General features: G+C 47.0%; 1 protein-coding gene and 1 long non-coding RNA gene across 2 annotated transcripts; one reads left to right on the top strand and one right to left on the bottom strand.

Annotated features, from left to right (window-relative positions):
• Nucleotides 1–25,424: 25,424 nt before the first annotated feature.
• On the bottom strand, nucleotides 25,425–30,945 carry LOC119181120 (uncharacterized). Its single transcript, XR_005111155.2, has 3 exons — nucleotides 30,782–30,945; nucleotides 27,922–28,046; nucleotides 25,425–25,627 (listed from the first exon to the last, which is right to left on the bottom strand). It is a non-coding gene; the product is annotated as an uncharacterized LOC119181120 (long non-coding RNA).
• Nucleotides 30,946–36,156: 5,211 nt separating this feature from the next.
• Nucleotides 36,157–45,961, top strand: LOC142774471 (uncharacterized). Its single transcript, XM_075874810.1, has 4 exons — nucleotides 36,157–36,283; nucleotides 42,381–42,687; nucleotides 43,312–43,891; nucleotides 45,630–45,961. The coding sequence occupies exons 1-4, from the start codon at nucleotides 36,191–36,193 to the stop codon at nucleotides 45,811–45,813; spliced, it is 1,164 nt and encodes a 387-aa protein (XP_075730925.1). The 5' UTR covers nucleotides 36,157–36,190; the 3' UTR covers nucleotides 45,814–45,961.
• Nucleotides 45,962–72,089: the final 26,128 nt, after the last annotated feature.

The raw sequence follows: 72,089 nt of genomic DNA, 5'->3' as shown, positions 1-72,089 counted from the left end.
GCGAGTAGATGGGGTGGGCGATTGGCCCCGCCTAGGTTACGGCCAGGAGTCCTTGAATCCTGGCGGCTTCCTCGGCCAGATGGACGGCCCACATTTGGTCTTCGAGGACGGAACTGAGCATTGCGGCTTCCCAGCGCGCGCGAAGGCTGTCAGCGGAGGCCGCATACTTGTTATGAGTACTAATCCCTCTACATTCCCATAACATATGCTCCAGAGTGGCTCTGGAGTCGCAACGCTTGCACCTGTCCGTTTTGTATATATCAGGATATATAATGTGCGATAGTGCAGGATTCGGATATGTCCTAGTTTGTAACTGCCGCCATTCGACAGACTGTCTTTTTGTTAATTTTGGGTGAGGTGGCGGGAATATGCCCCTCTGTAATCTATAATGCTTTGTAATTTCATTGTATCTGGTCATTCTGTCTTCCCATTCCCACTCGTCTGCCACGCCGTAATCACCGGAGGAGGTTGGGGCGGCACTTGAGAGGGCAGCTCGGTCGGTGAGCCCTCGAGCTGCGTCATGTACAGCCCCGTTGTTGCTGTCCCCCGCGATGGCATGAGCAGGTGTCCATATAATATATGTATTTCTGGGGCTTGTTCGACACCCTCCTTTGATAATACGTAGTGCCTCCGGGGAGATGCGGCCGTTGGCAAAGTTTCTCACTGCCGTCTGAGAGTCACTGACTATCACGGTTGCGTTTGTCTGAGCTACAGCGAGCGCTATGGCTACCTCTTCCACTGTCTCGGTACTTGTGGTGCGTATCGTCGCGCATGTCATACAGCGTTTGTTGCTATCGATTACGGCTGCGGTAAACCCCCGTTTGCGCTTGTATCGAGCAGCGTCTACGAAAACTGCGTCCTTGTCATTACCGAACTTTTTTGTATTTGTTTTGCTCTTGTCTCTCGTCTAGCTTTATTGTGTTCGGGGTGCATGTTTTTTGGCAAGGGTGGTATCATCATTGTTTCCCTGGTCTCTTTTGGAATGTCCACCTTAACGCCGTGTTGCGTGTGATACGTTATACCTAGTCGCTCTAGAATATGTCTTCCTGCTCGTGTCTTAGAGAGACGTTCATATTGCGCCGTACGCTGCGCCTCAATAAGCTCATCTATTGTATTGTGCAGGCCTAGCTGTAACAGTTCGTCGGTGCTTGTGCTAATCGGTAGCCCTATAGCTAGTTTGAATATTTTTCGAATGAGGCAGTCTAGCTTGATCTTTTCCGCGACTTGTCATTTTAAGTATGGCGCTACGTATACTATTCTGCTAATCGCGAATGCCTGTATCAACCTTATTGTGTTTTCCTCCCGCATGCCACTGTGCTTAGTTGCTATCCTTTTTATGAGTCTCATTATTTGGGCTACAGTTGCATCCAATCGCCTGAGGATTTCTCCATTGTTGCCCTTGGCTTCGATGAGCAGACCCAGTACTCTGATCCTGTCGACTATGGGTATGGTTTTTCCATCGGCTGTTCTTAACTGTATTTCTTCTCTATGAGCAAGACCTTGCAGGCAGTTGCCTGGTTTGCGACCTCTACGAGTAGGTCTGTACAGCAACAGCTCTGATTTTTCCGCAGAGCAGGCTAGCCCAGTACCTTCCAGATACCGCTCGACCGTTTCGACTGCTGTTTGAAGCGTTTCCTCTATTTTGCCATCACTACCACTTCTCACCCATAGGGTGATGTCATCTGCATATATAGTATGATTCAGTCCTTTGATTGCTTGGAGTTTGGTTGGCAGTCCAATTAGAGCCAGATTGAATAACATAGGTGATAATACCGAGCCTTGCGGCGTACATGCACTGCCCATCTCAATTTCCTCTGAAACTAGGTCCCCTATCATGATCTTAGCCTTCCTTCCCGTCAGGAAATTACGCACGTAATTGTACGTCCGTTGTCCCAGATCTAGATCGTTTACCCTTTTTAGCACCGTTGCATGGGTTACATTATCAAAGGCCTTCTTGAGGTCTAACCCTAGAATGGCCTTTGTCGCTGTTCCCGGATTATCTATAATCTGATGTTTTAACTGTAGCATTGCGTCTTGCGTTGAGAGGTTCCTCCTGAACCCTATCATTGTGGGTGGAAGCGCATCCCGGTCCTCTAGATAGGTAGTTATCCTCTCCAGAATCACGTGCTCCACGAGTTTCCCCACGCAAGATGTGAGAGATATGGGTCTCAAGTCCGCAATCTGCACTCGCTTGCCTGGCTTGGGTATTAACACGATTTTTGCCGTCTTCCATTGTTGCGGAATCTGTCCTGCCTTCCATGATTTGTTAATGAATTCAGTTAACTTAGTTATGGACTCGTCATCCAAATTGCGTAGCGTTTTGTTAGTTATGCCATCTGGTCCAGGTGCTGATCTAGTATTGAGTTTTTGCAAGACGGCCCTCACTTCTGCCTCCCCGATCTCGTTGTCTAAATCATCATTTGCTAGCCCTGTGTAATCAGGGTGTGTAACGGGAAGCGCTTGAGAGATGTATGTTTTCTTGATTTCATTCAGGAAATCCTGCTCTGTACCTTGATATCTTTGTATTAACCGATTAATATTGTGCCTTTCTGCCAACTTGTTTCCGTCCGGGTTTAACAAATGTCTAAGGATGGTCCACGTTTTCGCCATTCCTATTTGGTTGTCCATGTCATTGCACTTTTCCTCCCACTGTTGTCTGCACAGCTGCTGGGCGTATTGCTCTATATCTCTGTTCAATTTAGCTATCTTTCTACGAAGTGTCCGGTTGTGCCTTTGGTTTTTCCACCTCCGTTGTAAACCTTCCTTAGCTTCCCACATGTGGAGAAGCTTATTGTCTACATACTCTAGCTGCGCCTCCGGTGGCACCGTTTGCGTAGCGGCCTCCACGTCTCGTTTTAACTTTTCGGTCCATTCCTCAATACTCCGTATCATTTCGTCGGGCTCCTCTCTGATGTTTCGGAACTTGTCCCAATTGACAAGTTTAAGTTGTCTGCCTTTTGCCTTCCGCGGCCCTGCCCTCACCGTTATTTCAAGTATAAAATGATCGCGGGGATGCATTCAAATTCATTCAGGCAATGTATGTAAGCTTACTACCCAATCTTATGTCTTGTATATTAGGCCGCATTGAGGTGGTATTATGTGAAATAGACATAACTAATTGTTTTTCCTAATATGCTTGTATAAAAGCCCTACACTACTTTACTTCACTCATCTGTAAAAACTGTACGTTTTACAAATAAAGGCGCCTAACTTAAATTATACAACATACAGCCTAGCCGCCCACCGGCACCAACTGCATTACCAGAAGCTACGGCTATAAATACTTCTGCAACCGCTTAGCAGGCGTACTTCTCGCGTGGACCAATGTATGAGTGGTGTTCGCCTTTGTGAATAATGTGCGTAATTACTCAGTGATATATGAAAATGTTTTTACTTACTAACCAGTTAGTAGCATATGTGACAAGTATAGTTCGTAAACCGAACTTTGTAAGTACTACAACCTTTTTTTTAAGTGTGTAGTGGGTACCCTGCAAGTATGCTTGCAGCAGCTACCAAAACAGTGTTAAAAAAGCTCTTAAGAACCAATCTTACAGCTTTCGGTCTGACAGTGCAGCGCGTTCAGCGCAGGTCTGGCGGCTTTTTAGGGGCGAAGCTCCTTATAGCGGCACCCGTTCGTCCCTCGTAGTCGTAGTCATAGTCGCAGTGTGTAACCAGTCTTACATTTTGACCTCCAAGGTGATGCCGGTGAGAGATTTCTTCCGTGCGTCGTTGAACAATAAAAAATTCGCAGCGTGCGCGTTAACCAAAAGCCGAATTCCGAATTATCCTGTCTCTCAATCCCCGTTAGCAGTCGTTGGCATGTACATTGAGCACTATCCGAAAAGAAAGGGTTGCTACGTTATAATCACTGGGCATAACCTCCTTGGTTTTAGAAAGGTTTAGCGAGCGTTGGGCCGCAGTGCCATTAATACAGTGAACTAGTATATACCATTAACTCGAGGTGGTTAAAGGTGGGAAGTAGACACGAGCGCAAGCCGTAAGAAAGTGTGCATGTGCCACCTCTCGTTTAGTCCTTGGAATGTCCGCTAGATGGTGGTGCATATGCGGAATATATGATGAAAATATGCGAGATGGTGGTACTTGGAGTGTTGAATAGGTGGATGAACGCACACACAGACAGATGCATGGACGGACGTGCGGATGGCTGCATGAACGGATAGACGGACGCAGGAGCGGATGCAGGGACGGACGCACAGATGGACGTGCGGACGCACGAACAGACGCACGCATGGACGGACGTATGGATGCACGGACGGTCACACAGACGCACGCATGGATGGACGGAAGCAAGAACGAGTGGATGGACGGATGCTTCGCTCCACTCTCCATCATGCACTCCGTGGATATGCTACCAATTTCCTTTATTGGTGATCCTTGAAAGTCCGGCGCAAACTGACCGTAGGCAGGCTTGATGGCGGGAAAGGAACCACGTTAGTTTGTGTCATAAAGTGTTTTGGAACACCCAAAGAACAACAAGGCGTCAAACAATGTGAATTACGTAACGAGTTGTCGTCAAGTTCGCCAACTCATTACTAAATCTTCAGACATAATTCTGCATTGTCATCTGCCACAGCATAAAAATACACAAAATTTCTCTCAGGTAGGTAGCGGGTACCCCGTTTCTACAAAGATTGACGAAGGATGGCACAATGAATGCCTCTAGACTACACAAAAGTTATGAGATGACTCATGGTAGTGTGGGTACCCAGCAAGTGCGCTTGTAGCAGTTACCAAAAGAGTGTTAAGAAAAGGCTGTTAAAGACCGCTTTTCAAGCTTGAGCTGTGTCTGCGCTGCGCGTTGCGTGCAGGGCCGCAGGCCTGCCATCTTTTTTTCTTTAAATCGTATTCTAAATTTAGAATATTTGGATAGCCTCAAATATTTCTCTTGTGTGATGAGAACTTCATGATTTTTTACGCGCCCGTGTCCCCTGCACTGGCAATAAGTTTTGCTGAAAGAATTAATAAGTAACAAGTAAGTACGTTGATGATTTCTTAATAATTGATTTTAAATGCAAGGGCATAATAACGCATTTATGGCTAAAACGAAACTTTGTTTTCTTTCAGAGGAAGGAGAAGTGTGCTTTTCTTTCGCGCAGTACGGCGTTCGAAAGTGGGGCGAATGCAAAGAAGGCCTTCGCTGCAACGAAGCTGCGTGCAGATGCGAAAAGAAGCCCCACATTCCGACGATGCTTTACCACGACTAGAGGTGTTCGGGCCGAGCCGGTGTCATGGTCATCAGTGGAATGTTTCCAACCGACAACAGCCTCTCTTTCCCAGGTCTTAAAAAAACAAGAAACTAAGAAAAATTACGCCATATCCCACTAAAGGGAATCATGTGGGTATGCGAAGCAGCGCTGGTGTTCACTTGTGTTTCCATTTGTATGTTTCTGTGGATGTTTCATTTGTGTGTGGAGTTGTGTATATTTTTTGTACCGCTTATGTTAACCCCCCTTCAATTTGTGCGTATTACCTGGTGCCTGCCGGAATGTGAAGACCCAGTGCTTCTAGGATAGTGTAACGCAGCGAGCGAGTGCAGCAACATTTGTGAGCGCACAGCTGTGGTGGAAAGATAAACGAGAGCATCAAGAGTGCTCACGCCCCACACAACCGGATTGGACTCTGCCATAACATATAAACAAACAAGTGGCACAGCACTGTCGAATTTAAGATTGCTCAGTTATATAAGTGCCATTTGCGAGCCCGCGTGATTTTCCGCGTACGGCGTTGTGAAATTCGTGCACTAAAGAAGCACTGAAGAATGCTATATGCAAGTAAAGCAATGTGAGTTTGAACTCGAAAGGTCCACGTCAACAATTAACTAACTTACGTGGCTACAGAAAAATGCGTACTCTGTGGGCAATCATCGAAAGCACGAGTTGTCGCTCATTTTCATGACAACTTCACGTCTCGCAAAAACAAATCGTGATTTTCGTGCCATGGAGGGTCCGGTTTGTTATACGATGCAGGAAACATGCAGAGTGGAGTGTTCGTTTCTTGCTAACGCGTTGACGCCGAGACTGAGACAGCCCCACCACGGTGGTCTAGTGGCGAACGTACTCAGCTGCTGACCCACAGGTCGCGGGATCAAATCTCGGCTGCGGCGGCTGCATTTTCGACGGAGGCGAAAATGCTGTAGGCCCGTGTGCTCAGATTTGGGTGCACGTTAAGGAAGCCCAGGTGGTTGAAATTTCCAGAGTCCTCTACTAAGGCATCTCTCATACTCATACGGTGGGTTTGCGACGCCAAACCCCACATATCAATCAATAAGACTAGCAGAGCGGTACGAAACAGCGTATGCCTACTGACCATTATCATGCTCCTGAATTCAACTTGGCAGTTTGCAAACAAGAATTAGTTTGCAAAAAAATATTTATGAGACATGCATTTATTTTATTGCGTGAAAGGGTCAAAGGGTGTGCACACGAACTACTGGTGCGCTGGAGTAGACACCTGCGTAAGTAGGCCGCATCATATTGCCAGCAGAGGGCTTTTTCGTGCGTGGCGTCACGTTTTTAGTGCAGCCTAAGAAACAGTAGGTGTGATGAGTGAGAAGAAGATGAGTGAGAAGAAGATGAGTGCGAGGGGTTCTTGTGATGAGTGAAGAAAACGACAACGATGGAAGTGCGGGGCAAGGCGCGTGTAATGTGCGCGTGCGTGTCAGCGAATCAGCTGATGACCTGTGGTGGCCCATAGAGGTGGCGTGCCACGATTGGGCCACGTGCGACCATTACGTGGCAGTAGGCTTTGTGGCTGGGGACGAGCCGGAGCAGCGGCAGACGGGAGACAGCGGGCTGAAGCGTCGGACGCAGGCTATCCAGGTTCCGGCCAGGGAACGCGGCCGTCCACGCTGCTGCCGTCCAACCACCAGCTGGGGCGGCATTGCCGGCACGAGTACTGCATCTCGGGGCGCGGCCTGGACTGCTGTTTTCTTCCTTGCCGAGGGCATTGCGGATCTCGGCGAGGCGTCTCCGTGGTCAGCCGTTCAACACAGCGATGAACGTGGCCTGGCTAATGGTCACGGTTGCGTCGAGCATCGCGTCTCGGCGCACGCTCTTCGCTGGACGGGCTGGCCATTCCCCGCATGGAGCATTGCGTCTCCGATGCGGGTTGACTGCTCAGTAGTCGCAACCATGCCATCAAGCGCCGGTGTCACCAGAGCGTCGCACTTCGGCAAGGGACGAGCGAGATGTTCTGCCGGGTGAGACGCGGGCGTGTGCACGGAGGACCACGGAGCCGGGCGAGGTCCAGGGTGGCCGAGGATCGAGGGGCCAGGGGAGTTGCTGGCTGAATCGAGGATCGCCAGCGGTGCCGAGCCGTACCGAGAAACGCGCGAAAAAGAGCACGAGGGTTGAGGCCACGAAGGCAGAGGAAGCGGTGCGCCGCTCGAGAGGACGAGTTCCTGGCAGTGTACATGAGCCGGACGTGAGACCCGTACGTGCCGGCCAGGTCGAGCTCCGGTGTGCCTGTTCAAGGTCCAAGGCCGAGACCTGCCGAACGGCTCCTGCCAGGGTGCAGTGGCCGGGAGCAGGTTCGTGGGCGAGGCCTACCGGGTGTGGTCCTCGTGAGCCGTGGCCTGATCCTGGACCTCCGGAGTTGCGACCCTGACTGCTGGGTTGCCCGCAACGTCCGACTCAACGGCGCTGCACACGGTAGCGTATCCGTGCGCCGTCAGCCGTTCCACCCATGCCATGAAATAAAAACGTTCATGTTAATCCTTTCTCGTCCGCTATTAACAAACATAGTGACGAACGTCCTTTAACCACCTTAGTAAGTTTTTCAATTACGAGTCTATGAATTTTGTAGTGAAGTTTTCAACGGAACCACGGAGGAAAGAATCAGTGAATGAGTGATTGTTGAGGGAGGAAAAAGGCACCTAATCTTCTGTCTGCCTCTTGGGTGACATGTCGCAGCGCCTTATAGAGGAAAGGGGAAAGGAGAAGACGGGTAAAAATAATAGCTGAAAGATAAAGAAATAGGACAGGCAAGCAGCCGAAAAAGGGGGAGATAAAAAATTTACCCAGTATTTAGACGATCTTGCTTGCATGTGGAGAGAGTGAACAAAACGTTTACTTTATGTGCTGCGCGAAAATATGGGTGAATTGTATTTTGGAGGCATTGCGTTAGAGTGCCTCGAGCAAGCTGCGAAGGTGAACGAGTGCATCGAGGCACGTTAGACACGAGCGCTATCTGGCAGTTATCTTCAAAAACGAAGGATGGCATGCACGCCTATCTTGGAGGTGATAAGGTGTAGAATGAAAAGCGTTTGACAGGTGCCACCACCGTGCCGTTTTAGCAAAGTATTAGAAACACTTGTCTTTTTGAGCATCGTGTTGCATCGTCAGTGCAGTGTGATAAACGCTATGGTCCTTAAAATTACTTAAGTATGCTTTCTCTAGTATAAAGATTTTCATACGAAATATTGACGTGTTGTTATGGTGCCTCAGACATATGCAACAATTGCTTTTTATTTGACAATCACACAAGTATTAATGCTGAAACTTGAGCAATATTGGTGGGCGCTGCAGATAAGGTTGGCCATTTGGGGTATTGTTAGGTGGACAGACCAATTTTTTTGCGTAGAAGTACTCTAAGAAATTGCATCGTATTGTCTTTAAAGGGCCAGTCAACAGGCTCCGAAACGCGCAGGAAAAGCTCGCGCATCTTTCAAATGCCTGATCAACTTCTTTCACACGCAGTGACGTCAACTCGGCGATAGGTGACGTTGACTCAATTACTCTTTATTGATACCTGTTTTAGACCAATCGACGAGCTGCATGCTACGTCACGTCACCGATTGCCGAGTTGACGTCACTGCGCGTTGAAGGAGGTTGGTCACGCGCAGGAAAAAAATGCGCGAGCTTATCCTGCGCGTTTCGGAGCCTGTTGACTGAACCTTTGAAAAGTGGAGTCAGTTGAAGAAGTCCGAGGAAGGGGCACACATGGCGGGAGTTGTATGGCGTCAGGAGGTCGCGTAGGGCAAACCAGTTGTAGAGAGCTACGCTGGCGTCGGAGATCATGGGCGGCACAACCGTTCTGCTCTAAATCCTCCGAGCAACAGAATGAGAGGAGAGGGTGCATGTCCGGCAGGCTTGCTACGGGGAACGTGTAGAGTGAATGACGTCATGGCACCCATATCTACTGGGCACAACTGCGGCGTTGCCATATGGTTACGTGTTGTGCCATGGCCACTGGATGAAAAAGCTTGCGCTTCTTCATCCAGAAGCCATGGTTGTGCAGGGCAGCTGGTCTAGCAATGAGTGGTGGCGGCATCAGGGTGGAATGGATGCAGCATGTGTGCCTCCGTATAGTGGCGCTGCCACCGTTTGTAATGCTTCCTCCGCCATTGTGGGGCCTGCAGCGTCTTTGACAAGCTGTAGAGCTTACGTGCCGGTTTTCTTCAGCATGTTTTACCCAAAGTTTGAGTTATTCAGGGCTACAACCACTCGTGTTTAGCGAGTGGGTCACTATTCGCCAGAACACAACCTGTATGCAATGAGAGTGAGAATGGAAGCCGCCGCAGATATCTTCACGCTCAGCGGAAGAGCGGGCATCGAGGCACCATAGTCCGTAGGTCTCGTACTGACCCATAGCAGAGAATATCCATGCTTTGTACCACGCTGCTAGCTACGCAGTGTTGTTCTGTGGTTGTTGTTCTCCTAGCAATGTTTACAAAGCCACGGAGCCTTAGCAGTGCGTAGACTCGTGTGCCGTGCTGCGGAGTAAGTATTTCAAGTGCTCAGCAAAACTGCGTTCGGGCAGCAAGAGAGAACCACGAGAACGCCTTGCAGGTCAGTGAAAGTTGTGCGACAACCCTGATTGTGACAACGAAGGAGACGTTTGTGCTGAGGACTTCATGTCCATATACGTAGTTTCATCTTCAATATATGTACTCTAACAACTTGCATGGGCGTATTAAAAACTACTATTTACTGCTTCGCTTGCAATGCTCGCCCCTAAGCAGTGTAGTCTCGCGCGCAGCGTTAGAGTAACCGCATTGGCACTTGCTAAGTGCGCAATGTCACTGCGGTTGTACAATGCTCACGCCGGTGACATTTTACGCGGAACACGGGCACGGTGATCGGGCGCCACATCGACCGCGTAAGCGACAGAATGCAAACGAACCATTTAACACTCGGACGAAATGATTTCGCCAGTGGTATCGCGTCGTCCCAGAGCGTTGAGCAATGTTTCGTTGGTTTTGAATCGACACGACACGCGCGCCGTGCAGCCACATGCTTTCGAGCCAGAGAAAGAGTCGCGTCTTTTGCTTCACATTCAAATGTAAGCAAGAGAGGAGAACTAAAACGAATCAGCGGAACGTGCTAGCGCGAACCGTTTAAAAAGCCAAGCAGTTTTCTTAAGAAGAGGAGGTTTTCAAGCAGCTGGTGCAAAAATACCTCACTGTCTACTCGAGCCCCGCAACAACGTACCCTGAGTACTCGGGACCGGCCAATTGACACTGAAGTGTACACCGAGATCTTATACGATGAGGTTCAGCGGGCGCTCCACGGTCTCAATAGAAGGTCTGCCGCGGGCCACGATGGAATAACTAAAAAGACTCAGCGCAACCCGGACAACCCATCAATCGACTACATCCCCGAAGTCATCAACAAGGCATGGAGGGTGGCAAGGTCCCCGACCTGTGGAAGGTCGCACCCGCCGTTCTCACTCCCAATCCAGGGAGGCCACCCAACTTGAACAACATGCGCCGCCTTTCGCTCACGTCCTGCGTGGGCGAGGTAGCCGAGCATGTAGTACTCAATAGGTTGACTCGGAACTTGGAAGACAATGGGCTCTACTCGCACATCAAGATTGGTTTTCGGCCAAGCTATCGATGCAAGATGCCATCAAGATGCCATGAAGATGCAAGATGCCATGAAGTCATCGAGTCTAACACTCGAGACATGCGGACGATTCTTAGCCTCGGCTTAGAGAAAGCCTCCGACAACATTTCTCACTCTTTCGTGTTGCGTTCGATTGCCGAGCTTGGCCTCGGAGCCGAATTGTATAAATATGTCAAATCGTTCCTGACCCGCAGGAGAGCCACCCTCAGAGCGGGAGACCTCGTCTCCGAGGAGATCGAGCTGGACTCTCACGGCATGCCGCAGGGGTCAGTGATATTGCCCACCTTGTTCAAACTTGTCATGGTCGGGTTGTCCAAGATGCTCTCTTGTATTGAGGGCATTAACCACACAGTTTACGCGGACCATATCACCATTTGGTGCTTAGCTGGCAGCGACGGGCAAGTAGGGTGCTCGCTGCAGGAGGTTATGGAGGCGGAAATGTTGTAGGCCCGTGTGCTCAGATTTGGGTTCACGTTAAAGAACCCCAGGTGGTCGAAATTTCCGGAACCCTTCACTACGGCGTCTGTCATAATCGTATAATGGTTTTCAATTCAGTTTATTCCGACATCACAGGAGACATTACAAAAGTCACAACAGTGATGCTGTGGGGCGAAAGCAAAAAGCCATTAAGGCTTGACGAAGGCTTTCGCACCATTTGACAACATAGCAACAGCAACAGCAGCATGGAACGTTAAACCCCACATATAAATCAATCAATCCCTGCAGGAGGTCATAAACACCACAAAAAATTACTTCCATTCCACAGGCCTGAGGTGTTCCCAAAACAAATCTGAGTTCCTTCTCTACCAACCCACCAGGTGAGGAACAAAGCCTAAAAACCGGCAGCCGATCTCGGAGAGTGATATCAAGCTCTACACCGGATACGGTGGCACGATACCCGGAATCGACTCCATTCGGGTCCTTGGCATGGCCATCGAGTTCAATGGTTCAAACAGCAAGACCATACCCAAGCTTTTCGCCAAGACAGATAACATGGTTCGGCTGGTTCGGTGGATGGCCAACCACCAACCAGGCCTCAAGTAAGACAACCTAATCCACCTGGTCAATGCCTTTGTGCTCTGCCACTTTTCATATGTCACGGCCATGCACAATTGGCAGCGTGCCGAGCGCGACGAGATCAACGTCCTGCTCAGAAAGATTACCAAGCGTGCCCTCTGTATCCCGATCAGGACGCACACCAAGCGCCTGCTCTAGCTCGGAGTACACAATACGCTAGAGGAGATTGCCGATGCGCAAGAGCGGGTTCAGTTTGCGTGACTTTCGACCTCCCAGACCAGCAGACATATACTGCGAGAGCTCGGCCACTCTCCAGCTGGAGTGGACGAAAAGATGACACAGGTGCCCCGTGATATTCATGACCTCCTTACCGTGAAATCAATAGTGAGGAACTCCATCCCAACTACAATTGTGGCAGGCGACGGGCTAGAGCTGCCACTTTTCTCAAGCAGACCCGCACTGAGGAGCGCGACGGAGGCTTTGTCGACGCGGCAGCGTACCACGTGAGCCGCGCCTTCTCTGCAATCCCCGTCGACTCCAAGCAGCAAATCACCAACTGCACATCGGTTCACACGGACGATCAGATGATTGCCGAGCAAGTGCCCATCACCCTGGCCATCCTGGACAGTGAAAGGGAGGTCATCTATAGTGACTCTAGGTCAGCTATCTGCGCTTTCGAGTGCGTTGTTGTCTCCAAGAAAGCTCTGCCCGTGCTTCAGAGTGGCGGCTGCGACACTATGAAGCATCACGTATTTCTCTGGTTTCCAGCACATGTTGGACAAGTTCAAAGCGCTCCCAACAACCTCACTGAGTCTGCTTACGAGACCACGCATGCGCTAACCGACCGCACCGGTTCCGGGCAACGATTCAGGCTAACCGGTTTTCGAAAAACAGAGACGCACCAGCCACATGCAACGAAAAACCAAAACTTTTTGACCTCGCGGGAAGAATATATCCACTCCCTCATCCAAAACCTAATAAGCCACAGTCCTTACGCTCAGACTACTGCAGACATGTGCGTACTACCCTAACCTGCAATCCATTCACGCTATTTATCCCGACGTGTTCCCCCATGATGCTTGCCCTGCACGTGGGGATGTATCCACGCTGGCGCACATGCTCTGGGAGTCCAAGGTAATGTACACCAAACCCGACACTACCTCGGCCAGGTAGGAGGCGGCTTTAAACAGATCCCTTCTGGTCGACCAACTTTAAGCCGCCCAGCAGGCTCGCGGAGCGGCCGAAAGGCTTGGAATAATGGTCACGACGTGGGAGTCGGCCACTCTGCGCTAACGCGTGCCTTGCAGGACCACAATAAAGTTTCGCAACCAACCAACCAAGGAGCATTCGCCCAGTCAAGATGGCTGACTTCCGGGTTCACCACGGCTTCACTACGAGTGACGTCAGGGCCTCTATTTAGTTGTTTCCTTCCTCTATGACCAGAATGATTTCATTGTAGTTACAAGGCACACAAAGGTCACTCCGCTCGTTGCAGAGTTCCCGTAGCACGCTTTTCAAACACACATCGAATAACATTAGTTGGTTCGCGTCTATCCGGTGTACACATTCGCGTATTCATTTCATGCGTCCTTTGTGTTTGACCACCGCGTTGAGCTTGGAGCGTTTCTAGTTCGCGCTCGTCGTGTGGGTTCTTTTCCTGCGTTCTTTCTCGAGCTGCGCGCTGCACATTTCGATATGGTTGCTGTTCTTCGTTTGACACTCCAACCCGTTGCTACGCATTCATTGCTTCGCCCTTGCGGCGAAACTGTGATTTCTTGCATTCGAGAAATCAATTTATTTCGAAGATGTTATGACTGATTGGTTATCAAGAAAATGGCATTATTTGGACATAAAACTATATCATGAAATTTTCAATACTATGGGTTGCGTTGGGTAGGTTTGTAACTACACTAGTAATATTCTTTGCGGAATGCCGCATATTTCAAACACTTTAGTGTTCCGGCGTGTGTGGGCACATTTTAGTGTGCGCATGCGTGTCAGTGAGCGGGTGTGTTGAACGAAAGTGGTATACGACAGGGAACTTTCTCTAAGATTCATCATCCACTCTTCGTTACTAAACATTCGCATTTATTTAGCCACCCGGCCTGAAACCCTCGTCCACGTAAAAATGGTATTCTATGTTCAAGAATCGTTGCAACGTCCTTTCATAGCACTCCCAAACGAGTCTTATCGGCATTCAAACGACTCGGAAAAGTCGGTGATTTCAGATTGCATGGAAGCGACCTCTTTCTTCAAGAAGTGCGTGTTATCTCTATCAGTGCAGTAGTGAAACACAAGAAGTAGGCGATAAAAGATTTGGCTCAGCGATGTGCGCCACTGTCCAAAATAGATGTCTTTCTTGTGCCAGTGTGCTGTCCTTAAAGCGCGTACAGTCGAGCGGATAGCCCGTAGGGGGTGCCTGATGTAAAGATTGCGCGGAGCGGTTTGACCGGTGCCACTTTGGTCACTGCACAACGAATTACGGACGGTGTTGTTCTGTCCAACGAACCAGTTCGAATCAAGCAGGGCAGTCCATAAGCTGTCTGCTAGTACGAAACCCAGCACCGCCATCGGAAGCACGGTCATCGTATGGCGCAGTGGTATGACACTGTACTCTACTAGTGGTGGGACCACAAAACACCCGGACTGTACACCATATTCCGGGCGCAAGTACTTCACAAGCTTCTGTGGAATTCCAGAGGGTGCCTTGTAGCTCCAAAAATCCAGTTGATGCTCTCGTACCTTTAGGGTATTACTAAAAAAATTGCCGTCAAGTTTTGGTATTAGTGTATCCAGTGGGTAAAGGTGGTTTGGAAGAACCAGTTGAATTCTCTTTAAAAGGTGAATGGCCGAAACGGGAAACCTCATCGGAAACGCTTCCCCTATTTCAGTGCCGATTGCGTCCACCAAGGTGTCGAAAACACGCATAACAACACCATTGTGTTCGGTTTGAAGGTCGATTGACATGATATTGTTGAGGATCCAAAGTGGATACAACTCATACGAAGATGACGCACAGAATTCATATCGATCACTCGCTCCTAATTTTTCTTCCTGATTGTGTAGACAGAGTTCAAATGCTGCGTGGACGACTACCAATGCTGTTGCCACCGGTTTCATGCTACGGCTTGTCAGAAGATTGAAACGATGCTTGAGAACGTCTACAGGACTCAAAATCACTCGGCCCACTTCAGTGTGTGTGAATTCTTCGACGATATCCTTCCACAGCCTTGATGATACTCCCTTTACAATGCTACCCAAAATGGTGTCGTTCGCTTCAATGAGCCCATCGTAAGTGGCGACGCTGCAGAATTGCGCCGCGAACTCCACGATCTCTTTGAAGGTGATGTTTACATTTATTGCTGATGACAGTTCCGTGAGACCCGCAGCGTATATTTTCTCAAAGTCTGTATTGTCAAAATTATCGGCACAGATGTAGTATTCATCAGAGAGAATGAAGAGGTATTGTGGCCCGTCTGCGCTCATTGAGTTAAACATTTCTTCAGAATCGATTACATAATTTACGAGGGCGGGTCGTCTTCCCTGAAAACTCAGGTAAACTAGGGGATCCATGTGAATTCCGTATACGAGGTTGAGCTTCATAATTAAAACGAGCATTCGAAGTGATGTAGAGTCTAATGATGACACGTACAGCATTTGCAGCAGAGCTCTGACGGCGTTCCTTACAGCGTCTATGGGACTCCCCTGACTGAAAATGCAACTTCTATAGTACGCAAACAGAGCTCGTCCAGCTTCGTTATTGGACATGCCTTGCAAGACTAGGTGAGGTGACTGTGTGGTATTGAAGAAACCTTTTTCTTTGTGTACGGCGATGTAATTGTAGCAGACATACCGATAAAAGTCCTTGCAGGGATCGAGCGTGCTGTTGCCCGTTAGCCAGAGCATTTGGAGCATCACGTCCATGCTTCTAATGTAGGATTCAGTTACAGAGTCTTTGGGTAGCTTGTCTGTTGACGTTTTGAAGAACTGGAGGAAGATTGCGGCGCCAGTGACAGCAGCTGCGATGACGGGGCATATGAAAAGGGTTGGAGGGCAGCCGGACGATGCGTCGCGCAAAACGAGATGCCTGGCCACAGATGAACGGTCTTCCATTGTACTCTGCCTGAAGTCGACGGAACGTCGAGAGTCTTCACGATGGTTTGATGCAGATGACCGCTCGCTGTTGCTCTTAGACGTCGCCATTGATGTGGCCAAAACAAAAGAAAACTGAGACGTCTTTGGCCCTATTATTAGTCGAACATCGTCTTCTTTTTCTTCTTCTTCTCAATTCAGGGCTTGCAACGCTGTTATACCGGCGGACTGTTCTGGAGGCCAATCACATTGCGAAAGGACAAGAACAAGAAAATTTGCGATCAGAATTACAAATACACAAAAGTTGTCTGTATTGAAATGTTCTGAGCGTAAAAACTATGATTCGAGTGAAAAACTCCTCGTTGTCTTCTCTGCGGCAATACAGATTGTTTGAAGAAGGAAATTCAGATGGCCGTGCATAGAACAGAAGAATTTGACGCGACAAGAGGGTGGTACGTGTAGGAGTGACAATGTTATGCTGATTGCAAAAAGTTTAGAACGACTTCAATCGAAAGCTGAATTTCAGAACTTTATGCCATGTACTCACCATTAATATACCTTGCTTAGTTTAACCACAATGAATGCCTTTGTCTAGAAAAACAAAGCAATTTTTCAGGGGGAAGCTCCTAAAGGTGTGGGTCTATCTATGCTATATATATATATATATGTGTGTGTGTGTGTTTGTGTGTGTGTGTGTGTGTGTATGTGTGTGTGTGAGTGTGTGTGTGTGTGTACGTGACCACCTGCCTACAGTTCAACCTTTGTCAACATCCCACTGCTTCGTCCTTGCAAAGATTCCACTACGCCCCATATAAACAATCCACCACTTCACCGACCATAAAGAAAATACTGTTGAGAAGTATTCAGTATGAAATGCAACATGGTCATGTACTTCTATTTAGGTGCGCATTAAAGAACCATAGATTGCCCCTTTGTGCGCATTTCTTGTTTGTACGTGACTGCACATTGTTCCACCATTGCAAACTGCCCCCTACTTCGTCCTTGCAAACATTTCACTACAACCCATCATCGTTCCACCACTTCGCCGACCACAAAGCCGTTATAATGAAGGAGGAACGGAAGTGACGTATAGCTACCACTTACGAATAATAAACTTTCTTGTATTAAGATATACAGTGTTTCTTATTTCTTTGATGATGCAGTGGGTGATATTCGTGGATGTTTCATGGTTTAGCGATGAAACCCTCCAGCGTTTCGCCCCAATCATCATCATTCCCTTCATGGAGGTGGAATAAACATTATTACAAAAAATGGCAGCTATCCACGGAGTGAATGATGGAGAGTGGGGCGAGGCATTCGTCCGTCCATGCGTCCGTCTGTGTGACCGTCCATGCGTCTGTTCGTGCGCCCGTCCCTGCGTTCGTTCATGCATCCGCCCCTGCGTCCGTTCATGCGTCCATCCATGCATCTGTCTGTGTGTCCGTTCGTCCATCTATTCAACAAAGTCCCACCATCTCGCATCTTTTTATCATATATTCCCCATATAGAAGCACCGCCATTCAGTGGACATTTCAAGGACTAAAGGAGAGGTGGCACACGCACACTTTCTTACGGCTTGCGCTTCGGGCGTACTTCCCACCTTCAACCACCTTGAGTTCATGGTATATACTAGTTCACTGTATTCATGGCACTGCGGCCCAATGCTCGCTAAACCTTTGTAAAGCCAAGGAGGTTACGTCCAGCGAGTATAACGTAGCAACCTTTTCCTGTCAGATAGTGCTCAATGTACATGCCAGTGGCTGCTAATGTGAAATGAGAGACAGGAGGATTCAGCTTTTATTTCTTACGGCTTGCGCTTCGTATCTGCTTCCCCCCTTTAACCACCTCGAATTCATTCATGGTATATACTAGTTCATTGTATTCATGGCCCTGCGGCTCAACGCTCGCTAAACCTTTCTGAAACTAAGTAGGTTACACCCAGCGAGTATAATGTAGCAACCCTTTCTTGTCCGATAGTGTTCAATGTACATACCAATGGCTGCTAATGGGGATCGCAGCGTGCGCGTTGACTAAAAGCCAAATGCTCCTGTCTCTCATTCCCCATTAGCAGCCATTGGCATGTACATTGAGCACTATTTTTTATTGTTAAACAACGCACCGAAGAAATCTCTCACCGGCACCACCTTGGAGGTCAAATGTTATACCTATTTCGGGTATGTGCCATTGGTGGTTACGTACTACGAGGGATGCACAAGCCACGCCATAAGGAGCTTCGCCCCTAAAACCACCAGGTCTAGGAAGCCGGGTTTAGGCCTCTCATGAGGGGACGTCAAGGGCTTGCCTCGACCCATGCTTGGTCGTAAAGCGGGGCTCCACAAGGTCTCTTCGTGGACATGCTGCGATTTTTCCGGCGTTTCCACACACTCCCATTGCTTGATGTTTAACTGCTCTGGCAACAAAATTGAAGTTCACTGCAACATATTCTCTGCAGTCTACTTGTTTGCTTAGGTTTTCTAGAAGTGCTATATGATCTGAGTTTTGAGAGATTTACCGTCTACGCTTGATTATCCAGGGAAAACTTGCAAACTTGCAAATTGCAAACGCGCTTCTTCGCACCGCGACTGCTGGGGGCTCTCGTTATTTGCATCAATGCTAGAGGGCTTGATGCGTGCGCCCTCGCGTGAAGTGCGGCCATTCTTTGAAAGGGTCGCCACGGCCGGGCTAGACTGCACCTGCGCGTTTCCTTCTTACGGCCTTCGCCACGGGTGTAGTACATGCCTCTCGCCACTCCATTGAGGGGGGCGCTGCAACCTTGCCGTCTTCCATCGCTCCGTACCGCGCGTGGACACATGAGTTCGGGCGCGCTTCTCCACTCACCACGCGTGTTAAAACAAGTTGCCTAATCATTGAAGACGCACAAATGGTTTATGGCATTGCTCATACCTGATGATACTGGGCTTCAACCTATACACCTCTGAAGAGTGCACTTTGCTGACAGTGCCACAAGCCCCGCAGTGCACTCATGATCACAGCCTTTGTGACAGAAAGTGGCACGCCACACAACCCTTTCAAAATTGTCTGGGTACGCTGAATGCTTTTAAAGACGATAGTTTTTCTTGCGGACCATCGACGCAAAAATATTTGGTCTGTCTGCATGGCTGTCTGTCTGTTTGTACATTTGTCTGTTTGCCCACCGTTACCGAGAATCGGGTGCTCTAAAGAGCACCAGCCGATACCCCGAACGGCCGACCCCATCCGCAGCGCCCACCAATGTTGCTCAAGAATCAGCGTTCATACGTGTGCGATTGTCAATTAAAAAGCAGTTATTGCGGATATCTGAGGCGTCATAACAACACTTATATATTCTGCATATTCGTCTTTTACTAGAAAACGCGTACATTAGTACTTCTAAGGATCGTAGCGCTTATCACGCTCCGCTAACCATGCGACGCTTGCACGGAAAGGCGAGTGTTTCTAATACTTTGCAAAGAAGACACAATGGTGGCCCCTACCCGTCGCCTTGCGTTCTACACCTTATCACTTCTGAGACGGGCGTGGACACCCGTATCAGGGCCACGCGCTTTGTTTTTAAAAAAGAAAAACTGCCAGATGGCGCTCATGTCTCACGTGTGGCGTGACTTGATGCGCTCGTTCACCTCCACTGCACGCTCGAGGCACTCTAACGCAGCGCCTCCGGTATACCATTCACCGATTTTCTTGCGCAGAACATCAAATAAATGTTTTGTTCACTCTCTCCACACGCAAGATTATCGTCTTTCGACGACGTTTGAAGATTACATGCAGATACGGGGCCAATTTTTTTCCGTCCCATTCTATTTTTGCAACATAAACACGGCCTTTTTCTCTCCTTTCCATGCATCTGCTGTGATTTTCCTAACGCAGGCGTGGTGCTTGCTTTCGCGATAATATTGGGACGCATTTTTTTCTTCTTTCAGCAATCGCTGCACGTTCTCGCATTTGAATGATAATGCGACACTTGGGAGCGCAATCGGCCTATCATAGTCTGGTATCGACCCACCCGATGAGCGTTCCCGTTTATTGTTTGCGTGCAAACACTTGCTGCTTCTTGTTCAGTGAAAGCGTCTTGTGAAGTTGAAACATCCAGATTTGTTTCGTTGGTCTCCGCTTTTCGCTTTCTTGATGTTTGACGTAGGGGCCAAACTCGTGAAGTAGGATCGTTGTGAGGCTTTCGTGCACTTGAAATCGTGTACGAAAGATAGTTCTCCAAAAGAGTAGGCGGGCGCGCAGTCAGGAATAAGTTTTCTGATGTGGAACGCCGGCACATAGTCTTCTTCGTGCAAGTGTCTGCGGCATACGACTGTCGATGGAGACTTGTCGTTGATAATGAGGTTGTCTCTCGCAATATTCTTTTGTCACTTGACGCACAGCTCAGTATTGTTTGGGAATTAGTGAGAAAGAACACCGAGTATTTTCCCCGAACTGGACTACCAATACGGAACCACAATGATCGAGTGGCCATGACGGAACACAGCAATACACCTTCGCGGACCTATTATATATCCATGTGCGTAATGCGTGAACTGAAAGTTGTGCGACTGCTTACTCGACTCAAAAAAAAAAAAATACTGAACACTGACAAAGCACCGAATGAAATGCAACCGTGGTGTGTAAATACTGGAATAGAGCAAGTCCCACTAGAGATAAAAGGCAATTCAAAACAACCTGCTTGTAGCAATAAGCCACAACAAAATTTATACAGATTTCTCAGAAAAACAACTGCTTACTTGCCGAAAAGTTGTAATGTTCTCCATTTCTATTTCTAAACATCTTGTTCTAGGAAGTAGCAAGATAGCGCAGGACTCATTTGCACTACAGTTTTAGTTTTGGGGCAAGCGGCTTTCGAGCGTAAGCAGCTGCGTACTTCGTTTGCATTCTTCACGGACGTGGCTTGCCGCACAAAGGAATGAAAGAGGGCTTGGGGTCTCCGGAATCAATATTTTCTGGTGGTGTTAACATCTTGAGAATGCATACTACCACTCTCTGTGCGTGCCGTGCGAAGACGTTATTCAGCAGCAAGAGCCCTCTCTTTTTTTTTTTACTTTCTTTCTCCTTATACGCAGTTTTTTAGCAATTAGATATACAACACACGTACGTGTTTAAAAGAGTTTTCAGGCTGCAGACAGCAGCTATTAGCCATGAAATAACTCTAAATGCGTGCGGAAAAAAATAGGCAATAGAAAATAGGCTAGAAAAGGGAAGGCGTGCTCGTTATTCTGTGAGCGACCTCTCTCAATTGTGACGTTGTTGTCCGACGAGACCAAGGGCCAAAGCTGTTTAGTGCTCTCTGATTGTAGAACAAGCGCGGCATTGTTCTCTGTGATCGTTGCCAGTGCTTTATGCCTTCTGAATTATGCCTCTCAATCGTCGATTCTTCCGCATCTTCACTGAGTTTCAGATTGTATTATCGACGAGCCCATACATACCTACATTAAGCGGCAAGCCATCTGGTATATTAGTTTTCTTTTAGTAAACGATCCCACCTCAGTCCTCAATTTATTTATTATCCACCCTCCCCCTGTTCGTCGAGAACCCTTATTCCACGGTTTCACATAGACAATCCCCCTTGTGCCGTGTGCGGGGCACAGAAGATGCAAGGTCAGGGTCGCTGCGCCCCTACCACCGACGGGTTGCGAAACATATTCAGAAACTCTCGCGACGGGTGAGAACATAGAAGGCCTTGAGGAAAGTAGCACGCAGGTGCAGTCTAGCCCTGCCATGGGGTCGCCCGCTTCGCGGCGCGCATCCGCCATGTTTCGGCCCACGCAGCGCCTCGTTTAAACGTGCGAGCGGCACCTGCCGCCTTGTCGCCCATCTGATTCATGACGAGTCCAGCGAGATGACTGCATGCTGCGCCCCACAGGGAACGAACCAATTCGGGAATGGATGAAAGGTGATTTCTTCCCCAAGCGATCCTAAAACAAGACTTTTACTGACAGTGAAAATAAAGAGTGACAAGTGGCAGCCGACGAATGCCCCTTGTGTATACAGCGTGAGTATCGCAAATTCGTTGCTGTTTCCTATGCCGATCGTTTGTTACGTCGTTACTTTGGGGACGGCTTTTACAGGAGCGTGTATAATACAAGTCACAAAATCACAGATTAGACTATTACACGTTACGTGCATGGCTTCGACTTCTTGTTGGAGCGTGCAACATTGCTTCTTAAAACGATCCAACGTTGATTGATCGCGTTTGAACCGTTCTCGCAAATTTGGTGTTGTTTTCAGGGTGTGCTTGAAAATCATACTTTCACTGTCTCGGGCATCTCCTTTCACTTTCTCGTTCTTTTTTATGCATGAAGGTGTGATTATGAATATGGTCGCGTCTACTGCAACTATTCAATCCGAGTTGTGTTTTCTTGGGGAACTACAGGAAATAGGTTTTTTTTGTTATTGGAGGAAATATTTTCCCAGAATTACCTGCCTCAACGAACGCTTTCGTGTGTACTGTACACGGTCATTAATACCAGCGCAAAATTAGCTGCTCTATAAAGTGTTTGCATATCCACGATGTGAGTGCTGCTGATGACGAGGTCTTTAGGTCCATGATATTGCAACGAAGAGGCACTAGCGCACCGGTCGCGGAAGAAGAATAGTGGAGTGGCGCTTGGACTGTGTAATTGGGTGAATCGGACTATACCTGTCTCAGAAGTACGCTGCTCTTTCTTAACGCCATTTCACCTCATCTGTAAATAAACACAATCACTCGTAACAGTTTGGTGGAAGGTGCCGGGTACATCTATCTGGACGACCCAGCTCTACTGATTTTGCGACGCAGTAGATGCTTGGCAGGCTTGCCACCGCAGCTACCAGACATGGAGGACGTAGGAGCAGGCCATTACAACCTCGCCGCTGATGAGCAACATGCTCACCCGCCAGGACAAGCTGGCTGCGGCACACCGGAACGTCGACCAACGACCTTTTCGGGACAGCCGGATGACGATGTTGAGCATTGGCTCGAGCACTACCGAAGACTGAGTCGCAGCAACCGCTGGAGCACTGCTAAGCAGCTCGAGAATGTGGTGTTTTTCTCGTCGGCACCATGTCTCTTTGGTTCGAAAACCACGAGAGTGCATTGACCACATGGGAAATTTTTGTGGACGGGCTGACGAGGTGTTTTGGTGACTCGACTGCTAAGGCCAAGCTGGCGGAGCAAACGCTTTCACGCAGAGCTCAGTTACCTGGTGAAACATGCACCACCTACGTCGAGGTCGCCTTGAAGCTTTGTGGAATCGAGAGTGTGACCATGTCTGACGAAGATAAGGTAGGTCATCTGCTCAAGTGAACCACGGCAGACGTGTACAACTTTCTTATCACTAAGCAAAACCTACACACACCTTCCGACCTAAGGAAAGACTGCGTAGCGCTTGAAGCGCTAAAGAGAAGGAGTATCCTACCGAAATTTTGACGTCTTGACAATGTGCCCACGATTGAAAGTGTCAACCTTCTATCACAGGACGTCACCTCGTCAATTATAAGGCGAGTGGTCAAAGAAGAACTTGCTCAACATCAAGCTGTGGACACCACCGGCATCTGCCATCAGTGTGCATTCGACCAAAGGCCCCGTGAACCACCGGTACCTCGGATGCGTCAGAGCTACTTTGAGCCTCGCCCGAATTACACCGATCGGTTCGAACGAAGGTGTGAACGGCCACTCAAAAACCAGGAACGCAGGCAAGCTGCATCACGGCGATTTACTAATCAGCTGCCATCGCCAGGCTTTTATGAACCAACGAGGTCTACTTCGCCGGGGACGACTCGGTGCGACACGCATACTTGCTACAACTGTGGGCTACCTGGACACTTCGCTAGGTACTGCTACCGTCGCCAGCAGCGAGCTCCACTATTCAACGTGTACACGCTCTATGTACCTGCTGGCGAGTCTCGACCATTTCAGGGCTTTTTTCAACGGCAACACGCAGCACGTGCTGACTCGCCTTGCTCCGACTGCAGCGTTACCTCACCACCCGCACGGCAACATCGATTCCCGTCCCCGCGTCGCCGCTCGAGGACGCTACCACCACTGGGAAACTAACTGGTGTGACCGATGGGGGCGAGGCCACAAAATCATCTTCCGCAGGACCCCCTTGTATTGTAATGATTGAGCACAAAGTGAGTGTTTATGTAGACAATGCGAGTACTGTTGCATTAGTTGATACCGGTGATGCCGTTTACATAAGGAGCATGTCTTTTGAAAATCGCCTTGGGACGAAAGTAATGTTTGCTTCGAATCGGAGTGTTACTTCCGCGGCGTATGGAGAGAAATGTTGAGCGTGGTTGGTGTTTGTTCTGTTTTACTTTCTGTAGGAAATCAAACGTTTAGAGCTTAACTAACGGTGCTTGCACGTGCGACCCACGACGTCATTCTAGGCATAGATTTTTTGCACGAATGTGGTGCCCCTCTGTATTGTGGTAGTGGTGGGATTTTTTCTTTCGTACCGTGTTGCCCTCTCCATTGACGGATGATACCGTTGATGACAGCATGGACGTGTTTTTCGTGTCTCAGGACGTTTGGTTGGCCCTGCATACCGCAATGTTTGTGCGCGTAAGCTCTTCACGTTCCTGTGCGGGTTCTTACTACGGTTTAGCCGAGGCGAACTTCAGTAACGCACTTAAGAAAAACGTTGTTGTGCCTCGTTGCCTCGTGCTCACCGTCGATGGTTGTGCCGATTTGTAGACTGTGAACGTTTCCGCGCAGCCCATATTTCTGCCTGCAGGACTTAAATTGGCAAGCTTTCAAAAACAAAGTACTCTTACCATACAAGCACTTGTCTCCACTTTGCACAAAGCGGAGGAACGAGCGCATCGAGGCACTCTGGCATAGGCCATAGGCATGCACACCGAGACACCCTAGCATAAGCGAGTGCACCAATGGGACAGAGATGGCAGCAGATGATGTCCAACACAGATGGTGTAGAACTGCTATGGCCCAGAAAAATATCCGGGAAACTAAATTTTGTCAAAAATGGCGGACCTAAATCACATTATTCGGCATTGACTACCGATGTCTGACAGGGCCAAAAAATTTACTATAGCAGACAGTGGGAGAGCATGCTATACGCAGCAGGGCCCCATGGCACCAACTCACAGCCATGCAACACTGAAAGAAAAAAAAAGTATGTGTAACTCCTTCCGGGTAGTCTGATTTGCAACGTCACGTTAACTTTCTTTTCGATCAGAAGGCTCTCAGAATGACCTCCAAAGAGAGTTGACGTGCCTATCAAAGAGAGCCGTACCTGTGAAGAGCCAGAATACCATGAAAAAGAGTGAAATCACTTTTTTTAATGACGAGGTCGAAGTTTACGTTCAAGTGTCATGGCTCCTGGTCACCATTTAGGCAAGGTCCCCACACCCCGGGAAACTGCCGAATACAAATTTAAGAGTTCTTTCTTTCTCTCTCTCCGAGGAAAACGCTAGAAACGATTGAAAAAAAGTAAAATACTTTGGTAGTTGTGGGGCATTTCTGAAAATGAGCATTTATTAACTCAACCTGCGAGAAGTGGTCCTTATGTTACGGCCATCGAGGTGATTGGCGATGTACCACAGCGCTGGGATGCACACGCTCGCACGAGGATCGCAGATGAGACCCCTCGTGCACTGAGACGCCGAGGGCACACCGAGAAGGGGCGAATACGTGCATGGTTCTCCGAACCCTGAAGTGAAAAGCAAGCAGCGATTTCAATAACACAATAAACGTTTTCGTAAAAGATAGCTTTCGAAAATTTCTTTCTCTCAATAACGAACAGTAAATTTCATTTTTAAACGAATAACGCACTAAGTATCACCTCTAATGATGATGAATATGGTTGAATGGTGAATGTCAGCAATAAACATTACACCTTCTTATTATAGAGATCTCGATTATCCATGAGACCAAGCTTCAGAGAGCTGAGAAGGAGGTGACAGAACATTCACTGGGTGTAAGAAGCGACTTCAAGCGTTTTTATCCGATATCACCCATTCCCGTGTTACTTGCGGTGCGAAAGTTTGAATAATTTCCTACTAGGTCTACAAAAGTATCCGAGAAATACTTTGCCTTTATCACGCCATAGGAGCGACGTAATTTGAAAGAATGTATACTATTTTGTATTGAGAGTGGACCATAAGAGGCGACCTGAATTATTTATGCATATATTTACTTATTTACTTACACTGTTTCGAGACAATAGGAGGATAGAGATTTAACTTAACACAACAATATACGTAAATCCAAATCATTTGAGATTCACACTTTGAAAACAAAATGAGCAAGGAAGAAAAATATAACGTACGGCCTCTCATGTATAAGAAAGTACTACTGGGACGATCCTCTCGTTCTTGACATGGCAGCAAAAGCTTGTGCTGTGGCTTACTTGACGAAAGCAAGTAATTTTGTTTCATCAACAGGCCGCTATATTTCTCGTTCAATAACTTGTCATTGTTCTGATATTTTTTATTGTACATCAAATCTTCAATGTGCTCCGCCTGCTGTAACATGAACTAGGCCTTGTGTAAGAAATGACAATTTTTTATCCTTTCTGCTTCAGCTTTTGCAAAATCAAGCACCTAAATTACCATTACCAGTACAATAAAAACACAACTATTACAGTAGGACAAAAACACAAGCCAGAAAAAAAAACGTATAAAAACAAACGATTGTCATAATCAGTTGCTGGTCTGAAAAAAATAGTTGTCGTGCAAACGATATTTCTTCTCCAGATTAAAAATGAAGGTTCATGTTTCCACGGAAGGTGAATTAATACACGTTTCTTTTTTAGCGCAATGATGCTTTTTTATAACAGATAAACTGTTTAGGCCGCTGCACCATGCAACTCGTGCGCAGAAACTCGGGTGGGTATGTGGCATAAAGAATAGGGCAAGTCTAACTAAAGTGCACAGCAGGTGCCAGAGAAAGAGAATGCATTGGGAGAGGGGAGAGGAAGAGAGTGGCGGATAATGTAGTTGGTCCCTGAGATGGGAGAGAGTGAACCTCGTACAACGAGTGCTGAAGCAAAGAGCCGGGATGAAGAAAGGAAGTTAAACGAATGATCTGCTTGGTGAAGTGAAAAGGGGGAAGAAAAGAGCAACAGGAGTGGCGAGAAGTAGATAGCTGGAAACGAAATAGATGAAACGAAATAAAACTTCTTCTAGAAGCGGGATTTGGGTGGCACTTCAAATCGTTCAGTCCGTATAACCACCCGGTCATCAATGCATAGCAGGCGAACAAGCATTGATGGGAACCACGTGATTACATTGGTAAGGACGAGAGAACGGGACAACGAAATACAGAGAAAAGGACAGCAAGAATGAGAGACAAAAAAGAGAGTAAGTCACAGAAACAGAGAAAGGATATAGTGCAGTGATATCAAGTATAGTACACCAAAGAGTTGGGAAAGGGAAGTGATGTTTAAGAGGAGAAGAGAGGGCAGTGCATAGCATAGCCTTTTACACTTTAGCTTAGCAAGGGGGTTTCGTAGAGAGGATGAGGATGAGTTGAGGTAGCAGGGCAAGGCCACCAGTTTCGGTGTTTCAACAGGCCACCAGTGCGCAGCAGTGAAATTTTTTTTTTGTTAGGCGTGACATCACTTATCTTTCGTTAACACCACATTGTTATGTGTAGAGCTTACCGAAGACATTTATCGATCACCCTTATAGTGTCACTCTCTAATTGGCTATATATTATTTTTAAATAGAACGGAGTTCTAGCTGCAAGTTAAATATAGAACGCAGATATTGCCTCATGGCAGCTTGTGTATTAACACGACTTGTTGCAGAAACTTTATTATCAGTGCACACCATTAGCTTTTAACGAAGCATTCTGAAAATTACAAAATTTAGGCCTCCCAATTTGGCGTTTATAGATTTAAAAGAGAAGTGACATTTCCCCTTTCCCTGTGAATGCCCCCCTAGCATAATCCTCTCTTTCCTATAGTGTCCTCTGATCCTGCCAGAAAAAAAAAATGTTCACCTGACTTTGCAACACCCGCAGAAACTCTTTTGAGTGCTCAGCCGTCCATGACAGGTCTTCACAAGCGGCCGCGGGCACTTGGTGCTTTCGCAGACGTGTGGTGGACACACAATGGCCACAGCCGCCTGCGCGAGCAAAAGCATCACCCACATCATTACCGTCATGGCAGCAATCCCGAAGAATGTCTGCACATTTGAGAGACATCGATCGTACAAGCAGTCGTGCAACGAAACAAGTTTAGCATCCACATTCGCGCATAGATGAAAAAAAGTTAGAGAACCTTAAAGCTTAACGCGATAGCGCTGTCCTGTTCCCAGTGCGTACTTCAAACACTTAGTGCATGAAACATTTCTGAACTTGCTATGCGCCCACTAAGCGGCCTTAAAAGAATAGGCGCATTAGCGTGTGTGCCTTTTGTAGTGGGTGACCGGCTTTAAGCCACGAAGTCATTGTTATAATCACATGTTCGGACACCCACTGGTCAATGGGCGCTTGTAACACGCATTATTGCTGCAATACTCCTGGTTGTATTGTGAAAAACGTATACAGGACGCATATGGTATCGAAGCATGAAAGTTACATTCAATGCATTTTTAAGCAGAGGAAGTTAGTTTCACCAAGTTCCCAAGCAGTCTCGCGGACATGTGGTAGAATATCTGCTTGCCACGCCAACGACCCAGGTTCTATTCCAACTCGGACCCAATGAACCCGCGTGCGATTCCAACTGTGGCCCAGGATTTTATTGCATTTATATTATTTGCATCGTTTTCAATTTTCTGGTCACACATAAAAGGATGATTTTTCGCTCACAACCAACGCCGCCGCCGTCGGAATATCTGCGAAACGAGCTGTTTAACGCTGTCGCGTTAAATGTGATCTCATAGCACGTCTTCTGGAACTCGTTGTGAAGGTGAGTGCCTCAAACTGCCGAAGAGCAGGAATGTGGCGAGAACTGAGCAAACAAACAAACAAACAAACAAACAAAAAATTACCCGCACGCGCACTGGCTGTCAAGTAGATTCATTGGTCACAAAACAGATAAGCGTGAATATATGAGATAACCCAAATGTTAAACATTGCGCATTACATGACGGTTTTAGTCTCAGTTTCCACCTGCAGCAAATAAACTTTTCAGCCATTCAAATCATTAAAATTTTTGGTCATGATTACTGTACATTACAGTTTAAACGTGTAAGTATTGTCCCCTAAACTTCATTTTTTGTCTATTCATGTTCTGGCAAACGTGGCATCAGAAATATGGTCACAGATATTTACATATATTTACCTGACGCAATGTCAGGTAAATTTAGGTATTTGGGCTACCTCAATTATATATACGTATGTTTCTTTTTTCTTTTTCGGACGAAAAACCCAATTGGTTACCATCGCTCGGGTTCTACATTTATTTGCTTCCCCAGTTCATCCTCGCTTGTATTTTTTCGACTTCACTTTCTCTTCGCCCATCTTCACCACAAGCTAAAACAAACCCACCCGCATTGCTGATCTCATTAAGTCTTCTAGAGTTAATAGAGGGCAGAGAAAGACATTTAAGCCAGAAACCCACAACAGTTGTGTGCACCAGAAGGACGCACGAAGGTCTGCAGTGTTGGCCCGTGTTTGTTTTCCTAGTTCTGTCCTACCTCTTTAACGCTGAGGGTATATACAGGGTGTCTCAATTTGTATGCAGCATGATTAAAGAAAAGAAGGGTTGTAATTACGCGAAGCAAACATAGCGCATATTTTTCATTAGATTGGAGTAGCCACAATTTTTCTTGAATGAGGCTTAGTTAATAAGTCATAATTATATTTTTTATTCGTTCACCACTCACCAGGCCATAAAAATGAAAAATGTCAAAAGGGCATATGTCAACATCATCATCATCATCATTCTCGCTACGCTAACCTCACGGAGAAAAAATCTCCCATGTGTCGCTAGTCAACTCGGTCCTGTGCTCGCTGCTGCCACTTTCTACCGCAAACTTTCTAATCTGATCTGCCACCTAAGTTTCTGTCTCAGCTTCACCTCCTTGCCTTCTCTTGGAATGCAGCCTAAGACGCTTAATGACCAGCGGTTATCTTTCCTTCGCGCCACGTACCCTTCCCATTACCATTTCTTTTTCTTGATTTCGGCTGTGATGTCCCTCACAACCGTTTGTTCCCTTATACACTCTGCTCTCTTCTTGTCCCTTAGGGTTACACCTATCGTTTTCCTTTCCGCTGCGCGCTGCATCATGCTCAACTAATGTTGAGGCCACTTTGTTATCCTTCAGGTTTATGCTCCATAGGTAGCAGTTGTTATATGCCTTGATCTTGAGGGTAAGTAATTCTGTTCAGATTGCATCTAAGTGTGCTGTTTTTTACAACAAATTGTGTACTTATTTTTTGCGTATTCACGCCGAATGTAGACATGCAAATGAAGCAACAAAGGGCTCCTCACAAGTGCCTGCTTTCGGTATCCTGTTCTCGTGGGAAGTACTGAATCATTTTTGAAATGCATGTAGAGTCCACGCCAATCACACCAATCGAAAACCTGCATGTTCATGATCTCGTATATTAATCGACGGATTGAATATGTTTGGCGGCCTAGGTGTCCTTTCTTGATAATTTGCAAGACAGGGCTGCTCTCCCTTTCCTTGAGTGCACAGCTACTATTGAATGGTTGCAGCTGTGTTCACTTGCGGATATGAAAATGAGAAAAAATATTAACGTGTGATTGTTCAACAGAACAGCACGAATCATGGCAGGAATGGATAAAACTGTTTTATAATTTCAGGGCTAGGGAACATTGACTGAGCGGAGCCACATCCTGACGGATTTAATTTCTAAAGCTCTATGCTGTCTGAGAAGCGCTCTGACTTACCTGTTCAAGCTGGAGTTACGCAAATCCAATACCCGCAGTACGAACAACACCATCTCGCAACAAGGACAACTTGCTTCCGACGAAAATGCAGCTGACAACGAGTTATTGCGGAGTGCACTCGGTGGTCTCCGGCGTGCGGCGTGCACTTGCGCGCACAGCTGCGGCGATGGCGCAGCTGTCGTTCTGACGGCCAGCAGCTGCGGCTATTCGAAACAAACTGTACACTGCCCCGAGATTTCTCGTGCATGAGAAGGTGAGGACGTGGTTCACTCATGATATTCTCCCGGGTGTGTCAAAAAGCGCATCCATACACCAAGCGACCTTATTCTGTTCATCACAGCACGAATTCGGGGACCATAATCTCCGCAAAAGTGTGAAAGAAGGAGTAGCAGGAATAAACGTTTATTGTGCGCAACGGTATAGCGGTGCATATTCCGCTTCTGCCCTAGGTGGAGGTCTTTTCATTCCAGGAAACTTCTGGCCCTGGCGACGACACATCGTCTATTGTACAGGTTCTTCGAGGCGAGCTTGGCCTCCCAGGTTTGGAGACAGTGTTCGTTTTTTTTTTTTTGTTTTTGACCAGCGTCACAGGTATCCGGCGAAGACGATCGTCCTGTATGTGTATTGCATGGCCACTCCAGTATCACGTGTGCCGACCTCTCAGGTACGCTGCAAATCGGACAAGGATATTCGTGTAATGTTGCGTGTGAAAAGCGAAAAATTTAGACTGAAAGCTCGAGGCATCTCATAAGACGCTGAGCAAGCGTCACGCCTATACGTCCGTTCGGTCACACGGGGCGCGGTAGGGGGAAGGCTCCGACCGCCAAGAGTTCGCTCTCTTGATGCCGTCGAGCGCGCGCTCCACCTCCACTCGCCGCTGCCGCATGGCGGCGCTGCGCGAGTAGACTATGCAAAATTTCTGGAACAGGGGAAGTATGGCAACCCTCTGTGCCACCACCATAAATGATACAGCGCGGCTAAAGCTGCGGCGGAACTGCGATGATTTTGCGCGGTGTAAGGCTTCTTTTACACACAGCGTTCGCTTCTGTTGCACGAAATGAATCATACCGTTGCTCTTTAGCTGACTAAGAAAAGAACAGTGGTGATTTCAATTGCCTACACACGCACGCAGTGTAATTGTTAAAGAAATGAGAACACCATGACATTTACACATTCGACTGTCAGCACCTTTAGATAGATAGATAGATAGATAGATAGCTAGATAGATAGATAGATAGATAGATAGATAGACAGACAGACAGACAGACAGACAGACAGACAGACAGACAGACAGACAGACAGACAGACAGACAGACAGACAGACGGACGGACAGATAGACGGACAGATAGACGGATAGATAGACGGATAGATAGATAGATAGACATATAGATAGATATATAGATAGATAGATAGATAGATAGATAGATAGATAGATAGATAGATAGATAGATAGATAGATAGATAGATATATGTCCCAAGTGCCTGAAGTACGTAAAGAGTGCTCGTATTGAAAGGCCTTCGTGAAGTGACATAGCAGGTATCTGCGTTCGTTGTGCCATCTGCCCCTCTTTGTGGGCTGTGTGCAAGTTTGTGCGTGTCCTGGTGTTCAGTTTTTACCGCAGTAAACTTTCAGTTGATCTATAGCTCCTGTTCTATTTACGCGTCTCTTCTTTGTTTGCTCAGTTGCGCTTGCTGAGATCCACATGTTTAACACCCACCAACTAGCCCAAACTTCTGCCTTGAATAGAAGTATAATAACGATATCTGAAGTTTGACGTGCCAATCTACGATGTGATTATGAGGGATGTCAAATAGTGAAGAGCTGATAGAAGTTTGACCATCTGGTTGAACTTTTTCTTCGCGTTGTTTCGATTGGGGTTTGCGGCATCGGAAATCCGGGATCAAGATGTCGAGGCAGGAGGAGGTTGAACTTCGTATAGAGGGTTTATTTACATTATTTCCATGGCCCGGGCTTTCTGGCCCGAAGCTCTACATTGAAAAAGGCTGTCTATTGAACAAGCTCCGTGAACCACCTTAAACAGCCCGCGGGGGCTGAAAATTAGTCTCATCTCCCCAGAACCCTAGATCGGGGAATAGGTCCACACGACACTGCCATTAGCATGTCCCGCAGCACACAAGAGTGTCATCATGCAGGCACCACCCCAACAAACACACATACACAAACCAAACACGTGTATGGTCCCGGCAATGCTGCCCCCTCCGGTGAATCTTGGTTTCAGCGAGTGGGGTGAAACGTGTTTGTCATCTCGCCACTCACGCCGGCCACACGAGCTTTGTGGAACGGCGATCGTGGTCTAGGTTCCTCAGAGGGACCATACCTGTACATCTGTTACTGATTTGAGCGTTGGCGGCTCGTCAATCAGAGACGCACATCTAGGTGGTCCGACGTCCGTAATCGGCGGAAGCTCGGCATTGTGGCTTTTACCGGGGCACGAAGACGCCACGTGTCGCATCTCTGCGCGGACCCGAAAGAAAGCAGTTCTCCGTAGAGTAATTTCAGCCACGCAGCGCCCAGTACATGGAAACAGCAGGGCATCTTGGCACTCCTGTTTATATCCACAAAATGAGGTGGCTGCCTTTCTTCTATTCTGGCGGCCGCGGCAAAAGGGTGGCTCGTCAAACGCAACAACGTGCACTCGCATCACGTGCAATGCGGGTTTCTTGCTTTGAATAGAAATAAGAGTTTCTCCCCGTCTCTTGTTCGAACGAAAACTTGCCATGTGGTCACCTGACACTATTTCTTTAAAAGAAAATAACTCCATAATTTTTCATAAAGCAGGCTTGAATCTCGTTTTATTAGATGCAAAGCAGCTCATTGACTAGCCTTCGTACACTGGCCCTCCGTCCGCACCATTCCCTCGTTGCAGGTGTTGGAGCAGTGCCAAGTAGCTCACGCTTTCGTAGCATTGCGCGGTGACGTCTCTCTCCCTCGCGTGCCGCATGACCACTGCGTGCCAGCTCTCTCTCACTTTTTGACCTCTCTCTTTAGTCTCACGCATTTACACTCACCTAGGCAATCTGATCTTCGTGAAAATTAGAATGGTGGCTGCACGCGTGAGAACTATATGATTACGAGTTATGCTGTAATGGGGGCACTGGATTGATGCGAAACATTATCGCTAGTCCTGAGGTGCATGACTCGACGCGCAGCGGGATTCTCCCACGTTGGGACAGTTAGGCCAACCCCCACCGCCACATCGTGGACTCTCTCAACAGCCCAAGTTGATCCCCAACATCGGGCGTCTTGATAGCGGATAGCCACTTGTCTTTGTTGGATTGGTCTATGCCCCGTAACGAAGGTCTAGACTATAGCGAATTCAATGAGGGGCCTTCTGAAGTTATTAGGATGAATGTCGGGATAAATTTTATGCAAGAAATTTCGGCTGGGATATGAAGCCATCTGCAGTAGTCTGAGAGTCAAAGCTGGAGTTCGTTTATTTGTAGTTTTTAAACGTACACGCTGGTTTGGTACATTGGTTTTTTGTATTGGTTTTTTCCGCCCAATGGTTTCTTCCGCATTTAGATGCTATTTAAAGTGGTCTTTAGTAAAACTTGATGGGATAGCTGGTGCATGTTACAAGAAAATTAGACGACGGAAACCAATAGGGAAGAATAACCGAAAGGAAAGAGCTTTAACTCGCAACTAAATTTATTCCTGCAAAACAATGTACCGCGAACAACGCCACACATAATTGCGCAGAAAAGGGATACTACGGGTCAAACTTGTCAAATTAACTTCTCGCACACGAGTAATTGTGCATGCGAGAGTCATTGTGCAAAGCGAGGGAGCAGGGTATTTTGATCGAGGCTAATCTTCTGGTACATTTGCCTATGCACTGAGCACATGTGGTTGTGTGAGAAGATTTACTAAATCACTATTCTACGTAAGCAAGGAGGTGATTTAGCGAGAAATGCTAGAAGAATACTTTGTGAGGAAGAAAAAAAAGTATTTGTATCAATGATACGTCGGTGGGTACTACGTTCACCTGAATTAGATTTTTTTACAGGTTTCTGAACTAGCACGTGCATTGGGAGTGTATGTTTGTGCGATGTTACGTATACTGATGTGTTATCGCGCATGTGGGGCGTGGTGCATCTGTTACGCTGGGGTTGAAAAAATATTTTACGGTGGGGTTGAAAAAATAAAGTTAGTTGCGAGTTGAGGTTCTTTTTTTCTCATATATTCTTGCCCGGTGATTTGTGTTCTTTCTTGCCTGATGTGGTTGCCGCAGCTTGTATAGCTCGCGTCCTCTGGTCTAGTGAGAAAAGACTAGGTGTCGTGTGTCATCCCAGGTGTCACGTTAAAAAAGAACTTAGCACGAATATTTAATCAAGAGTGTCGAGCTCCAAAACGTTGAAGATTGTCGTAACAACAAATTGAGTAACTAACTGTCGTCGTGGTTTAATAGTTGTGGTTCTCAACTGCTGGCGCGAAGGTCGCGGGATCGATTCCCGTTTGTGTCGGCCACGCTGCAGTGGGGGTATTTGAATTTAGGTGCACGTTAAAGAAGCCCAGGTGATGCATATTTCCGCAGCTCTACAATGCAGCATCCATCCTGACCGCATTGTATGGCACATTGACAAGTTGGCGAAAGCAGAAGAGGAGGAAGATCAGGAGGCGCTTGTGTAATTTAAAGTTACAATCATTCATTATTGACGTTACAACAAAAAGTCAGTCTCTAACTTATTTTAGCTTTTAAAAAATACTCTTCATAAATCCAGAATGTATGGATCGCGCTTGTTTGTCTTCTCACTTTCCGTTTTCCCGTCCTTTGTGTGCGCGCCGAAATGTTACCAAGAATGCCTTCAAACCAACTCGCCCAACTTTCCATCTTGTTTCAGTATTTTGATCCGCTCCACTCTTGATCATCATCATCATCAGCATCATCATCGTCATCGTCGTCGTCAACATCATCATCACCATCATCATCGAGTGGTTGTGTGTGTGTATGGGTGAAACACACAACCATTCAATGACTTGACCCACAGTGACCCTTTCCGGTTCTATATCACTTCACGTAATGTGTACATGAACACATCCATTAGTAACAATATGTGGGATTTGGGACTTAAATAAAATTAACCATAAAACTCAGGAACTGAGCTGTCTGCGAATTGAGAAACTGTGCACAATTATGTGCCATTTGTTTTCTGCATCAGTGTACATTGGCATCAGGTCCACAATTACGATGATCCTATATGTTTTCAAATGATCTCACAAATATTTCTTATTCTCATGGCCATAGCCAATCACCTGTATATCCACAATTAGTACTCTAAGGAGAAGAGGAAGAAAAAGAAGAAGGAAGGCTTCCGCGCGCTTCGGTTGGTGTTTCGACCTCGAGCGGAAAGGTTAATTCTCGGTTTTTGCTCCACGCAGAAAAGGAATGAAGAGGTCGCAGGAGCATCACGGAGGCCGCAACGCTCTCTCCAAGGTTCACAAGAGCTCGCCTACGCAGTCTGGAGCACATCACGAAGAGGTGAGCTATACATGGGGCGTTGCCAGAAATATTTTCGGTGGAGGCAGGGTTGGTTGGTTGTTCCTCAGAGTCCTGGCGCAACCCATCACGGGGGATCGGCCATGAAATGGACGGTCCCTCATTTGTGAGGTGGAGTTGGTTCATTCACCCTAATCTATGTTCTCGCGCGCGTCTGCATGTGTTCACACGAAAAACTGAAAATTTCGGGGAGCTCGAACTCTCCCTTGCGGTGATAGCGTAAGGCTTGGAGAAGGGCCATCAGCCGCTCACTGGACATGTTTTAAAGGGTTGCTGATCGGGTGAGTTGGTCATCCAACTCACCTGATTAGCAACCCTTTGAAATCTTTTTGCAAACAGAATTGATATGTTGCTAAAATTTCAGATGTGTGTCCATTATAACTCCTAAATATGACGTATGATCACTTAAAGAAATGACTACTGAGTTCACAAAAAGGTTAGGAATGAATGCTAGATTTTTGTTTGGTGAATAAAAAGCATAAAACAGGTTTTGGAAGGATTAATCAACAATTTATTATAGTTGCACCAGTCAACAAGACAATTAAGGTCAGCTTGAAGTCTTGACACGAGAGTCGGTAAATCCAAGTGATGAGAAAAAAGAGTCGTGTCATCAGCGTAAAGTAAACAATACGAGTAATTAACGCAACGTGGTAAATTATTTATAAATACTAAAAATAATAATGGACACAAAATGAACCTTGCGGAACACCTCTGGTAATGGAGTTGGGACTGGATGTAAAATTTTTGATTGAGACCTCCTAAAACCTATTAGGAAGAAAGGCTCTGTAATAGCACTAGTGCGAGATTAGTTATGCCATGGTACTGGAGTTTGCGAAATAGGATGAAGTGATCAATACTATCAAATGCTTTAGTAAAGTCGACGAAGACAGATCCGGCGACGTTCCATTATCAATGAATGATCTGATTTTATCAGTGAAACAAGCAATTGCAGTATCAGTGAAAAGACCAACCCTAAAACCAAACTGACAAGTAGAAAGTGTGTAAAATTTGCCTAAATATTTAGATAGTTTTATTTTAATTATTTTTTTCAAAGTTTGATCCAAGATGGGAGTACAGATATGGGCCTGTAAATGCACATGCTGAGGGGATCACCTTTTTTAAATACTGGCACTAGCTTCGCAACTTTCAATTTATCCGGGGAAACACCGTTCTTCAAACAGCGGTTAAAAACGTGGCCTAATATAGGCACTACAAAAGATTTTACAAGTTTATTGTGGTTTGAGCGGATGTTGTCTAACCCAGCTCCAGCAGCTTTTAATCCTGAAATAATTGAAATAATTTCAGAAGCACAAGTAGGAAAAAAAACATTGAATGAGGACTGGGTGAAAACGGAAGTACATAGTTTGAGGAGAAGGGGACTGCAAGGCAAGTGGAAAGTGTACATTAAAGGCGTTGGCCACTTCACTGGGCGCAGTGAGGGTGACGCTGTCGACACGAATACAGGTCTCTTTTCTGCGCGACTGAGTGGAATTTAAAATTTTTTTAAAGCTGCCATTTTTTCCCTGAGTTATGTCCACGATTCTGTAGTTCCTGCTCCTAATAACTTTGTTTCACCTTTCTTAAAAGTGTAGCCAAGGTGCTGGAATAAGTTTTGTAGCGTGATTTCAAGCGCAAATAAAAGGCTGACTTTTCGTCTTTTTATATAAGTTCTCTTTTTGCGAAGAGATCGTATCAATGATTGTGATAACAAAGGGCACCGTTGGGCGAAGTAGCGTCTATTAGATGATTGAATTGTAGTTGAACGCTCAACTGCCTAATAAAAAGCGTCGCAGAACCTGGTCAAGGCCTATTCAGGATCATTCGCGGCATATATACTGGACCAATCTTCATCGGCAATGAGCATGCAGTACTTGTCTGAATTAAAGCAATACTTTTGACGTATTACGTTGCTACGAGTGATGACCTGTTCAAAATATAGGAATACAGGAAAGTGATCTGTGATGTCACTCTCAATGACACTAGCATGGCTGACGTCATCAATGTTGTGAGGATGTGATCGATTGATGACTGTGAGCCGTTATCGGAACAGCGTCTTGGTGGAGATATTAGCGATTTAAACCCAAAACTATAAAAACAAGTCATACTCGAGAGCAGAATGGTTTGAGGGATCAAGTAAATCAAAGTTCATATCGCCCATAATTATTATATTCTTGCGCTCAGCAGCAAGTTTATCAAGCAAGCGATGAAGCGCATTACGAAAACCAGAGGGGTCACTGGAAGGGGATCGATAGACAGTAGCAAGAATAAGTACCAAGAATAGTTTTTTGTTGATATTGACAAAAACATGGCAGATCAATTTCGAGCCAAAGAGATTCACATTTCGCCACAATTAGGTTTAAATCATTGCGCCTTTTATACAGAATGTTATTTGATATAAAAATCGCGAAGCCACCATGATGATTATCAGTTCAGTGAGAATATTTGCTTATATAACCGCGAAAACCATCCAAGTCACCATGACCAGGTGATAACCAAATTTCAGAGGCACAGATAGCCGAGAACTGATGATTAAGGAAAGCTAGTAGAGTGGTAATACTGTCATCATTTTTAGGAAGACTAGAAACAGTGAAATTAATAAAAAAAACCAATTCTGCGAAGAAATGTTATTAAAGTCACCCGTAAGAAAATAAGCCATTATGTTTTCTTTTTTTCCAAGCCTAACGTTATTTCACGCTTATGCGTTGAACACATGTAGATTGACTTCACTGACTAATATGTGCACCACACTATCAAGCGTTTGTCTGGCCTTTAATAACAAAATTGTCAGTCCGCAGAAAAGCCCACTTCATTTGTTTCTTGAGAGCAAGTGCTTTAGAAAACAGCCACTTATTATCAGACATCAGGTGCTCATTAACGTATAGTGGCTTATTTTCTTCTGGGTGGCCCAGGTATACACAGGACAAGCGCGAACAACTGTCACAATTCCTCCTGCGTCCTGTGTCAGCAGCGCGCTCCTTTCGTAAACGCGGCCGCAACAGCGCGCGAAGCGACCTTCGTCCTCCCCCGATTTATGAGTCTGATAAGCGCGCGCGCAGGAGGGACCACACCACAGAACACCTACCACACTCAGTGGAGGCGGCGCTTAGTGTAGGGTGCGACCTTTAGAGCACGCCTAGCGCGAGCCCGTCGCGCCATCTCACCACTGATTACGAAAACGTGCTAAAGCTTCGAAGCCAGGAGAACTGCCAAATGGTATTATGGTGAATACAAATGGCTTGCCGCTGTCATTCCAGACAATGTACGCACCGTGGCGTAGTGGTTAGTGCCGCGCGCTGACAATCAATATTTATATATTTACTTTTATTTACATACCCTAAGGACCCGGGAGGGTATTACATAGGGGGGATTAGGAAGATTTTCAACATGTGTAAGATACACTAAATGTTCAGAAGCATCATTATATAAAACTTAAATGGAAAAAAATGGAAAAACAAGAGTACACACAACAGTGGTAATAAGGATAATAAAAAAACATGTATATAAACTCTGCAGAAGAAAAGGTACTTTATAAAAATACAATAGGCTCCAGGTAACAAGTGTAGGCGCGAATAACACACACAAAAATATTCAAGTAATTCACATGAACAACAACACCGCATAACTACATTATACGATTGGAATTTCTAAGAACACATTTACCGCTTTCAGAAAGGATGATGGTTCTATTAGAGTGGCCAAATGAGCTAGCAAGGAATGCCAGTTGGTTATTGGCAGGGCTAAGGGCGAGTTTTGGTATTTCTTGTTTTTGGGAAGAAGGGATTAACTTTGTTAGGGTGATCAACACGGGCTGAAATGTTTGATGGCGGGAGGATATGCTTGCGCGCAAACTGGAAGTTGCTGTGGAAGAGTGAGTGAAAATTAGCCTTGCAATTTTACGGCGCGTGGCAAAGGAAAGCAGATTAAGCGATTTCAGTATGGGACTTACGCTTTCATACGATGAATATGACGACGTTATGAAGCGCGCAGCTTTTTTTTGAATTGATTTAACCAGGTAGGTTAAATTTTCAGTGTGAGGGTGCCATATTATTGAAGCATCCAGCGATGGTCTTATCAGAGAAACGTATGCATGCAGTCTGGTTTCCTTGTTGGCAAGGTATATTCGCCTTTTGAGGATGCCAAGTTTTTTTATTGCTTTAGTAGTGATATGTACATTGTGAGTGGTCCAGTTTAGATTGCCTGTGAAAAATACCCCAAGATATTTAAAGGATTGTACTGAATCAATTCGAATGTCATTTATGGTGTATAACTTATGCAAAGGGACTAGAGCAGAACTAAATTCCAAGTGCTTAGTTTTCCCTATATTAATTTCCATCTGCCACGTGTCGCACCACTCAGCCAGCCAATCAAGGTCAGATTGTAAAATGGTATTATCGGTAGGGCAAGTTATTTATTTGTAAATTACGCAGTCGTCTGCAAATAGCTGAATTTGCGAACTTATGTTACATGCTATGTCATTAATGTATATTAAGAACAAAAGAAGACCAATCACCGAGCCTTGGGGAACACCGGATAAAACGCTAGTAGGGTTAAAGATGTAGCTCTTTAATTTTAAAGATTGGAAGCGGTTAGTAAGAAATTTCAGTATCCATTGTGTTGTATTGTTTTCAAGCTTAAGATTGCGAATTTTTAGTTCTAAACATTTGTAGGGGACCCTATCAAATGCCTTTCAGGAATCAATAAATATGGCATCGACACGACGGGAAGAGTTAAGCGCAGAATGAAGGTCAGTAATTAATTCGAAAAGTTGCAATTGACATGAGAAATTTTGACGAAAACCATGTTGGTTGTTTAGGAGCAAGTTATTTAAGTCAAGATAGGCCATTATATTTGTTAATAGGATATGTTCGAGAAGTTTGCAGCATATGGACGTCAAAGAGATTGGTCTGTAGTTATTGGGCTGAGTATTATCACCAGATTTGAATATTAGGATTACGTAAGCAGATTTCCAGTCCTCTGGTAAGCAACCGGTATCTAAAGATCGTTGAAAAATTAACGCAAGAAAAGAGGCTGAGAAGTGGCTGGTTAGTTTTAAAAGCTTAGCGCTAATATTATCAGGGCCGGGGCTGGTTTTAAGAGCTAAACAATCTATTGCACAAGCTACACCGTGTGCAGTAATTGTGATAGGAGAAAATTGATTAGAGATAGTTAGCTGTGCCAAGTTTAGGTTGCTATTGAGCTGTCTCTCGATAGTGTGAACTTCGGAAAAAAAAGATTAAGTTTTTCAGCACAGTCGGCTAAGCTCAGGGTGTTGCTATCCTCTCCACAGAGTGCTGGCACCGACTCTCTTTTCTTGGGATTTACAGTGCTCCAGAACTTCTTAAAGTCCGTTTTGAACGTGTTAGGTAGCGTGTCATTGTAGTACTTATTTTTCGCTTCAGAAATTGCAGCTTCTGTTTGTTTGGAAACGTTTTTATAGTTGTGCCAGTTCTCCGACGCGTTCGTTCTCGACATTTTAGTGTACGCTCTCTTTTTTCTATTAAGTCATCTTTTAATGTCACGGGTGAACCATGGATCATTCGCTCTTTCTGTTATTGTAATCACCGGCACACAAAGACGTTCTATTTCTTTCAATTTATTACAAAATAAGCACCAGTTTTGTTCGGTAGACTGATTGGAAAAGTTAGATATAAATTCATCCGAAAAAGATTCTAGCAATCTGTTAAGCTTAACAGTGTCTGCGCGTGCTTAGTTAAGTGTATTTTTTCGGACGTTTGTTTTCTTGGCATGCGGAAGAGGCAGAGAGCAGTGAACTGCCCTATGATCACTTATTTCTTCTAAGATCTCAACTTTAGTGCGGTCGGGATGATAGGTTATTATAAGGTCTAAAATATTGCTGTCACGTGTTGGTTCCTGCACAATCTGTTGTAGATTGTGATAATGGAGAAGGCGCATGTTGCTGGTTCGACACAGGATTGCCTTTTGCTTTTTTAATTTTCAATCTGTTATATATAATCTCTTATAGTGACTGATCTTGAAGTTTACTACAGCTCTAGGCGCAGTTTAAAGTAAGGAAAACGACCAACGTGGCGCTTGAATAACATTACGCTGCCTCACGTAGGGCGAGGGCAAGCCGATCGCGACTGCTCCGGCAAACGTGGCCCGCTTTGCACTGTCAGCTGACCATGAGGAGCGAGTGAAGTCTGTGCGTGCGCGCAAGAAAAGCGTCGCTGGACAGTCCACCGCGTCCCGTGCGTCCGGTACTACGGGCAAGTCTTCCCAGGCAACCTCCAAGGGATACTTACTCAGCACGGACGTGAGGGACTTCATCAAAGAGCTCGCTCAGGAGGAAAAAGACGGCGAGGCTCACTTCGACAGGGCCAGGCTGCGCGTGGAAGGGACGACATCGCATAAGCTGGACCCGTTCGGTGAGTCGTCTCTTGAGTGGCGTCGCGGCTGGCATAGCGGGTGGAGTAAACGAGGAGGAGAGAGGAGGAGAGTATCTTGCCGGTACTTAGCTACGGAGCAGAAACCTGGAGACTTACAAAGAAGGTTCAGCTTAAATTGAGGACGACGCAGCGATCAATGGAAAGAAAAATGGTAGGTGTATCCTTAAAAGACAAGAAGAGAGCAGAGTGGATTAGAGGACAAACGGGGGTTAAGGATATCATAGTTGAAATAAAGAAGAAAAAATGGACATGGGCCGGGCATGTAGCGCGTAGACAGGATAACCGCAGGTCATTAAGGGTAACTAACTGGATTCCCAGAGAAGGGAAGCGGGTTAGGGGGAGACAGAAGGTTAGGTGGGCAGATGAGATTAAGAAGGTTGCGGGTATAAATTGGCAGCAGCAGCACAGGACCGGGTTAACTGGCGGAACATGGGAGAGGCCTTTGTCCTGCAGTAGACGTGGTCAGGCTGATGATGATGATAATTATGATGATGATGATCCTCAATTAGTCACGCATTTGGTTGGTATTAGGACGATTACTCGATTGCTCACAGATTACGTCGATTTCACGACGACGATGACGACTTAATTTTGGCTTTTCAGGCAAGCTCCTCGATCAACTGAGCGGCCACCACGATCGCGCCCCCGAACACGATGCAGACAGTACTCGGGGCATCGTTGTCCGCAAGCTTCTCGTTGTGCTTGAAGTACTCTGGTTTCACAAGTTGCTCGTGTTGGCCCTGTCTGTCACCCTCGTCTCGCTTGTGGCGGTCAGCCTAGGTGCCTATATGCTCTTCGGCGGCCACGGAGTTGCGTACACCGCCAGTCCCGAACCACTGCTGTCGGGCGTTCTGCCGGCCTGCAGAAGCAAGGAGTGCGCGATGGCCCTGGAGATCCTCAATCTCTCTATGGACTCGAGCGCCGACCCGTGCCAGGATGCGTACGCTATGACGTGCGGCAAATGGCGTTTCATGGACGAACACGGCGAGGAGGCGGCGTACAAGCGCCTAATTAAAGGCCGCTATGAGTGGAAGGTGCACATGCTGCTCGCCGCGAACAGCACTCAGAGCCGGCCGGAACTGTACGTGCCGTCCAGGATCTACCGCTCCTGTGTCAGCTTCATGACCGATAACAGGGCACGGCTGACTGACGTGCTCAATGTGTCCGGCATGGATCCGGAAAAGTAAGAATTGCATCTCTTTCGCACGAAAAAAAACACAAAAAGGAAATATATTTATGCTGCTCGCTGTAATTGCAACTCAATATACTGAGCGTGACTACGGGTTGCGGTAAAGACAAGCGAGTTTGTGATTCCAGGTCACTGCACACGGTAGACAGTCTCCGGCGAGGTGAAAGATGAAGAAAGAGAGAAAGAAAGATAATTATATCGGGGAACCAGGCAGCTAGCTCAGCTACTGTGCTTCGCACCACTGGTGTGTAGATGCAAAAGTTTTAAATATGATAGTCTTTCTCATTTGGGACTCTTGAACTCCGAAGTTTTGGTGTCTCTGTCTGTCGGTCTACCTCACGGTCCAGTCACCCGGCCAAAATTTAAGCACTTGCTCAACGCCAAGCCATCTTGAACTGGTGGCCACGTTCATACTTGTGAATATTGTCGATCAAGAAGCAAACATTACGAATGCGCATAGGCGAAGCATATATGTGTAAACATTGGGCAGTGCGTTCCGTTACTTTAAAATGCGTGGATATATAATTCGAAATACCATAGAGTTTTTCTTATTCTGCGCTGAAACTGCGACGCTATGCACGACAAAGCGCTCTTCTGACAATATGGCGTTGGCGCCTTGCATTGTCCCTGTGTTATGCACAAGCTCGTGTTCCCGACGACGCTGCCAGATAGCGTCCGTATCTCATGCAGCATAGGGAGCCTACATGACGGTCGTAATGTAGGCTTCCTAATGTAGCACCTCCTGCGAAATATATGCGACCTAAACAACCTAGAGGAGGTGCCGTCTGGAACAAGGCAAAGCATGAATGGTTGCTTGACTGTGAGATGACTACCATCTTTTGATGACACTTGCAGTGAAACATGTAGATACGCGGCCACTTATTCAAAGTTTTGTGTATCATAGTATATCAACCAAACAAATCCTTTCTGTCCCTACTCTCTTAACGTTTTCTTACTTATTTGAAATGCCCGCATTTGTATATGCTTTGTTATTTCGTTCACAATTTTACTTAGTACAGTATATACTCCTGTGCACCTGGACTCTGTACGCAGAGGAGCATTATTAAACTGCAGCTTTTGCAGCTTCTTTCCCAAAGCTCCGTATTCCTCGCGGATAAATAAAGGTTTCGTTCATTGATTCATTAACTCATTGACAGATTGGGGGATTTATTGATTGATTGATTGAGACTTCCAAAGCGTCAGAAATTGAGCAACTTCATTTTACTTCAGTCACTGTCTGAAAGAGCTATATTCTTAGATCGTGCGCCCACTATTTGCTTCTCTGCGGGATAATAAAAAAATCACAGTTGTGCAGCGGGTAATTCGTTCAAAGCGAGTGTTCAGAAGACTAAGAGAACCTTGCTGTCGCAACGTGATTGTACCGCTTGTGAACGATACCATTCAACCCTTCTCCATTGTCATGGTCATATGATACCAGAGCGAGTCTCGCGAATGAGCGCGAAAGGACAAGGACCAAAAAAATAATGTGCACACACACTGGGGCTACTGAAAATAAAAAGTCAATATTAGAAAAATAAAAATAATAAAAAGTCAAGCTGGTCGTTTTTGTTGTCAGTAGTACCATTACGTGCGTGTACTCTTTTTATTTCGCCCTTTCGCGCCCATATCCAAGAGAGAGAAAATGGAATGAGGAAAGGCAGGGAGTTTGAAACATGTACAAGAAGTATGACAAAACAAGCCCGCATGGCCACCGCCTCAACTCTCCCCACAGGTGGCTCGCAGTCACGAACTTCTCCGAGCTGTTCACCTTGATCGTGGATACCGCGATGACAAATCGACTCGAGTCGATCTTCCGCATTGAGAATGGGACGGGTTTCCCCATCGTTGCCACCGGACGCTCGATGAAGACAGACGCCGTCGAACCTATCCATGCGATCAAGGAGTTGTTCAAGTAAGAAAAAAAAGAATATATTCACCGAAGACGACTCGAAGGCGAGAACCGCCTTCTAGTGATCTCTGTTCTCATTCGACGCACTGATTATCTCCCTCACCCCTCCAAGAACTTGGTGCACCTAATGCGGTATCACCGTGCCCCCTGATTGGCCCACCTTGGACCAAGCGACAGTGTCATGCAATGACGCCATCGTGTGGCGTTACGTTACGTTTAGTCACAGGGACATTATCACGATAACGAAAAAAGTTTTATTAACTGTTACGCCATGATGACGTCACATAGATGTCTTTACTTGATGCTTCTTCTCGTCACTCTTGCGTACTCCGACGCCATGGCACGCTGCCGACGCCGACCACCTATTTTTGCGTTCTACCAGACATCTAAGAATTTATCGTTTGAAGCTCAGTGTCTCCGCAAAGCGAAGCAAAGAACACGATATCAAGAAATCGAAACGTCATAAGAGGTAGACTTAGCAGCTAACATAAAGTTAGCATCCGAACATGCGTTAGCATACAAAACACTGTCTCGAAGGAACGCGGCCACTGCTGCGAGAAAAGTGACCTTTACCCTGGCTATCTCTCCAGCCCATGCTCTGCGCGATGTAAAAGCAACATATAATATCAGCGTCAAATAACTCGCGAACAACGGGGCGCTAGCCCAAGCACTGGTACACTCTGCAGGGTCATCGCAATTGAAAGGTGAACACATACAGTTTGCCAGCATCGTGCGATCACTTTATAATGCAATATTTTTGCTTTTTATATCGATGTGGTAATAAAGACCGGTGCGGACGTGCCGAGTGCTTTTAGTGGTTTCACCGTTTTTTTATTTGTGTTGTCTGTGTTTCAAATATCTAACCAAAAAACAGCGAGAATATTGTATTTTACTGCACGGGCAACGCCTCCCTTTTATTGCGATAGCAGTTATATAGACACTCTCAGCTGGCTGTTGCCGCTGGCGTCAGTGTCACTCGCCGTATATGTATACGTATCTGTATATTTGAAAATACAAAAAAGAAAATATACCAGAACTAGACTTCAGCGCGTGGAATCGAACGTGGGACCTTTGAAAAGTGACTGCCAGGCGTTAACCACTTAACCACAGAGGAGCACGGCCTTCAACGTTCAAACAGCAAGCTATTTATATCTACCGCTTACCCCTGGTGACGAGTATCTCAGCCAGAACTATCGTGTTTTCAGTATTACTAGCAAGATGGCGTAATGAGTGCGCGTAGCCACATCGTCACGATGCGGCGGTGCGCGCGCTCGTCTCCCACGCGTACTTTGCTACGCGGAGAGGAGGGCGTGGACGCTGACACGCGCGCCCTTATCTCGCAGCGGAAAGGATCGTATGTTTTGGCTGGCCTTCGGCTTTCACCGGAACGGTTCTGTAGCAGTTACCGGGTGCACAAAGGTCACTGCAATTGTTGCACAGTCTCCGTTCGCGAAAAGAGCGCGCTTTTCAGACACAGCGAAGTAACAACTGAGATGCTTACTCCCATTCATTTCTACCTGAGAGTACGTTTCGTGTGTCATTTGTGCGTGAGAAACGCGGGGCATGTTTCAATCTGCTTGCCACTCAGCACGTGAGCTTCCAATTTTTCGCTATCGTGTTAATTGCTTCACTCTTGCGAGAAAGCTGCGTAATTTTTTTTCTTCTAATGCCAGCGCAAACGCGCGCTTCTCAACGGAAGCTGCCGGTCCGCCTTAGTAACTAGTCACAAAGTGGTAATATGTGACACTACGTAATGGGTAGCGCAGCTTGCATCACATGTGCTTCCGAGAACTTTCCGCCGGAGATGCGATAGACGTACATGTTTCCAAAGTTGTGTGTAAACTGGTAACATTACTTCAACAGAATCGCATGTATCCAGTAGTTCGCGGCTCGTCGGCCACGGACGCCATCAACAAAAAGCATATATATATATATATATATATATATATATATATATATATATATATATATATATATATATATATATATACACACACACATTGTGACGACGAAGACCGAAACTGACACTCTGGCTCACACGTGCATGCTAGGCGAGCGAGAAAGAAGAAGACAGAATAAGATTAGCTGGCCCACGCAGCCGTTAGGTTACGATTCCCCTTCTACATACCGCTAACATTCCATTCAGCGGCGGCGGGAGTTTTCTCAGGCATGCCCTTAAACAACCGGGCGCCAGGTTGGGCATAGATGTTGAATATATCACGGCAATAAGATATCGAAAATCAGCAATCTCCACTGATACGATAGAAAAAGTAACTCTACATGGACAGACTATAACCACCTCATGTTTCCATGCCAACCCCACTGGAGTCAGTCCAGAAAGCTCGAAGTCTTAATTACTAAATTTCGATGTCGTGTCCCCCCCCCCCTAAACCCGTATCTAAACAGAGCTGGTCAGACAACATCACCCCTCTGCGCATTCTGCGGAGAAATGGAATCACTAGATCATTATTTTTTATATTGTCGCCGCTACCATATATTTAGAAAAAGGTTACTAGTTATGCCGTTTCTGAAATTAGGCGTTAGATTGACGGCGGAAACGGCGCTAAGCTTTGGTGCCTCAGTTTTGGGACATTGCCACAGGGATGCTTTCAATGCCGTTTGCGATTCTATTCAGGCAACCAAGCGTATACCTTTGTGATCTTTAATCAAAAAATTATTTATTACTCCCCAGGGCAGAGTGAAGTAAACGCAGCTGAGTGGTAATCATAACACCTCAAATCTCAAAATTGCTCAACTTGATTTTTTTTTCGTTTGCTCTTTTTATGTTGTTTTTTACATCAGTCTTATTATAATACCAATTCATTACACATAGTTAAAATGATCAAAGAAAAACTGCACTACACTTTCTTGGCCAATCCCCCTGAGTGGGTATGAGCCAATATCCCAGGGAAACAAAACAAAACAAAAAGAACAGCTGGCCCAGGATCGGGTGTTGTCTCTTGTTCTCTGTCTGGTTCATTACAATGGCACAGTTCAAAAAGTGAATCATCTGCGGGAAGCCACCAGTACGTGTCTTCGTGGTTCGTCGGCATCACGGGCTTCTCCATCGAGTGGACGGCGTCCACCAGTGGACGGCGTCCAAGCCTCCCCTGGGGTAGTAGGGCTTGACCTTATTGACACCCTGTCACCGTTTCGCGGCAGTGATCCACACCGGCTCCTGTCGTTTGGGAATGCCACTCACGCTGCCCATGGCCTACCTTCCCGTTGCCGCACTCTTTCAACATACGAGCTGCCAGGTAACGCCGTGCAGGCTTTTCTGCTCGTTAACCTCACCGGCGTGAGTGCTGCAACCGCTACTCATTGGAAGACCGCGATCACCGACACTTCGGACTTCACACACCACAGCGCCGCGAACCTGTTGCGTACCATCTCACTACTACGCGTCAGGACCAACGAATTGACAGCGTCAATCTCCGAGCAAGCTCCTACAATGTTGCCAGCATTGCGTGCCACTAACGCCGTGTTGGATGTAGCTGCATCGCATGACCTCGAGGCAAGCCCGTTGGAGCAACGCAGGCAGCTTTGGGGCACCCTCCTGCAGCTTTCAGACCAGCTCGACGGCGTTGCCTCAGTGATATCCGCATTTTCATGTGCCGCCCCACCATCGCCGTCCACCTACGAACTGCCGGAATTCGACGGGGTCCGGAACGACGCCGACAGCTGGGTGGCAACGGTCAACGCGCTAGCAATGCGCGTGGCCTGGACAGAGAATCCGAAGTGGTATGTGGCCATAGACCGTCTTTAGGAAGGTGCAGTGGCGTGGCACTGGTATGAAGGTTCGAAGCAGCAGTCATGGGCGGAGTGGAGCTTCAAGCTCATAGCTGCTTTCGGTCTGATTCCCTGTGCCACCTGCCCATGTAACTCAACCTTCTCTCAGGACGGAACTCGGAAAAAGCCCGACCGAAAGGATGCGACTCGAGCCCCTACCATCCTGTCATCTCTCGGTGACCAAGATGTAGGGAACAATCACGAATGTGTAACTCTGCCTTGCACAGGCATTTCTGCTGTCGTATTTAGAGCTTCTGAGGAGCACGGGATCGATGGTGCAGCTGTGTCTGGCGGATCCCTGATGGCAAGCTTTGCACAACACTCCACAAGAGGCCCAAAGGCAGGTCGTCTGGTCGACTTAGAGGCACCGGCCCCCATCCTACTGAACATACTAGCACCTAATGAGACAGGTCTTTCCGCTGAGTCTAATAACATCCCATCTGACCAGACGGAAGAGGATATGCGTGCGACGCATGCACTGCCTGAATCGGTAGAGTCTCCCATTTTCGGAACGGCTCCCGTCGAGGATCTCCCGCCAGTACGCAGCATGGCTTCAAGAATCGCTGACTTTATAGCGTCCGGGAGCCCCATAGCGACAACGCTGCGCAAATCATGGGCTACGCAAGTCACGGCGCAGGAGCCACGCCACAGGTCAGCACGAGGACTTCACCCCAAGTTCGTGCAGATGTCTAATCGCAACAAAAAACATCTCTCAATCCGCAAAAAATGCGCAGATGGCTGCATAAGATGCTACTCGTTTTGTCGTCGGATCCATCATTTCCGGCCCTGTTTTTTAAATTGTGGTGGGACAAAGAAAAGCGTTTTGTGTCAACCTACGACCACGTCGATCCAGTTAAGGCCGCCCACCAGAACCATCTCCAAGAAAACCACACCACCGCAGGAAACTTGTACTACGAGAGAATGCCTGCTCGGTCCACCAAAGCAAAACCGGAGTCGAACTATATTCTCTGAAAAGTCACAGCGTGGCCGAGGCTGTAGACTGCTACGCGACAGTCAATGTCGTCCCACGGGGTCATCATCAACAAACGGACCAACCAGGACTCAGTCCCCACCACGACATGGTGAACGACCCAGGCGACATAGCCAGTGTCGGCCACCGGAGCCAATTTCGACAAACTTCGAGCGTGGTCGGGGCTGACCACGACGATGTAGCCAAGCCCGCCCACCTGAAGCAATGTTAACTGCTGCTGCTAGCCTCACCCAGATGAACATTGTCGTGTGGCCCATTGACAATGCTTGCAGTCATAGCCGAGTGTTGATTGATTGATTGATTGATTTGTGGGGTTTAACGTCCCAAAACCACCATATGATTATGAGAGACGCCGTAGTGGAGGACTCCGGAAATTTTGACCACCTGGGGTTCTTTAACGTGCACCCAAATCTGAGCACACGGGCCTACAACATTTCCGCCTCCATCGGAAATGCAGCCGCCGCAGCCGGGATTCGAACCCGCGACCTGCAGGTCAGCAGCCGAGTACCATAGCCGAGTGTGACGGCGAAGACCAAAACTGGCACTCTGGCACACACACGCATCCTAGGCGAGCGAGAAAAAGGAAGGCAGAATAAGTACAGCTGGCCCAGGATCAGGTGTTGGCTCTTGTTCTCTGTGTGGAACGTTACAATATATATATATATCTATATTAATATATATATATATAATTGAAAATAATAAAAATTAGAAATTTCTATTATTTCTTGTAATTGTTGACCTTTTATGTGCCGTTATAAACACGTGATTTGGAGTGTGCAGCTACAGACGCCGTCGTTCGGCCCGGCCACGCCGCTGTCTGCGTGGTGCACAGGCACCGCGTCTCAAACAGAATAGGACTTGTTCTCGCCTCATTAAGAGATGGAAGATAAATCATCGAAGACACCGGGAGGCGCTGAAGAGAATAACAAGGATTCGGCATGGATTACGGAGAAAAAGACGATTGGAAGTGAGGAAACCAGTAGAGCTGCTGGTGCCGGAACGCTGGCGTCTAAGACGAACGCTCAAAAACCCATGCCTGGCCGTCACAGCTTCAGAGACGTTAAGAAAAACATTATAAGGGGAAGCAAGATGCCACCGCCGCCATGTGAAGAAACTAAGGTCGTCGTGAGGCCGAGAGGCGGTCTGTGTATTAGCAAGTCTGGCACGTCAGTCGTGGCAGAGGCAATATGGAGTGCGGCGGGGCTCGGTCTGGAAGAAACACGGACACAATGTGCCCTAATTACCTTCAAAATATTATGGTTGTCAGTACTTTGAACCAAGAAAATGTTAAGCGCTACGTTAACGTTGAAGCTATTACGGTGGCCGGACAGCGCCACGAAGTTAGTGCATATGTGGCTGCTCCGCATGCCACCTGCAAGGGAGTTATTCATGGGATCCCTCTTAGTGATGATCCAGGAGCCATCGACTGAAAGACTGTCAACGCAAGAAATCCACTGAGGATCGTGCAGCCGGCGCGCTGGCAGCCGAGAGCGGTGTGCCCATCACTTCGACCTGTGTAATGTTTTCGGCTGCAGTCACAGTGTTTTCAAGGCTTTGCTGAGAAGGTCATTGACTCTAGCATGTATAATATCCCACACTGCGTCTTGAGAAACGCGTGTGCGGCGTGTATTTAAGGAAAAAGAAGTATTGAACGCCTTGCACATCGTCTGCTGCGGTGTACAGCTATGCGAACGCTGCTCGTGTCATGGCCGAGGAAGACCAAGCGGGTGTGCTCGTGCAAAGCAAGAAACCGCGCCTTTGACTGCACGGCGTTTTGCTCGCGACAACATATTGTCGCGAGCAAAACAAGACCTGCAGCGAGGAGTTCACCTGAACCCGAGCAACGAAAAATGTTCCCTTCCTCTTCGCAGCCCAGAACGGGTATAAGCCACAGCGGCTCGTTCATCAATGGTGGAATTACCCCCTCTCCCAAGAAGCACTGTCTCGATGCTCTACATGAAGGCAAAAAAAAAGAAAATGAGATAAAAACTACTATGCAAGCAAAATGAATGACGTAAGCTGGAATAACATAGGTGGTTGTGGAGCCAAGAGTTAAATGAGAAATAAGAAAAATAGGAAAGAATGTAAGGAAGAGAGGAATAAAGTCAGTCACTCACTGGCGATTGACAGCGCGAAAAGTATCGTTTGAGCCGTGAAAGCTGAACGACTTCAGTTCGCGGGGTGAAACTGGAACGTATCGAAGTGCTTTTTGGGAGAACCTCGTATGTGACGTCGCTGAGACGTCGTACAACCTTGTAAGGCCCAAAGTAGCGGCGAAGAAGCTTTTCTGAACGGCCCCGTTGTCGGATAGGGGTCCAAACCCAGACTTCATCACCGGGCTTGAATATAACTTCACGGTGACGAAGACTGTAGCGTCGCGCGTCTGCGGTTTGGTGATGTTGAATACGGTGACGAGTAAGTTGACGGGCCTCTTCTGCACACTGCGCGTATTCGGTGGCATCGTTGCGGCATATTCCTAAGTTGTCGGGCAGAAGCATGGCGTCGAGCATCGTCATGACCTCGGGACCGTGGACTAAGCGAAAAGGTGTGAAACCAGTACTTTCTTGAACAGCAGTGTTATACGCAAAAGTTACGTAGAGAGTATGGCGTCCCAGTTCTTGTGATTGATGTCAACACACATTGACAGCATGTCTGCAATTGTCTTATTGAGTCGTTCAGTCAGCCCGTTTGCTTGCGGGTGGTAAGCCGTTGTTTTACGATGTTCCGTGCCACTTAATCGCAAGACTTCCTTCAGCACCTCTGTGGTGAAAGCTGCCCCACGATCAGTTATGACGACAGCTGGAGCACCATGACGTAAGACGGTGCTGTTCACAAAAAATTGGGCGACATCTGCTGCGGTTGCTTCTGGAAGCGCCTTGGTTTCACAGTAGCGTGTTAAGTAGTCGGTAGCGAGAACAATCCACCAGTTTCCAGACGAAGACGTGGCGAATGACCCCAGAAAGTCCATGCCAATCTGATGAAAGGGCGCCTTTGGTGGGCCTATTGGTTGCAGTAGTCCCGCTGGTCGTGAAGGTGGAATCTTACGTCGCTGACAGTCGCGACACGTGTGAACGTAGTGCTTAACAGTCTCTGTGAGACGTGGCCAGTAGTAGGAGTGTTGAATCCGTTGCAGCGTGCGCGTATAGCCGAGGTGTCCGGACGATGGCTCATCATGACACACACGTAAAATGTCACCACGAAGCGTAGTTGGCGAAACAAGCAGATAGATAGCTTGTGAGGATGAATGTTCTTTTTGTAAAGCACTCCATCGCGGAAACAAAAGGAGGATAGCGAGCGTGCGAAGCTTCGAGGAGGGTGGGAATTGCGTCCTTCCAGGTAGTCAATGAGCAGAATGAGCTCCGAGTCGTGACGCTGTTGCTCAGCCAAGCCCGTTGCTGATACGGCAGAAAGAAATGTGTCGTCGTCTTCAAGGTCAGTGTTGGCATTTTCGACCGGTGCACGTGAGAAACAGTCGGCGTCGGTGTGTTTCCGCCGAGATTTGTGGACGATGGTGACATCGAAATATTGTAGCGGAAGGCTCCATCGTGCTAGACGACCTGAGGGATCTTTGAGATTTGTGAGCCAATAAAGGGAATAGTGGTCGCTAACTACCCTGAATGGGCCGCCATACAAGTATGGGCGGAACTTTCTTATGGCTCAGACAACAGCGAGGCATTCTTTCTCGGTTGCAGAATAGTTTTTCTCCACTGGGTATAATGTTCTGCTCGCATAAGCGATCACGCGCTCTAAGCCATTATGCCAGTGAACTAATACCGCTCCTAGTCCAACGTTGCTGGCGTCAGTGCGTAATTTAGTGTCAGCGTTTTCGTCAAAATGACCCTGTACAGGCGGAGCCTGGAGGATGTTTCGGAGGGTGTCGAACGCATAACACTGATCGGGACACCAAACAAACAAGACACCGTCTTTTGTAAGCTTGTTGAGGGGTTCAGCAATCTTAGAAAAGTTTTTGACAAAGCGCCTGTAATACGCACAGAGCCCCAGAAATCGGCGTAGGTCGCGCTTATTTCTGGGCACGGGAAACGTGGCAACAGCACGGTTTTTTCCGGATCTGGGCGGAGGCCGGCATGGCTCACTACGTGACCAAGGAACTTCAGTTCTTCATATTCAAGATGACATTTCTTGGGTTTGAGACAAAGCCCCGCTGTTCTGATTGCCTGAAGTACTGCATGAAGGCGTTGGACATGTTGTTCAAACGTGTCTGCAAAGACCACGACGTCATCAAGGTAAACAAGACATGACTGCCATTTGAGCCCTGTGAGAGCCGTATCCATCATTCTTTGGAAAGTAGCTGGCGCTGAGCATAGACCGAAAGGCAACACTTTAAACTCGTACAGACCGTCGGGAGTAATAAACGCCGTCTTTTCGCGGTCACGCTCATCCACAGCGATTTGCCAGTAGCCGCTACGCAAATCCATGGAAGAAAAATATTTAGCGTTGCGTATAGGTCCAACGAGTCATTTATCCGGGGTAGAGGATAAACGTCTTTTTTGGTGACCTTGTTCAGTTTACGGTAATCAACGCAAAAATGCAACGTACCGTCCTTCTGCTTTACTAGCACAACTGACGAAGGCCAGGGACTGGTTGATGGCTAGATTACGTCGTCCTGAAGCATCTGCTGGACTTGGTCACGTATAGCGTCTTGCTCTTTTTGCGACACCCTATAGGCGTGTTGTCGGATGGGTCTCTCGGTGGGTTTCGTGATGATACGGTGCTGAGCAAGTAGTGTCTGTTTAACCTTTGACGTAGTGGCAAAGCAGTCTTGAAATGAGCCGAGTAAATGCAAAAGGCTTTCTCGTTGAGCCGAAGGTAGCCTCTCGCTTACGTCGAGTGTGGTCGCGAAGGCCTCGTCAGGGTGGCCATTCGATGAAAATAAAGCTAACATAGACGAACCAACGGCATCGGCAAGTTCTTCACAATATGCAATGGTAGTGTGTCTCGTTAGGTGGCGATATTCGTCGCTGAAGTTCGTGACCAGCAGGTGAACGTGCCTATTGCTAAGCTGAATGATTCCTCGGGCAACACAATTTTGTCGTGAAATAAGGAGAGACAAATTGGCCTCTGCAATTACCTTGTCAGAAACGTCCTGTCTCAATTGTACTTCGACAAAGAGGCTGCTTCGAGGTGGGAGAGTCAGAGAATCGTCGCTAACATAGAGCGCTTTTTTCCGCAATTGTGTACTGTAAGTTGCAGCGCAAAAAGGATCCTCGAATGACACAAATGATTCACGGAGGTCGATGATCGCACCGTATTCACGAAGGAAGTCCATTCCTAGAATGACTGGCCGAGAGCACACGCGCAATACGAGGAAAGAGCCCGCAAATGTCGACGTACGTATACGAATGCATGCCATGCACAAACCTGTAGGCATCACCAGATGGCCACTTGCCGTGCGCAACTGGGGTCCTTGCAATGGTGTGGTGACCTTCCTCAGTTCAGATGCCAGTGTGGCGCTCATTACGGAATAGTCGGCACCGGTGTCGACGAGGGCGTTGACAGCATGATTGTCGACGAAGACGGCGATTTCGGCAGAAACGATCTTTCTGCTGTCAGAGAACACTGCAAAACCAGAATGGTCCTCGTCTGGTCGTTGCGTCGAATGAGGGTCTTTTACAGTTGGCTGGGCCGCGACTTCTCCCCCAGAAGTCGCCGTTCCTAGTTTCTCCTGCGGGGACTTGGTGACCGGCTCCTGAAAGGAGCGGAAGATGATGAGGGCAAACTGGGTGACGTAGACCGGCAAGGCGACGGTGATCTCGACTGGTGGTACTGAACAGTCAAAGGTGTTCGCTGGCCCATGAGATAGGCTTCGATTTCACGGGGGCGCTCACCGAAGCGCAGGCATCGAGCATCAGGAGGGAAGCCGCGGAGACCTAGTGGCTGGTATTGACAGTTCCTGTATACGTGACCCGCTTCACCGCAGTGATAGCAGAGCGGACGGTTATCTGAGGTGCGCCACGTGCTTGCCGTGCTACCACTTTGTCTTGAGGTAGACGGCAGATAGGTGGGTGTGCTCGGAAACCTTGAGCCGAGAGGCGGGCTCGAAGCAGTGGCGTGGAATCACTGCATAGCCTGGTACCTGGGCTGCATAGCGGAATCTGTAGCCGGTGGCGCAGGGGATCGCAATGCCGCTGCGTATGTCAGGACTGGGGCCTCGGGAATCGGTGTTGCGGTTGGGGCCAGGGGTGTGACGGCCTGCCGGACTTCTTGTCTGATGACATCCGCGAGGGCTGACACAGGTTGATGGGATCCCACTGCCTGAAACTGTCGCAGTTCATCCCGAACAATACTTCGAATGAAGTCTACGAGGGCCTGTCTATCGCTGTCAGAGCCCATAGAGCATGCGGTGGCCGGGATCTGGCGTTCGTATTGTGACGACCGCTGCTGCAGCGTACGTTCCATAGTGGTCGCCTCACTGATGAAGTGGGCGACTGTCGTCGGCGGATTGCGCACGAGCCCAGCGAAAAGCTGTTCTTTTACTCCGCGCATCAAATGCCGCACCTTCTTTTCCTCGGGCATGGCAAGGTCCACGCGCTTGAAGAGCCGAAGCATGTCCTCGACAAACATGGATACTCGTTCGTTCGGCTGCTGGTTTCTGCAGGATATGGCTTGTTCAGCCCCCTCCTTCCTCTCGGTGTTCTGATAGACGTCACGGAGCTGACGACTAAACTCTTGCCAGGTTGCAAAGGAGCCCTCGGGGTTCTCGTACCACGTCTTCACAAAATCCTCCAAGTAGAAGTAAACTCGGCGCAGCTTGCGAACATCATCCCATTCGTTGATACTGGCAACCCGATCAAAGTGGTCGAACCAGTAATCAACATCCTCGAAGATGTCTCCATGGAACGGCTTTGGTGTCTGTGGCGCATGAAAAACATGGACGAGAAGAGAACCATGGGCATCGCTGGTTTGGACCGCCTGGCTTGTGATTGGAGTTGCCATCCTTCTGGTGTCGATGTCAAGGGACCAAACTCAGGGGGTAACCCACGCAGGCGGCGGCTGCTTCTGGCTCTGGGAGATGTAGCTGTCTCCTCGATGGCCGACACAGTCGAAGTACACGTACCCAGCACCTCCACCAGTAATGTCGCGAGCAAAACAAGACCTGCAGCCAGGAGTTCCCCTGAACTCGAGCAATGAAAAGTGTTTTCTACCTATTAGCAGCCCAGAACGGGTATGAGCCACAGCGGCTCGTTCATCGATGGTCGCAATATTTTGTGGTTATTCTAGCTCAGCAAGCAAACAATCAAGAATAAATCATTACTACGACTCGCAGTAACTGCCTGACTTCACAATAAACGTAGTAGAATTTGCCAGCAACAAAATATAAATAACCAGCGAGCCGCCAAAGTGAGAGCGACTGAACGACGGCATGGGCTGGCTGCGTGGGTTCCCCCAAACGTCAGTTACGACGGATGCCGCATGGCAATGCCACTATCTGTGAAAGTTGCGAATTACGGTAGCCAGACAGCGCCACGAAGTCAGTGCATATGTGGCTGCTCAGCATGCCACCTGCAAGGGAGTCATCCATGGGAGCCCTCTTAGTGATGATTCGGGAGCCATCGACCGAAAGATTATCAACGCAAAAAACTCCACTGGCCCTCGGAGCAAACAGAACAAAAAATACTGGCGTCATCATAGTGCTGTTCAACGGGTACAAGGTTCCCAATTGTGTTTCCTATGGGGGCATCATCAAGTGCACTTTATACAGGAAGCAAGTTGATGTGGGCTGATGGGCCTGTCAAGCTGCTTGTATGCAGCTTTTGTCGTCAGCCTTTCAATGTATTCACAATAAATAAATAAATAAATAAATAAATAAATAAATAAATAAATAAATAAATAAATAAATAAATAAATAAAAATGTTTGCTATGCCTACGGCCGACTAGGACATCACTCTGACGTTTGCCCGACGCCTGACGCTTCAGTCTGCAGGGCTTGCAGACAAGCTATCCAGCAAGAAGAGGATGATGTTTTTGAACCAATATGCAGTTGGTGTGGCGCAAAGCACCTCACCGCATCCAAAGAATGCCAGGACCGATTTAAGATACCCTATGTCGTCAAGCGCAGGCGAGGCCTGAGGGCCCACGTTTCTCGGGAGAGGTCTCCATTCGTCAATGTTGATGGCTTCCTCGAGCTCAACGACTGTCAAAGCAGGGCCAGCCCGCACCATCGGCTCTTAGAGGCCGATTCAAATCACGAGGGAGATCTAGAACCAGAGGCATCTGCAGGAGCCATTCCACGTCCAGGTGGCGTCTCGGATCCCGTTCGAGATTCGGGGCCTGCTACATGTCCAGGACACGGTCTCAATTCAGGGGTGGCGCCAGACCGCGTTCCCTCTCCCGTGCTCGTTTCGAATCCTGTCTCGGACCTGACCAGGGAAAGACTGGTGCACCGAGCACCAGACCGGACTCCTCGGCCAGGGCAGACTGCGGGCATGCACAGGGGTTCCAGGTGTCCGGGGCAGTCCACGCCACCGAGGATCAGAGCAGGGGCAAGGCAAACCTAACCTAGGCCAACAAGGTTCGTAGTAATGACGGCGAGCAACCCATGCAATGCGACTCGTCCCCAGTGCATGCTAGAGACGCGGAGATATTACGAATAAAAAAGGAAAACACGGAGCTTAAGGATACGCTTACTAAAATGGCAAATGAAAGGGCGGAGTTTAAAAGAATGCTGAGCACGATGCACGGCAATACTGAAGGCAAAACCACCGATACGCCGGTTCTGGACCCTATTGGATATGGGCCCATGTCAACCAAAAGCAGAACTGTAGTGAGTAAGCTCAAGAACACGGAATCTCAACTCGAGGAGATCAAGCAAACGCAGAGTAAAATTACAGAGAACATTAAGATGGTGGCAGGGAGTGTAGCTTGCCTCACGGAGAGTGTTAGGCAGATGCAGGCTGCCCTCAGTGACCCAGTAGATGGGCTTGGGGCAATGAAGGAGCGCACCATTGCGCTAGAAAATCGCGCCAAACTGCCTATATCGGCGCCATAGGGTGCGTCACCTGACAACGTGGAAATGGCCATTCCCATACTCGTCGATAGCCCAGGAGTTAATTACGAAAAGGAACAGATTTTTCGAGCCACACTGACCCCCCAGGGCGGTGATCAAAGTAGAATCCATAATGAATAACGATAAAGACACTGTCTGTATTTGACAATAGAACTGCAGGGGGTACACTGGTAAAAGAGCACTCCTGAAGCAGTACTTTAGAACAATAACGGAGAAACGTCAAATTATAGTCCTTCAAAAGACCTTAGCCTCTGCAGCATCTTTTTCTGGTTACCGGGCTGTTCCTGGCGAGTCAGGAGGACGAGGTGTCTGCACACTAGCAAGTAAAAAGCTGATACACGTCGCCCACAACTTGAAGCTGGCCTAATGCAATATCGAATATGTAATGGTAGAGATCTTCCTTGACACACCACTGCGAAATATCGGAAAAACAGTGTTTTTGTTTTGAATGTCTACAGTAACCCCAGGCACAGGCGCCAGCAGTTCAAGACATTGCTCGAGAGGGCAGTTTAAATAGCTGGCCCTCCGCCCCTTGTCGTAGTCGGTGACTTCAATGCCCCACATGACTTATGGGGATACGTGTATGAGAAGAGAAAAGGTCGCGACGTCTGGCAGGATGCCACCAAACTAGACCTTACCTTAATCACTGATAAGGCTTTTTTGCGCGGATAGGTAACTCTGCGACCAGAGACACGATGCCACACCTCGTTTTCATCAAGAATGTCGAAATGACTACATGGCCCAGCCTTGCCAAGGATTTTGCCAGCGACCACTACGTTCTGCAAACTTCTATATAGTGGACCGTAGCAGAGTCCCAGAGTTCACTATGATTGACAGGGATCTTTTTCGCAGCATTCGCCGTACAAGCGCCTGTGCTCCTGACAATTTTAAAGAATGGTGCGAGGGCATCCGCAGAGATACCACCAATGCTACCAGGAAGATAAAGACAAACTGAAATGCGGAGAAGATGGACAGTAGGCTTGCCCCCCTGCTCGAAGGCAAGACAGCTCTATTTTCTCGATGGAAGAAGCAGAGGCACAACCGTAGGCTGCAGCAAAGAATATCAAAATTGAACAAAGAAATCGAACAACACTGTGACACACTGTACAAAGAGCAGTGGGACGAGCTGTGCGAGTCCGGCGACGGTCAAATCAGAAATGGCAAGTCCTGGCACCTTCTGAAGAACCTCTGGGACGAGCACAGCGCTAGATGAAGTTCAGTAGGGTTGAGAGCTGGGCTAGTTGGGGAGACATCATTTAACCATATGGTGTAGTAGTGCAAATTCACGGGGACGAAGAGGACAAGAAAACACGACACTCCCTACACTCGCAACTAATTTTTATTTCAGAAGCAGCACTTCATATATAACCCATAACCCTAGCGACACAGAAAAGAACTACGAACACTGAATCATTGCCAACAGAAGCTTTTGCGCAGACTCAAGCGATAGTACACGGCAGTTAAGCTTAGACACTTTTAGATGACATAACTAAAACAGCCCTGGGTAACATCAAATAAAAAAACAAAAAAAAACAAAAAAAAACAAAAATTTTGCGGGAATTCACACGTGTTTGAAACAAAATTTTGAAACGACAAGAAGGAGAGTATGACACATGCAAACACTGATCTCAATTAAGTCCTTCGAGGTAGCTGACTTCTCGGTTACTTAACGAAACCGATGACTGACTAATGCATCCTTCTTTTCTTTTTTTAATGTGAAAGGCTTCGACAATTTCTCTGGTTAGTTGGTTTCCATGACGGAAGACTACGGTTGTGTCACTGTACAGTGGTGAGCAGCCACAATGGGAACAGTGTCTCTTTATGTGAGAATGAATGTCAGTTCCTAATGATCGCTTGTGTTCTAAAATTCGGGTGTTCAAACAACGACCCGTCTGGCCGATGTGTACCTTTCCACACGTTAGCGGCAAGCAATACACGACTGATAGGCTACACTTAACAAACTTTGTTGTGTGATTTACCGTACAACTACCAGCATTAGTGTTTACTGCTAAGGAAACTTTACGATCTAGTTTGGAACATATTTTACTAAGCTTGTTGGGTGCCGAAAAAACTATTTCTGGGCCATAGCGATTACCTACGTTTTTTAAGTTATGGGCAATCTTGTGCGCATATGGAACTGACAATAACTTCTTCCTGTTTTCATTACTTGTCATTTTTTTATGAAAGTTGTTGCGTACGTGACTAATCAGCTTGTTAGCTGATCTACACAACACGTGTTTTTCGTACCCAGCATTTTTTAGCCTGATAATCTGTTGGTTGAAGCTTTCGCTAATCTTTTCTGGACATGACTTTGTTAAGGCTGCTCTCAAACATGAAAAGGCTATGCCACTCTTGACAACTTTAGAATGTGCCGATCAGTAGCTAAGTAAGGGTTTTTCCGTTCGCGGATTGTATGACCAGCCTACATGTTCTGCTGTGGCATCTAACTCAATATCCAAAAACTGCAGTTTGTCATTGACTGGTAATTCATGAGTAAATTCAAGCCCTCTACTATTTTTCTTGAAGACTTTCAAAACTTCTGCGACCATTTTTTCCCGACCATCCGATTCAATAAAAACCAAAATTTGGTTTGTAGATGACTTTTTGGTTTTTATTGAATCGGATGGTCGGGATAAAATGGTCGCAGAAGTTTTGAAAGTCTTCAAGAAAAATAGTAGAGGGCTTGAATTTACTCATGAATTACCAGTCAATGACAAACTGCAGTTTTTGGATATTGAGTTAGATGCCACAGCAGAACATGTATGCTGGTCATACAATCCGCGAACGGAAAAACCCTTACTTAGCTACCGATCGGCGCATTCTAATGTTGTCAAGAGTGGCATAGCCTTTTCATGTTTGAGAGCAGCCTTAACAAAGTCATGTCCAGAAAAGATTAGCGAAAGCTTCAACCAACAAATTGTCAGGCTAAAAAATGCTGGGTACGAAAAACACGTGTTGTGTAGATCAGCTAACAAGCTGATAGTCACGTACGCAACAAGTTTCATAAAAAAATGACAAGTAATGAAACAGGAAGAAGATATTGTCAGTTCCATATGCGCACAAGATTGCCCATAACTTAAAAAACGTAGGTAATCGCTATGGCCTAGAATTAGTTTTTTCGGCACCCAACAAGCTTAGTAAAATATGTTCCAAACTAGACCGTAAAGTTTCCTTAGCAGTAAACACTAATGCTGGTAGTTGTACGGTAAATCACACAACAAAGTTTGTTAAGTGTAGCCTATCAGTCGTGTATTGCTTGCCGCTAACGTGTGGAAAGGTATACATCGGCCAGACGGGTCTTTGTTTGAACACCCGACTTTTAGAGCACAAGCGATCATTAGGAATTGACATTCATTCTCACATAAAGAGACACTGTTTCAAGTGTGGCTGCTCACCACTGTACAGTGACACAACCGTAGTCTTCCGTCATGGAAACCGACTAACCAGAGAAATTGTCGAAGCCTTTCACATTAAAAAAAGAAAAGAAGGATGCATTAGTCAGTCATCGGTTTCGTTAAGTAACCGAGAAGCCAGCTACCTCGAAGGACTTAATTGAGAACAGTGTTTGCATGTGTCATATTCTCCTTCTTGTCGTTTCAAAATTTTGTTTCAAACACGTGTGAATTCCCGCAAAATTTTTTGTTTTTTGTTTTTTTTATTTGATGTTACCCAGGGCTGTTTTAGTTATGTCATCTAAAAGTGTCTAAGCTTAACTGCCGTGTACTATCGCTTGAGTCTGCGCAAAAGCTTCTGTTGGCAATGATTCAGTGTTCGTAGTTCTTTTCTGTGTCGCTAGGGTTATGGGTTATATATGAAGTGCTGCTTCTGAAATAAAAATTAGTTGCGAGTGTAGCGAGTGTCGTGTTTTCTTGTCCTCTTCGTCCCCGTGAATTTGCGCTACTACACCATATGGTTAAATGACAGCGCTAGAGTCAACCAGATACACACTTTAGCCCGTGCCCTTCAAAAGGGACCAAAGAACAGAAGGGTGACGAAGTCGTTACCCAATTAGTATCCAAGTAATTGTCGGTCGAACGCGAGGATGAAGACGGTGTGTTCCCAGAGTATGGTTGCCCTCCTCTACCTGAACTAGACGAAGACTTTTCAGAGGCTGAAATCAGGAGAGTGATACAAATGCTCAATCGCAAGTCAGCACTAGGGCCAGACGAGATCACAGACCCTTCGGGGAAGAAATCCCGAGGGTATACATCACCCGGATCCTCGGCATGTTTATGGAAGCGAAGGGTGGCAACGGTACCGCTTTGCGGAAGATTGTCGGCAAGACTGACAATGCTTTTCGACTCGTCAAAAGAGTTTCCGGGAGTCATAGGGGCTATAAGGAAGACAATTTGTGAAGGCTCATCAAGGCGTTTGGGCTCTGCCACTTCACCTACACAGTTGCCATGCACAACTGGCTTAGTGGGACAGCGGAGTGGGACAAGCTCGACGTGATTATCAGAAAGATCGTCAAGAATGCACTGGGGCTTCCCGTATGCACCGAGAACTTGCTCACGCTGAGTGTGCACAACTCTGCTGCCGAGATGGCGGAAGCGCAGCAACGCTCGCAGCTGGCCGGTTATCCACTAGGACAGCTGGTTGGCGCATACCTGGTGAGCTAGGTTTTAACCCTATGGATCTGGAAACAAATAGCGTGCGTATATCAAAACATATACAGGAAAATGTCATTGTTCACCCAATACCCTGCAACACTCACTCTGTACACATTCAGGGATGTCGTTGGGCAAGGGCGACGGCTCTACTGAAGCAACTGGGAAAAAGTGGCGTAAATGCAAAATTCGTTGACGCTGCAGCATATCGAGACGGCAAAACGTTCGCCGCGGTGGTCGTGGACCAGACCGGCTCGACTATGAACTGCGCCACGGTACGCACAACGAACCCCCAGGTGGCCGAACAAGTGGCCATCGCACTCGCCTAGCTAAATGGTCTGTGCGAAGAGGTGTACAGCGACTACAAGGCCACATTCAGAGCCTTTAAAAAGGGCCACATATCAACACAGGCAGCCAGGATCTAAAACAGCTCCACCAGCGATACGATTGTCCCTCACACCATACATTGGTTCCCCGCGCATGTCGGCTCCGTAGACGACGTTGCACTGAGCCCGACCGAGTCGGCCCACACAGCAGCGCGCGCGCTCACTGACCGCGCTGCTCTCGACCTGGGCGACGGCTCCAGGGCCGACGACGTGGGACATAAACAAACACCTACTACACACAACGAGATTACCAAGTATTACTACATGGTGAGGCGGGCATTCCCAATGCCACATTCAAAACTCAATAGAGCAAAGCCGTCTCGTTGCGCTTACTTCAAACCCATTCGCACCCGTCGTTAGCATACCTAAATGAAATTTATCCTCACGAAATCCCCTATGCAACCTGCACCGCTTGCGGGCAGACTGCTACATTAGCACACATGCTCTGAGAGCGCGGGTTGCTTGGACCGACTTATAGCAAACAAGAGTAGGATACGCTTCTGCACAGCCTAGAACTTCAGGACGAAATCCTCGCCGTCCAGTCTGCCCGCGACAGGGCCGTCAGGCTAGACATGCCGGTCCCCATGTGGGAGTAGCCGGGTGACGCGTGGCAACCTCAGCGTCTGCACTGGACCACAATGAAGTTGTTCTCACTAACTCATAAACACGTGATTTGTTTCGGCTTATGGCTCCCGAATTTCTTGGATGAGATAAAAGGAGGATTGATTGATTGATCTGTAGGGTTTGATGTCTCAAAAGTACCCTATGATTAGGAGAGACGCCATACACCGAAAACATTGAGAGACGCCATACACCGAAATATACACCGAAAACTTTGTAGATGAAATTGTGACACAACCGTTCGCGAGCACAATATAATAATAGTTCGAAAACAAATGTTGCCCATACGAAAAAAAACACCTCCGCAAGACGGCAGCCTTGAGAATATCGCTTTGTGAACCGTAGCGTACAGCGTGTTGTTGCTTAGCGTGTGGTATTCACCGTCACCAACGGCGTGGTCATGCCAGCGTGTGCGAGCGAAGGCAGTTCGAAGTCACAGGAGCGACAATCGGCACATTCTGTGAGCTAGTTAAGCTCTGCAATGTTCACGCCAGTGAAGAGCACATCAGCAAATAAATTATTTATGAAACTACGCACGAAAGCACCAAGTATTTGTGAGCGATGCTCGCTGGTCTGGCAATGTGTCCAACTAAACCTAAGTCGTGATAGCAAATCACTTCGACACGCCCCCGCCCCCCTTCCCCACTGCTTCACCTCTATTAAGAGCGCTCGACAAAAAAAAATGGAGCAATCAACCATTTAGCGAAGTGTCAGACACACCGTGAAGTAAATTTGTAGTTAACTTCGACATATATAAATTAAAGTGCTGCGTGCGCAGCACGTGCATTCAGTGCGGCTCAGCATGTTCCACTGCTCACCGCGACCGCAGCACTGCTTCTGAGCCCGCACCTCTTTTAACCTTGTTAGCAACACAGAATACAGCGAGGAAAGACAACAACGTAGGTACTGCAATGATGTGCACTATTTATGGTGAGCGTTAAAGTGTCATACTATATGCACAGCAAAGTGATCGACTCCGTAATCTTGTCTCAAGGCTGTTCCACTAGACGTACAGGTCTTTGATGACTTTTAATCACGCTTTCGAAATTGTACTGAAGTCGCGAAAATGGTACCTGAATGAGTCGCCAAAGCTGACGATCTTTTCATTTCCACGAGGTTCTCTCCAGTTCGCGGGTTGCGTTAAGCTTTGGAACTATTATGTTCATGCTGTAACATCTGACACAAGTCAACGACGCTCTTTTGAGTTCATCTTGATTGGGTAGCGCACCAACTGACAAAACACGGTTGCGCCATCTTTTGTGTTTCGGTAATTTATACGCTACCCAAAGATAAACGAGTTCCAACTCGCTCGCGTTTCCATCCTATACTGCGGCTCTTACGAGCCCCATCGGATTAGACCGGTTAAGCGCTTTCATAGTATGTTGGCAAAGGCAGCTGCAGCTTACACGAGTCTGATGTGATTTGGCTAAACGGCTTAGCCTTACGAGCGCTGCCCCTTGCACCCAGTCTAAGGAAGTACGCCTGACGTGTAATGTCATTATCACCCAAGACTTCATTTGTGTGTTGTCTCTACACAGGGAAGCCTTCCGAGTGATGAAGCTGGATCCCCGCTATGATTGGTCGTCCATACAGCGCCGAGTGGTAAGGTTGGATGATGCTGTCTACAACCTGACGGAACAGTTCCGCAGTACAACTGCGAAAAACGTCGTGAATGCGAGCTTGCTGGACAACGGCAATCGTGGCGTGCACTGGGAACAGCTGCTTCTCAAATACGTGGTACGTTGTTGGCCACCTTCACGCCGGAAGACAATTTTCCAATTCCTCAAAGAAAGGAGAGTCTTTTACACGTTCGCCCGAAATGACTGGAAGAAGAAAGCCAGCATCTTGATTTTTTTCCTTCTAAGCTGATTGAGTAGATCCCTGCAAAGCGTTTTCTCCACTCAATTTTGCCGTTGATGGCTACAATAATTAGAGCATTGCGGGGGCCCGGGCCAGCCCGATAGCCTCGGCCCTGCCAGGCCCTTGGACCGTGTTTGGCCATGCTCGAGTCCGGCCCTGAGTCGGGCCCGAATCAGGCCCGGGTCTCATACACATAGGTAAATCGACGTAGGTACGCTCTTTCAATTTGTTTTGTGGGGTTTACTGTAGCGATGTGACACATACTATTTGAAACAGTGCAGATAAGGGCTTTGGGTAATTTAGAACACTTATATTCGATTAGCCTGCAGAATAATTGCACATTACAAAACGTATCGAATTTTGCTCCATCGGCGTGCTACACGTTATTTTAAGAAACTCCTAATATGACTGTACACCATTAAGGGAAAGGCGCTGTTGATTACCGTGTAAGAAAACGTTTACCAGGTAGTATTGCTGCAAGAGCATTAATGCATTGCCTACAGTAGTGTACATAATATGCACGCGCATCATTGAAAACATTTAGAGCATGCAGCTACGCTCTTACGCCCACCACTCCTGTTTCGAGCTGCGTGACCCCATAGACGGGTAGATGTGACCAGTGAATCGATAATATATCAGGACCTGTTTTTCATGCACTCAAAATGCATGATGCGGAGTGACTCTTATTCCAGACGCACCCATCGATACCAGTGTTGCTGATTTGTTGTGCTAGCGAGGCTAGCTTCATATATGTAGCATCTGGTAATTAGAAAACGATACTTGAATTCTCATCGTATAGAGCATATTTTTGAGCTAGTTTTACGGCCTCTTTCGTCTTTGCCATGTTTTGTCAGTTATTCATAAGTGTACTAACTTGTTGAAGTGCTACCTCATAGGGCTAAAACACGTAAAAAATCTCCCGTGGTGAAAGTTAGTAAAAACTCTAAAAAGATGAATATTATGATGATTTGCTGCTGTACCGTTTGCAACACGGAGATATACTGTCACGCCAGTATCGACACGTTTTATCGCATCAATTTATAAAAACTTAGTGACACTCCTTGCTGAAGGTTTCTTTTAAATTCTTTAAAACTTTTTCCCCTATGCTTTCACCGTTTCGGGATATCAACAAAAAACTAAACCGCATCAAATGTGGAGACATCATCCCCCTACATTGTAAAATTTCAATGTACACAGGTCGTACGCACCCAGCTAGTATTCTTGGTGTCTGCAGAGGTCCAACTTGCTTGCCTCATAGTGTTTGGCAAGCTGCATAGTTCCTGAATTATGGGGACCGTGTGCACTGCATACTGTATGTAGTTAAAAATTCTAAAAATACCTGTCATTGACTCGTCGAAATGTCTGGTGGACATGTGCCTTTAGTTGGGGAATCATTTCTTCGCGTGCTGCAGGCACCACTGATCTATCTATCTATCTATCTATCTATCTATCTATCTATCTATCTATCTATCTATCTATCTATCTATCTATCTATCTATCTATCTATCTATCTATCTATCTATCTATCTATCTATCTATCTATCTATCTATCTATCTATCTATCTATCTATCTATCTATCTATCTATCTATATATCTCGTATACGCCTGGGTTCTCGCGTGATGACTTATTTACTAAGGGTAAACCAAAATTTGTAAGGGAGTGCGAGATGGTGGGACGATTACGACTAGCTATACATGACATACAAGTTGTGACAATCCCGTCGCGCACGTTGTCAAACCCTTTCCGACAGACACGGCACATACCCATATACCATGGGCGGGTGTGTGCCATAGGTATGCGGCAAATTTCGTGTCGGTCTTGTTTGAATATATTCATCTTTAAGTTTTTAGCACCAGTTTGTGTTTTTGATCTTCGTTCCCGTATGTTTTGCGCAAAAATTTCAAGATGAGCAGATATGCAGGTTTATGCCACAGGGAAATGACAGTTCATATCTGCCTAGAAACAGTGAGAATAGGCATTGGTAATCTAAACGCAAGGACACTAAGAAAGAGCTGACATCAGCAGCTTCGATCTGACAAATGCAAAGAATAAAAAGCAGGTAACTTTATTAGGTAAATATTAAGGGTAACTAACTGGATTGCCAGAGAAGGCAATGCATGATGGAAAGACAGTAAGTTAGTAAAAAGTTCGCAGGTATAACGTGGCAGCAGAAAGCACGAATGCGGGTTGATTGGCAGATCATGAGGAGGCCTTTGCCTTGCAGTGGGAGTAGTCAGGCTGATGATGATCATTATCAACGATTAAGCATGCACAACCACACCCAATTACCCCCCCCCCCCCCATTCTGCGATGCACTTATTTGAGCTCCCACCCCTGGGACGACGCAGGCGGCATTTTTATTATTCCATTGTGCAATAAACAAAATTTGAAGAAGACTTGCTACATTAGCTCAATAGCCACAGATCATGTGCTATTTATATAGAGTCGGAGTATAAAAGTCTGGCATTGTTCCCACTTTACGAGGGTAATAAATTTTGCACTCTTTCTTTGAAATGCAAAAATAGGGTAGCGTAATTAGCACTGTGTTGATTAGAGAGCCAGGTATGACTCAGATTTCATTTGACATTGCTCTACAATTATTTCCCAAAAGTGCTAAAGGTGTCGTTAACTGGAAATATACGCAGAAATGGTTAAAGCTGTTGCTCTCAAAGAAATTATCAAAACACTCTTCAGAAGCTGCCTTGTGTGCTTTAGGTATCCACACAATAACCGAAGATTGAACAGTGCTTCGTTTATGCTGAAGACATATTTGGCTGAAACGGGCGAGGCCGGGCCCAATTCTTTCGGGGCCCGGGCTGGGTACGGGCTGTACTCGAAAGCTCCGGGCTGGGCTCGGGCGGGCCTGCACATAGATATTTCGGGCTGGGCCAGGCCCGGGCCAGAAAAATCAGCCCGTGCAGTGCTCTAGGCTACATTGCGCTAGATTAGGTTTTTGTCAACCCCGTCTGTAGATATTAAATTGAAGGTTAGCTCTGTGGCTACTTCTTGGCTACTTTTGGAGTTTTGATTCAGCGCATTAGGTAACCATTTCTCGCTTTACTTGTAATTTTTTTGTCATATCAGCTATCGGTTGATATGAATTATTGATTCAGTAATAATAAAAGTGGTGCTCCATTTACCCTTTGTTTTCTATTTGGCTACGGATTGAGCAGCCACACAAAGTCACATAAATTCTTTGGCTACTCACGGCTTTAGTTCTGGCTCTTTTTTGAGTTCACCCAATGGCAACCCTGGTGTGTTTCATTACTCACCGTAGACGGCTAAATAGACAGCTAAATGGACGGCGGCCATATTAAGTCCCATTCCGATTCTCACGTAGTCGGCAAAACAGACAGCTCCGAGAAGACCGCATCGTAGACGTATACGATGCAGGCTACTTTGCTGTCCAAACAAGATGGTGGCTCAGCAAATCACTCGTATTAGATCGGGTCAACCGGAATGGTTATCTGCACACTGGCAGAAGCTTCTCCAGTAGCTCGATGTCAGTAATGTTCAATATATTTTTAGGTTTCAATGCGAAATAAGCCAATAATACAACCATTACGTTTGTTTCTTTTGGCTTTTTTTCTCTCGACGTGAGGCGGCTCCTCGTTGCGTAAAAGCCATCCAGATGTGTTCCAAATCTCGGACAGCATGTTATCGGTGCTGTCTTCTAAGTAGGCTAGTCAGACTGCCTACGTGCTGTCTAAGAAATTGAACACAGCCTCTGTCAACGCTCGACGTGTCCTTGCACAGCCTCTGAAGAAAGGCGTTTCAAGCTTCCTTCAATTCACGTAGTGTAGCAGCGCTTCTGTTAGGGGATCCAGCAACAATGTCATGTGATGACGTCATCATTTGGTGTCACGTTAGTTACGCCATACTGACGCCATAGGGTGACGTCATTGCGTGATGTTCTTTTGCGCGATTTGCGTTGATGCCGGCGGTCCCTCTCCATTTGATCGGGCATCTAAAGGCCTTTGCCTTTAGTGAGCGCTGAATATCGTTCGTAGGAGCTGTCTTGCCACTAATCGACAGGTATTTGGTGCTTCCTTTTGTATTTTTGAGACTTCAATGCGACGTAGTCGTGATGATTATGTTTTACTCATTCTTCACTCACTTCTCTGGTCACGTGGTCTCAATGACGCCCACTACTATTACAAATGGTGGCAACTCATCTTTGCAGTAGGGTGGAGGCACTCTACGTTACCGCTTAGTTAGTCCAGCAAGCTTGCAGTCGACTTCAGTGTTAGTTTTGGTTTGGCTTGTCCACCGCCTTCATCGACAATTCAGGCTGACAGCACTTTGTCCTTGCATAGACGTTGCAGGTAACTTTCTTCATTTGTTTAACTGCCACTTTGTCACATTTATTGCGTACAACTTTCGGAGAACAATAAGGCAGGTTTGTGGAACCACATGGTAACGCTGGCATAGCGGACGCCATCAATACTGCGAGAACAGGTGTGCGGAAAACATGCTGCCGTTCAAAACAAAAACACAACAAAATAAAGTGCACAATAATTCTTCTCCACCGGCTTCCCACCCTCGTTTAACTTCTACAATGAAGAAATATTTATTATTTGACCTAGAAAACTCTGAAAAGGGGAAAAATAAATGAGGGTATAATATTTCACGGCACACACGCAGGGAATCAAGTTGGTTCTGTATCTTCTACAGTGCTGCTAAGAAAAGTTGTTGCCGAGTATAATCATACTACTACTACTACTACTACTACTACTACTACTACTACTACTACTATTACTTCTACTACTACTACTACTACTACTACTACTACTATTACTACTACTGTAGTCAAAATAAAAGAACTCTATAGACTGATGCAAGGCCTGACATCGTGGGGTGCAGAACGAATCCGCCGCGAAGGTCCAGGGAGTGCAGGTCATGGTGAACAGCGCCTTGGCAGTCAAATCGCTGGTATCGTTGATGGACGGCGCGCATCTAAAGGCGTCCGCGCTTTACACGCTGCTGCTGCCGGTGGCCGAG

This window comes from Rhipicephalus microplus, chromosome 10 (assembly GCF_043290135.1).
Source record: "Rhipicephalus microplus isolate Deutch F79 chromosome 10, USDA_Rmic, whole genome shotgun sequence".
Classification (NCBI taxonomy): Eukaryota; Metazoa; Arthropoda; class Arachnida; order Ixodida; family Ixodidae; genus Rhipicephalus; species Rhipicephalus microplus.
Note: the sequence above shows the minus strand (reverse complement) of the source record. Positions and strands in the feature narration are given on the sequence as shown.

Bases quoted from the DNA above. Each gene is read 5' to 3' on its own strand.
- LOC142774471 (XM_075874810.1), top strand. From the start codon at position 36,191: ATGAAGAGGTCGCAGGAGCATCACGGAGGCCGCAACGCTCTCTCCAAG. The intron at 36,284-42,380 runs GTGAGCTATACA...TGCCTCACGTAG, and splicing joins CTGGAGCACATCACGAAGAG to GGCGAGGGCAAGCCGATCGC. The intron at 43,892-45,629 runs GTAAGAATTGCA...CTCTCCCCACAG, and splicing joins TCCGGCATGGATCCGGAAAA to GTGGCTCGCAGTCACGAACT.